The 72,089-nt window shown below is 44.7% G+C and overlaps 2 long non-coding RNA genes and 1 other non-coding gene across 3 annotated transcripts; all 3 read right to left on the bottom strand.

Moving 5' to 3' along the window:
* Positions 1-8,941: 8,941 nt before the first annotated feature.
* On the bottom strand, positions 8,942-24,171 carry LOC137149470 (uncharacterized). Its single transcript, XR_010918781.1, has 4 exons — positions 24,065-24,171; positions 17,513-17,681; positions 11,714-11,855; positions 8,942-9,438 (listed from the first exon to the last, which is right to left on the bottom strand). It is a non-coding gene; the product is annotated as an uncharacterized lncRNA (long non-coding RNA).
* TRNAR-UCU (transfer RNA arginine (anticodon UCU)) lies at positions 11,752-11,825 on the bottom strand. Its single transcript has one exon. It is a non-coding gene; the product is annotated as a tRNA-Arg (tRNA).
* Positions 24,172-48,527: 24,356 nt separating the features above from the next.
* Positions 48,528-50,242, bottom strand: LOC137149471 (uncharacterized). The gene is made up of 3 exons (XR_010918782.1): positions 50,128-50,242; positions 49,474-49,577; positions 48,528-49,283 (listed from the first exon to the last, which is right to left on the bottom strand). It is a non-coding gene; the product is annotated as an uncharacterized lncRNA (long non-coding RNA).
* Between the last annotated feature and the right edge of the window lie 21,847 nt (positions 50,243-72,089).

Raw genomic sequence — 72,089 nt, forward strand, 5'->3', positions numbered from 1 at the left:
CATCACATGCGTGACTCAGAGTCCTCCTGTGATCAATCAGTACACCCAAGTCTTTCTCCTCCTCTGTTGCTTCCAACTGATAAATCTCCAGTGTGCAGCAAAAATTCTTGTTCTTAGTCCCTAAGTGCATGACCTTGCACTTTGCACTGTTAAATTTCATCCCATTCCTATTACTCCAATTGGCCAGGTCATCTAGATCTTCTTGTATGATATTCCGATCCTCCCCTGTATTGGCAATACCTCCCAACTTCGTGTCATCCACAAATTTTATTAGCACATTCCCACTTTTTGTGCCAAGGTCAGTAATGAAAATGTTAAATAAGATTGGCCCCAAGACTAATCCCTGAGGAACTCCACTAGTAACCTCCCTCCACCCTGACAGCTTACTTTTCAGTAGGACCCATTGTAAACTCCCCTTTAGCCAGTTCCTTATCCACTTTTCAATTCTCACGTTAATCCCCATTGTCTCCAATTTAACTAATAATTTCCCATGTGTAACTCTATCAAATGCCTTCCTGAAATTCAGGTAGATTAGATCTAATGCATTTCCTTTGTCTAAAAAAATCAGTTCTCTTCTCAGAAAGAGATTAGACTGGTCTGGCACGATCTACCTTTTGTAAAACCATACAGTTGAGGTCAAACTAACAGGCCTGTAGTTTCCCGGATCACTTTTTTCGCCTTTCTTAAAAATAGGTACTATATTAGCAATTCTCCAGTCATAGAATACGCCCTCCGAGTTTACGGGGTCATTAAAAATCTTTGCTAATGAGCTTGCAATTTCATGTACCATTTATTTTAATATGGTTGGATGGAGATTATCAGGTCCTTTGCATAGCTTGTATTGTATTGTTCCTTATAAATACAATATCAAGAAGACATTCAGCTAGTGTGACCCATATGTACAGTGTGATATCATTATACATGGGTAAGCACTTAAATCCTAAAGTGTTTTTTCAAATATCATTTTAATGTCTTAAATACCAATAATAATAAATAATGGTTTTCTGGCTTTCTTCAGTGTGCTAATGGAATAGCAGTGCCTCTCTGTATATTAAATAAATCTTCAGATTGTGACGATCCAGTATATTAAAAAAATAGCTGGTTTCTCCTGTAAAGTGAATTTTTCTTAAGGATTGGCACTAGAGTCCATTTTTAAACAGAGAATAGGGGTGAAATTGTGGCCCCACTGAAATCAATAGGAATCTTTCCAGTGACTTTATGAGGACAGGATTTCATGACAGAAGCGTCATGTGGGAAAAAGCAATGAGGACTTCAATGGGTGTGTAGTTCACCAGCCTTCCAGTAGATTTTGTTCAGGTACACCACTCGATCTCGTGCTCAGAGGGAAGAAGCTGAGATTTTCCCCATAGGCTTGGATGATTAGTCTCATTTGTGAAAGGTTTCTACCCCTTCAAAGTGACCAACAACCCTACCAAAACAGTGATCATTTATATACCAGCAGATCTTCTGACTGCAATAGGAAATCCATCCCTGAATGGATTAATCTATTGAACACAGACCACCCAACACCAATAAAATGAATGGAAATAGGATTCCACTCACGTGCTTTACATTTTTTCATTTCAGTTTTGGGAAACAATGGCAATCATGATGCACCATCCCTGCTCTCCAGCCTCCAGGAAGAGACCTCAGCAGAGGAAGAGAAGAGCAAGACACCTCCAGAGAACAAGGGCCAGCTCATTTTTAGAGACAACAGAAACCTGAAATGGGTTGAGTGGGAAGGCTCGATTCCAAGAGGGGCAGTATTCATCTGGAATGAGAAGGCCTCTCGCATAGACTATGTCTGTGCGGAGTCAGGATGTTCTATTGGGTTTTTCACTGAAAGTAAAGGTCCATTCTGTTACTATCCCTATGAAGATCAAGAACACCGCACTTCAAATTTCAAGATGTTGGTAAATGAGGATAACTCTGAAGTATTAGAATGGAAGAAAGGATCATTTGGTTCTGTTCCACCCAAATCAGTTCCATGCTATCCAGGAGTTAACGTTTTTGTTGGTAGGAATGTTTATGGCTTAGGGAAAGTAGTCCCTAGGTTTAAAGCTTTCTTCTTACCTCATAATGGCAAAGAGGAGTGTTTCAAAGAATATGAAGTTCTGACAGTTTGTTAACACATTCAGGAGACAACAAAAGTTCAGTATTTAATAAAGAAGACGATTTTCTTACTAGCCAATTCCAATCTTAACATTGTCTAAAATCCTTAACGACAATTTTCAAGCTCTAAAAGATACCACTCCAGATGAGCAACATTGGAACGTTGGTCACCCAACTCAAAAGGCAGTGATTTCCACTATCAGCACAAAGATTCCCATTGCCAGTAGGACATCAATATGTTTTTCATCAGAGATAACTTTTCCATCATGTACAGGTGCCAGCAGCAAAAATGTCCGTCTGCCTGTGAAATGAGTGTCCCAACCAATCACTGCTGTGAGGTGGTCATGATGGCTACAGAGGTGAGGGCACAGGTACCCTAAACAGCCACACTCATCCGTACTTACCAAAAATGGAGAAACTCTCAGCATCACCGTTCAGGAAACATGCACCAACAGCCCAATCTGAGATGGGAAAACTGAGGTCAGACAGTACCAGCCCATTAAGAAATGCTAAACTGTGTCCAAAAAGAGTCTGAAGCACCAGTATCAGCAATATGGAAAATAGCTGCTCTACTTCAGGCATGCTCTTTTCTCAATTTTTAATCTTTCCAGGGATTAGTATAATAACTTTATTGTTTAACTTTTTATTTTATTGTTTTCTTTAGACACTGAGGTCTGGCACCAAGACCAGCATACAGTCCCCATTATCCACTTTAGTCTCTGTTCTTTTGCCTCCAGCTGCTATGTATAATGTTGAACGTGCATAGAGAACAGCCACAGGAGACTAAAAAGAAGAGAAATGTTCTGCATCAGATTTATTTTTCTGCTGGTCTTATAGTTTTTTAGCACACCTATCGTAGTATCTAAGTGCTGCATAGATGAATTAATTCTGCATGGTGAGATCCACCGTAGGCATCTGTCATGGATCCACAGGGCAAGCTTCCCGCTGATCTTTTGTCACAGATCTATAGGAACAGTGTCTAGGAGCGATCCCTTCAGTGTGCCAGACCCTGTAGGGGTCTGACTGTGCCGCCAGGGCAAGCCACGCAGCTTCACCGCCTTCTTAGTGCGGGCCTCTTGGCCTTCAGCATCGCTGCTTCCCACCGGGAGGTCCGTTCAATGAGTCTAACTGAGACAGACGCCTGAGGGAGACTTGTCCACTCGTCAGGGATTAACGCACCTCACCAAGCATTTGCAGTGACACTGTTATACTTGTAAAAGAAAAGACCAGCAGGATCTTATTCAGGGGGACAAGGCAATATGCCACGTTTATGATGAGAAAAACACAATTATGTTAATAGCTAATATCTAGTACCTACACACACATACACACCAAATGTTCTGCAGTTCGTCAGGTATAGTTACCAGTCCTGATCATTGCTTGAGATCATAGCTGCAGTTCGTTGCTGGTGTTCGCAACTCAGGGCGGCTACCTGGCCAGGGAAGCCGGGCACGAGGGAGAGTGGGGTCTGTCGGGTGCACACTGATGCTCTTTGATGCTACGCAGAACGTTACCCCAATCTCACCCATTCTTTATTGGTTTTAATTCTGATGTGAGTCTAGTAGTCCTACTGTGTCACGCTGCCTCAGGGCTCCTGTGTGATCATTGATCACCAGTCAATTGCAGACATGACTTTCATCTTGTCTTGATCATACTTTGTTTTTGTTCTTTTCTTTCTGGGGTGGATCCTTCTTCTTGCTTTTTCAGGGATTTGTCTTCATTCTTCAGTCATTAAGGTGGTACTTGCATTTCATCAGGACAGGCTGGCGTTGGAGGCTGATCCCATCACACACACACACCCTTCATTCACACCTCTCGTTCACAGTATACACCTAAAAACAAGTTTCGTCAAGAGTACAAAATGGAGTACATTATTCAAGATGGAGGTCCAAATTTACAAAATGGAGTCCTGTGGGACATTGGGTACAATGTAATAGGACAAGCTATTGAACAGAGCGACAGAGTTACTTTAGTTATGACATTAAAGAACAGATACACAATATTGACTAACAGATATTCTAAAGGCAATTTCTAATGGCTACCGTAAAAGAATGAGCTACTTAAAAGACAGACAGTTTCTATCCATGATAATAATAAAAGCACAAGTGATTTAAACAGTAGAGGGACATGCAGCAAGTGACTTGGAGACAGCTTTGTCAGTGGTAGGTGACTAATAGGAGCGGCTGTCTCCGAGAACGCACGAAAGCGGCGAATCTACCAAGTATCTACTAATACACGCACAGCACGATACTATGAATGAATCAATTAGCACAGTTTTAGTGTGTGTTATATAGACAGTAAAGACAATGCGTTTGTAATATAAATTCAATTCACTTTCTCTATCTGTACCCCTCCAACACTAACAGAACATTGTCAAAACAGAAGGGTTTATTAGTCATCTGGAACACAGCGTAGGAAGCCCTTAGGTTAGCATAGAGAAATGAAGGTTAAAGCATAGCCCAGAGCCAAGCCAAGCTGTAATGAACACTTTGGTTCAAGTTCTGTCTTTCTCTCCATCTGACCTCCTTGGTCAGACTTCAGGGGAGAGCCCCCCCGACTGCATCCAGCAGCCACCTCTCATCCCCCACCTCACATCTCTCCAGTCCTTTCCCCCCAGGTTTCAATGTCCCAATCATTGGATTCGCCATTGCCTTCATGAGTTCTCCACTGACAGGGGATTGGCCTCAACCAGTCCCTTTCCAATGACCCTCTTAGTCCCAGACACTGAGGTGCCATTCAAACCTGTGTCTTAGCCTGCCCAAGGGCAAACAGTCCCTTTCCACCCTCTATGTAACAATCCAGCACACGGGGGAAAGTGAGGCACACCTAGGACGCAAAAAGAGTACCCAAAAATTCCCACTTCACCCCACCTTTATACCCTTTCTCTAGGAGTGTGCCACTCTCCCGCTGCCAGGTGTGGGACACAATTAAGAGTGCCAATTACAGGTCAGATTGCCAGAAAACTGGGCATGTACCCCTAACAGATGGTATATTCTGTAATAGGATTTCACCAAGCCAGTAACAAATGTGTGCTTCCAAAATACTATAGTAGTTATTATGAAGCCCCAGACAGTCCCTTTCAGGCCCTAAAGCCCTCATGCATCACCCAGACAAACCAGACCTTATGACCAAAGGCTATTAAAACCAAAATTCATCACACACTAGGTTCTTCCAGTTCCGAAGAACCAGTCACTCACCCCAGGACAATATGTACTTCAGGATCTCACCAAAAAAAACTCAGCCAATCCTTTAGTAAACTAAAAACTAAAGGTTGTTTAATATTAAAAAAAAAAAGAAGATAGTTATTAAAAGGTTAAAATGAATCATATACATTACAGCTGATTTCAGAGTCTGTAGATCATGGCAATGATATTAAATCTCCTAGTTTGCAATAAGTCTCCCTGGTTCATGCCAGATATTGGGGTCCTCAGTCCATTGTTCAAAGGTCCCTTTTGTTAGAAAGCACAGTCCAGAGATGTGGAGCAGGGATGAGGCAAGGAGGTGATATCACCATCTCTAATCCCCAGTCCATGTGCATGGAAAAACACTGGCTCAAACTTGGAGCTATGCATCACATGTTCTACATGCCCTGCTGAGTCACTGGGCCTCCATTGTCCATATGCTCTCCGAGGCGTCTTCAACTGGAAGAGCTGATTCTCCTTACTGGCCCATCAACACATGGATGGTGATGAAAATCTGTCTTGTGGGTGTTACCCAGGAACACAACATGTTTTTAGTAACAATCTTAAAATAAAATATCATAATGCCATATACAATGGTGATATACACTTTTAAATAGGAGAGTAATACTTAGTAGATTATAACCTTTCCAATGATATCTTACAAGGCATGCTTTGTACAAGATTTATAGCAATTGTATAATATTGGTGACAACATTAGTGCAGACGAGCTCCTTTTTTATACAGCGTCATAGCCCCTTTCAGTGGCCCTAGGCCTCCACTTTTTACAAGGATGAGCCCCTCAGCCCCATTACTCCAGAACTGAGTCATTAGCTCAGAACCATTGTTTCTCACTGTTTCTTGGATTCAGCAAATCCAAAAGAACTGGAACGTTTGTTAAAAGACTGTACCCCTTGGGGAGTGATGCACCCAGCAGATGTTTTGCAGCAACACCGGATGGCTGTTTCAAAACAAGTTCATTTTTAAGTTTAAACATTTATGAGCCAACTGGAATACAGTATTTTAGGGTCCTCAGGTTAGAATGGAAAAGCCTAGCTTACACGCACGTCCTGGTTTGCAGTGGATCTTGTCCCTCCAGCCTAGGGTATCCAGGATTCCATTTTTCTGACACTGCGCGACACAGCAGAGTTCTTAGCACAGGGTCCTGGCACCTCTGCACTTTCTGTCAAGCTGCAGTCACGCTGCTTCCACGTGTTCTGCTCCCCTTGGCTGCCTGTCCTGAAAAGTGAATGTCCTGTCCTTGATCTTCCAGTGTATTTCCATTCATAAGCTAGAGAGAGACAAGGTGAGTGAGGTAACATCTTGTACTGGACCAGCTTCTGGTGGTGAGAGAGAGAGACACGGTTTTGAGCTTACGCTTCGCTCTTCTTGTCTCTCACCCACAGAGGTTGGCCCAATAAAATATTACCTCACCCACCTTGTCTCGCTAATACCTAGGACTCACAGAGCTACAGCAACACTGCAAACATTCATAGGGTGACAGTCCTTGATAGTTCATTCATACCAACCCAGACCTGCCTACCTGACTCCCAGCCATGGCCATGTTTCAGGAAAGAAATGAACTCATTCACACCCAGTGGGTAACAGTACAAAGTGAGTGGGTAAACCGAGTCACATATTTTTCATAAAAAATCATATAGAAATTCCTCATATTTTCAACAACTTCCTAGAGGATTCCACTTTTCACCGTTCCCTGCTTCCAGGAAGCTCTGTCTGGGGGAGTTGTGTGTGTCAGGGGTTGTTTTTTTTTCTTCTTGCAACATGTTCTAGGAGCAGGTAGACTCCCAAACTCCTTGACCGAGAACACCGTGTCACATGCTATCACATGCTTTGCTGAGGGAGCGGTAAGCTGCATTGTCCCAGAGCAGCATGGCTTGTGACCCACTGATGGTTTTAAAGTAAGTACCAACACCTTAGATATGGCTTGAGAATGAGTGGAGAGACTGGAGCACAAGGCTGATATGCTCTCCATGGTCTGACCTACTGAGAGCAGTGCTGCTACATTCTGCACAACACAGAGCTTCTGCTTTGCTTTCCTCTTCAGCCCTAGGCACATTCAATTACAGTAATTCTGTCTGGTGGTGACAAAAGTGTGGATCACTGTGGCCAGAACCTGGTCTGAGAAGGAGGGGTGAAGCCATTTAGTTACTCATAGGACCCAGAAGTTTCTTGACTTTCTGTTCATTCAGGGCTAGTGGTGAGTCTCACAAATCCCAAGACTTTGATCGCGTATAGGTGCCTTTGATGATCAGTGACCTGGCTAACTTCCTACTAACCAGTGTCTACTTAGTCTTTCCTAGAGTTAGTTTGAACCTGCTGTTCTTCCTCCAGCTGCTGATCTCCTGCAGGTCAATGCTCTGCCCAGAATTGCCTGGACCAGAGACCTGGGAACTCAACATCTCCTTATCCGGGATATGCTGAGCAGCGACCATTATGATCAGAAAAATGACTTTTATTAAATGACATCTTGATGGCTCAATTTTTCTCTCCATCAGATAAAAATTTTTAGATTTACAAATAAAAGCAACATTTTCTAATTCTCAGCACAAGCAGATCAGCCTGGTGTCCAATAATCTGGTTGTACATTATCTGTTTCACACATCATTGGCAAAGGAAATTGTGGAACCTGACCCCAGCTGGCCACTGAGCTGATAATGAACAATGCAGTTCCTCAGCTATGTTAGCACCACACCTCAGCTATGGGAACAGTTCTCGGCACGGTAGGGTGATCCAGGATGCACCTGTTACTTGAGTGAGAAGGAACAGTGGAGCTCTTATCATCAGGGAGGAACATGAGTAGAAAACATGGGAAGGAGGAAAGAACAATTTAAACAGACAAGACAGATACAGGGTTGGGAATAGTTATAAACTGTAAAACACTGCACATTATAACATGTGACTATCATTCAATGTTGAATGTGCTGGAGTCCTAGGGTGGTTTGACTCCACCTTAAGCAAAAGAACCATAAAGCTCATCAGTCCACGCAACAGAATGAGACAGGCTCCTTAAGCTGGGACTCAGCTAAGTCCACTTTATGTAGAGCCCTGTGTATCAGTTACAGATTGTGAGGAGTTGGTGTACTTTATTGGTTAAAACCTAAAGTCAGAAATTTATAAACACTGATAAAACTCCCCTGATACAAATAAATAAACTGATGTTTAGCCATTAAACACTGAAAAAACACTGGAAATGTTTAATTAATTCATGCTGACTTCACTCCTTTCCCAGTGGAGTTTGCTTATTAAGCCATGTCCCTACTCTCTGGTCTGCGAGGAGCAGTAACGTGAACTACAGGGGTGTGATTTCTTACGTGCACTCCTGTGTTGCCCATTAATTGGTCTGTGCAGTCCCTGTTAGTGTGCACTAAAGGTTTCCTGGTGTGCTTCAACGTTGTGCTGCTTGAAATGGTATGACATGTATATACAAAGAGAAAGCCCAGCCTCAGATTTTCCCTCAGAAATGTATGTCCGTACTGCCCAAAACTTTTCTGCACAATGCAAATATATTGATTCAGTTATTTTTTTAAGGGAATAATATGCCATCTTATTATCTCACATAGTTATCCAGGCACTTAAATTTAAACACACTGGAGTAAATAAAATAGTAAACAAGTTTATTAACTGCAAAGAGATAGATTTTAAGTGAGTACAAATCATGGGACATAAAAGTCAGAAATGGTTACAAGAAAAAATAAAGATAAAATGTTTACTAATGCCTAACTTAATAAACTATATCAGATTCAAGCAAATTTCTCACCACAGACTTTCAGCTGATTACACACACTCAGGTCAGGATCCCTCCCCCAGAATCCAGTAACTGCTTCCTATGTCTCTTCACGTGCAGAGAATGCAATGGGCAGGGAGAGACAGAGGGGGGTTCGTTGGAGTGTTTGTCCCTCATTTTTGTAGTTTCAGTCCCCCTCTCAAAAAACATTTCCAGATGAAATGCTGGAGAAAAAGAGACTATGTTGAAGGATGTTCCCTGCGGGTTTATTTAATCTTTGTGAACTTCCTTTATCTTCTCTTCCTGCTTGATGACTCTGTTTAATGGTGAAATGCAAATTAAGCAGAGCACACATTCCTCTGTTGAGGACAGATCTGTTTGCCAACTTCTGTTTAGGCAGAGCTGTAGGGTTTGGAACATATGTTAATAACACCGTTCAGGGGAGTCTTATAACTTCACATACAAGTTTGCCACACATATTTTACCAGGACAATACCGACCAGCAAATTATGAGTTTTCCAATGACCTCTTACAAAACATGCCTTTTACAAAAATTATTACAGTAGTGTATAGGGTATGAACACAGGGGTATATTTTGTCACATAGACTTACCTCAATTATGAATTTAACTGTGGGAAAGTGCATACAAGTTTATAAAATGTTCCAACCACCTATCTCAATAAATGTTGGTGGAAAAAGATGGGAAGGGGAGACAGAAAGACGCAGTGATGGGGATCATATTAACTCCTTTGACTCTCTGGGCCCATTTATTCCATCCACATTAACACAACAGGAAGCATGGATGGAGATGGAGACAAATATGGAGACAATATAGGAGAGAAGAGAATGGAAGAGCAAGGGGAAAGGAAAGACAGGAGGCAGAACACCAGAGACAAGAATCACCTTTTTTGGAATGTCTGGTGCTAAAATGGTGCAATGAAACACTCTTGCAGACCTGCTTATGAGGGCTTATGAGGAAACTCCAGTCTACTGGGAACTAGTCCTCTGATTGGCTACCTTCCCCATATGCCTGCCTCCCACAGAAGGACAGCCAATCAGAGCTGATGCACAGAGCTGATGCACATTGGTCTCTCAGCACACGAAGCAGGCAGTGCAACCTCTTTCTCCACTCACTGTGTAAACCCACGGCAGAACCTGCGGAGCTCTCCAGCTGTGTGAGCATCCATGTTCCAACTCCTCCAACAACACCCCTCCCAGGCAGGAGAATCCTTCCTGCACTGCTTCCATCCTAGGTCAGGGAGGGGTGAAAATCTTCTGCACTGCTAGGTCCCAGAGGGAAGGAGCTCACTGTTTTTGTGGTGGAAGTGGGAAGAAAATCGCCACTTTGTGGGCAGGGGAGAGGAGGAGGAGGAGATGAAATGCTGGGGTCTTTTTCCTCCTCTTCCTCACTCTCCTCTCACTAGATCTATTTGCAAATTTATGCAAAACTCTGTGCACATTTACTCAGAGGATACTGACAGGTTAGTGCAGTACCCTGCACTATAGGTCCCCAATCTTGGTTGGGCCGCTAAGGCGCTACTGTAATACAACATGGCTTCCAAGTGTGATGCCCCCACCAGCCATTCTCTCGCCCCCCCCACTAGCACCACCCTCGTCCCCAGCTAGCCCATCCTCCTCACTTCTCCCAATGCCCAGCCACTCCCTTTTCCCCCCATCACCAGCCACTGAGCCCAGTCAAACACCCCTCAGCACCCAGCCACACAACTCCACTCTCCCATCTGCCCTAACTGCAGACATCCCATGTCCATGCAGCATTCCAGCACCAGTCCTTGTGCCCCTCGGCAGCCAGAAAACAACCCCTAGGCCCTCCAGCAGCCACAACCAACCAACCAACTCCCCGTGCCCTAGCAGGTCCCAGCACCCACTCCACAAGCACGTACTCCAGACACAGCTGCCTAGTGTAGTGCAGCTCCACATCCTGCCCCCAGGGTAGGTTGACCAGTAACTGAATGTGATCACATGGAAAGCCATAAACATGCAATTTAGCTGATTAATTAAATTGAATAAAATGTCACACATGGAGCACTGAAAAACTTGGCAGCTCTGATGCCGATCAGTAGTACTACTTGCAATTTACTGTTCAATTGATTGTGAGATATGATAAGAATATGGGAAGGGGATCTAACAAGCACAGAAACCTCATATGCAGGAAAAATCAAAACACACAGAGTGTGAGAACAGGGTAGGAAGCCTGTAATCAGGAGCTAAAATTCATTATCGGTCAGAGAGAGCTAGCCTTTAAAATACAGATATGCATATGAAATGAGCAGAGCCCAGATTTATCTAGGGAAATAACAATTAAAACACAGGGATGTAAAATAAATAATCTGTCCCTTTGACTTCTTCCTAAAAAGCACATTATTCTTGTGAAAATATCTTCTGATAACAAAAGGCAGCAATCTCTGCATCGAGACATTGCTACAGTATTTAAAGAGCAGGTGGGGTTAAAATATCAAATCAAATTGCAAGAGATAACAATAGGGGAAAAAATCCAACAATGGGAAATACTGTGAGGAAAAAAAATATGAATCAAAAAGGCCTGTGCACATACATGAGAAAGGAGAGGGCGAGTAGTATAGACGTTATCAGGCAAAGTAATTCTTTTCCTTCTAAAACCCTCTAGGGTGAAATAAATATAATTAACTTATATCCTTACCTGAATGAGTGCAAAATAAAAGACACCTGCCTGGAGATCATCTCTGCCGGGACTCGAACCCGGAACCTCTGGATTAGAAGTCCAGCGCGCTCGTCCATTGCGCCACAGAGACCTCACTACAAGCGCAGCATCAGCACCACAGCTGAAAAGGCATATACCTTCTGCATCACTGCAGGGTTAATCTCAGCATCCTGCTATTTCTGTGTAGCTACAGGGCCAGAGAGAAAACCTGGAGCTGAGATCCAACTCACTGTTCAGCAAAAGAGGCAGGGGGGGATGGGGAGAGAGTAATTCTGGATATGATCCATATCTCCATCCCCAGCACTAAGAGAGAGACTACAAAAACCTGGATCTAGGATTGTCCTCTGTATCCCCGACAGGGTCATCTCAGCATCTCCAACACTAACAACGACAGAACTAAATCCTGGAAGAGGATTAACCACAGCCTCCCTGACAGCTCATCTCAGCATCCCCAGAACAGGACCAGGCAAAGAGCTAAAGGATTCAGCTTTCCCTCCCACTCCCTGCTTCTCTCCATCACTAATTGGGGAAAGGCTGGTTGGTTGTTATGGGGAAAATTGTGGCTTTGTTACAGCAAAGAAACAAAAGAGTCACCTTTTTATTTTTATTTTAAAGGAGCCTTGCCGCTTAGGATTTTAATAGTTGTTTTTAAGCGTATTTCCCATTAGAAAAGGATTACAGAATGGTCAATCACATAAAAAGCATAAGAAGATCGTTAAACATCTACATGCATACAGAACAGACAAACGTGATAAACCAGTGGCCTGCAATAAAGTCTGTTACACGTGCCTAAATTACATGGTTTTTACAGGACTGTAGTTATCTAGGAACATCGTTATTCAACACTCTGCAGACACACCCTGAGCTTGTACAGTAAGACACATTAATGCAATACATGGAAATCTAAAATTCAGTTCATGCCACAACAATACTGGCCCTGTACAAGTTTGAATCATTTAACTTTAGTTAAAAATTATTTAAAAACCCAGGTCCCATTGTCCACCCCACTCAATTTAGAGAGTCCAGTTTACATAAATTCTGGGAAGAGACTCGTTCTGTAGCTGGCTGGTTTGGAAGACAAAGGCCATCACTTTTTGTGACCACCACTAAAAAAGTCATGAATGTGAGACACATGACACCCAAGCAATAGGGGAAAATGGAACTAGCACCTGGAGCTAGACTCCATCATGTAATCCCACCCTTCCAGACAGGTGCTCAGATGCTACATTGGTATGCATCCCAGTAATACCACAGGAGGCAGTCTTAGCATCTCCAGTATTAACAAACTAACTTCAGTCCTATAAAATTCACTGATCATCTAGTCTGAGGCCCTGTATAGCACAGGCCACAGAACTTCCCCAAAGTAATTCTCAGAGCAGAATTTTTTCAAAATGTTTTCAAAAAACATCCAGTGTTGATTTTAAAATTGCCAGGGATGAAGAATCCATCACAACCCTTGCTGAATTGTTCCAATGGTTAATTTCGGACAGAGGGTAGAGTACCCCTTATTTCCAGTCTGAAAGATTAAAGTTTAAAAGGTACCTCTGATGCTGTTTTTAAAATTAAAGCGCTCGCCTGGGACTTTACAGCCATGTAAGCATGTAAGCAAGAGTTTCTCCTTGAAACACGCAGCATAGCAGCACAAAGGGGTGGGGAAAGTATGGAAACAAGAATTTTTTTCCATTCCTTTTGTCCTATTTTATCCTGCCTTGAGTGCAGGGGACTGGACTAGAAGACCTCTCAAGGTCCCTTCCAGTCTTACGAGTCTATGATTCTATTTTCCTCCTTTGCCCAATTTTGGTTTCTACCTGTTTTTTAGAGCTTTTATGCAGCATTGTTTTAAATTTCTTTGTTGTTTAAATGTTTTCTGCTAATCTGATATTTAGAAATATCCTGACTTGCCTCTGCTTATCAGATCTCAGCTTGCCTCTTTTTGTTGGGAGCCTTTGGAAGCATCTTTGGAGGCTCTATCTGGTGATATGACAGAAGCCTGAAACTTGAGCTACAGGTCCCAAGCCCTAATGATGGAGGAGGGGATATCAAATTCTGACCAGCATAAGACTTCTTTTACCTCCATCCCATTGCAGGTGTGTCTTAGAATAACAGAATCTTAGGTTTGGAAGGGACTTCAGTGGATCTTTTAGTCCAACCCCTTTCTCAAAGCAGGACCAGCCCCAACTAAATCATCCCAGCCAGGGCTTTGTCAATCCAGGCCTTAAAAACCTCTAAGGATGGAGATTCCACCTGATTCTTAGCTGGGAAGCAATTGCACATCCACAGATCACAACAGGAGATAAGGGGGTTTATGTGTAGGTAAGAGAGCAGGGTGAAACCAGACTGCTGTAAACCAAGACACGTGGAAACTAATTCTCTTTGTGCTAAAGTCTTTGCTAAACTCATCATAGTGAACTGTGAAATATTCACACATTGTCTAGGACTGAGAAATAGAAATGGATCTAGAAAGGCCGGAGCTATCAGAAGAAAATGAGACCAACCCTAGAAAACTGCATGTAATAAATCTCGGGCAAAAATGCAGTACACACCTATGTAATGGGTGGGAGACACTTGCTAAAAAGCAGTAGAGACGCGTGCAGGAGGGGTGGCTGTGGATAATAAAGTTGAGATAAGCTTGCAATGTGAGATGGTGTCAAAGAAAGCCAGCACAATTGGTTGGACCATCTCTATATTCTTTGTTATGTTAAAACAACGAGAGTTCTGTGGCACTTTAAAGACTAACAAATTTAATATGTGCAGGCATAAGCTTTCGAGAGACTTCAGCTCTCTTCTTCAGATGCAGTAATACAGAAAATAGGTAACACAGAGGCATCTTATAGGTATCCAGGTGCATTGAGAACAATGGGGGAAGTGGAGTACGGTACTTAAGACCTAATGAGGACCATTGAGTAGGAGGTGAGAATGGGTGAGCAAAGTAATTTATCTTCGGTAGTGAGTAAGCCACTCCAAGTCTCTGTTTAAACCAGTTTGAATGTGTCAAGTTTGCAGATCATTTCTAACTCAGCAGTTTCTCTTTGAAGTCTTTCACTTTTAGTCCTTTAGGTATGATGTCCATTTGTTTGCACTTGGATAGAAAGATGATGTCTGTCTGTATCTGTACAAGTTTTTTCATGGAGTTGGTGGAAAATGTTTGTTATATTATGTAATTGTTGGCTGCATAAGGTGCACTGCACCATGGGATAGGCAGATGAGTAGTTTATTTCCATGAACTATAGGGCGATCACACCTGGAATGCCATGTGCACATCAGGCACTTCCATACCAGAAGGTCCTTGACAGAACAGAGAGAATTCAGAGCTCGAGCATGAGTTCATGAGGAACCATTAGAAGAACTCAGGCTGAGACCCTGTGCTGAATCTCTTAGCCACCCAGCACAACAGAACTCACAGCCTGGGGGCGAGACAAGGTGTCCTTAAGCCCCCTTCGGGCCTCCTAGATGCTGAGCTGCACTGGGGCTGGAGGGGGGTTCTGTTATGACAGCCTCCCTAGACTGCCCTATGGGCAGTGGCACCATAGCATTATGCACTGCATGAATATCTCCTCCTTCCCTTGCGCTCCCACCTCTGCTTCCTGGCCTTGGCATGGTCCCCTATGCCAGGACTAGCAGAGGGTCAGCTATATATAGCATCCGTGGGCAGGTTGTGCAATGTCTCCCCCTAGTGGGTCTCAGGGCTACTTATGCAGCGGAGCAATAAACAGGGACTAGGCTGGGGGGAGAATTCTTCCCATCGGAACTTGCCGTAAAACCCAGATTCAGCAAAGATAAGTAGGTGCCTTGACGCCCAGTGGAATTCTCAGCCCCAAGGTAGGTGCCCAGGCTCCGCAGCCAATGCATGGGGCTCTTAAGGAAGGGATGACCAGAAGCCCTTAGCAGAGAACCACCTAAGCTAGTGAGGGGTGAAATGCAGAGGAAAGGGAAGAGGTTTAGCGGCAGAGAGCTTAGGTAGCCTACGCTGCTGATCCAGTGCACCCACGATAGGCACTTCCTTCCACTTGGAAGCTTCAGCCACGAACCCTCTCCTGCAACGACGCACCTGTCATGGCTGGGTCATGGGCAGCCAGACCTAGTGGTCAGTGCCAGGGTCCACAGTCATGGGACGGCAGTTAAGAGTTGGCTGGGTCAAGGTATCAGGCAATCAGAAGCAGGAGACAAACTTGAGAGCAGAACCATGAATTGGTAACCAGAGTCAGGCCCGGTCGGGATCCCAGGGGGTCAGAGAGAGAAGATAAAGTGGAGATCAGAACCATAATTTGGATGCCAGGAGTCAAGCTGGGCTGGGATGCCAGGAAGTCAAGCCAAGGAGAGCAGGAGCAGGCTGAATCCCAGTTTCATAGACAACTCCCTGTGCTGGGTTTTTATATAGAAGCTGTGGACCAGTCCAGGACCCCCAGGATTCTGCCAAAAAGGTTCCAGGACCGAAGCCTCTGTCAGGGTTCAGCTTCTGCCCTAACAACTGTATCAGGTCACGGGGTGGCAGGTTCATGCTTATTATTAGCTCTGCAGAGTCCTGGGGACCAGGGTTTGAGATCTGTGCTCCCAGATAGCATCTAAGCCAGATTGGTCTCTTAAGTAGCCCACCCCATTTGTGAAAACCAGACAGGAACCCCAGAATAACAGAGCCCAGGGGCTCTCACCTTGAACGTGTAAGATTCAAATCCCTGCTCGGCCTGATTCTGAGCAGGGACTTGACCCCGGGTCTCCCACTCGCAAAATGTGTGTCCCAAACACTGCCACACCCTTCCCAACAAAAGTTTAGTTGAAAAATTCCCAACCTGCTTGCTCCCCGGCTGTTTATGTGAGGGCTGTGCTGCACCTCAGTGGCCTGTAGCCGGCCCTCCAGCTATGGGGTCTGGCAGGTGTCTGGTGCTAGGCCTGCTCAGTGCACACCTGGATGGATCCCCCTGGTGAGACAGGCATTCTCCCCTCGTCTGAGAATCCTGCTGAATGACTACTGGGGTTTAGGCTCCTGCTAGGGCCCTGATCTGCTCATTAGCTGTGAGGCAGCATCAGAGCGTAGGCAGCTCCCCACATCCCACAGGGCACTTAGGTGCCTACAAGGTTTGGTGGCAGCTGAACCGTGGTTTTGACAATGCCAGTGGTGTCTAAATGCTGGCCTTAGGTGCCTAGTGAGGCAGCTAAGTCTGTCTGGGCGTATGGGACAGATTTATAAAGGTCTGCAGGTACCTAAAGATGCAGATAGATGCCCAGTGTGATTCACAAAAGCCAGTAGGGGTCAGTGGGAGTGATGAGCATAACTCACTTAGGGGAATTTCTAACACCCTAGGTGCTTATCTGCACCTTCGTAGATCTGGCCCTAATTTCCTGACGGGGTTGACCTGACCTCTGTGATTTCTATGTATTTGATTAGTTTAAAAACTGGGGACGTGAAGGGACTATATATGGTGAGACGAGCGGGCAAACCGGGATTACAGAGACAATATTAACAACAGGGAAATGTAGGGTGGCTATCTGAAAAAATTCCTAATACTCATATTTATTAGAGTGTGGAATAATCTCCAAGGAAAGTGGTATACACCTCATTTCTTAACAGAGCCTAAACTAGATTGGATAAAGAACTAGAGAACATACCAAAAGGAACAATCCTGCACTATCCTGCTAAAGTGGGGAAGGCAGGAGTTACTGTTTGTCCCTAGTACATCTTTCCCATTTCTACATTTTACAAACCAGATTAAAAGCAAAGATTGGGCCCAGCAGGTCAAACATAAGGTGTACAGTTCAGAGACCTACCCCTCAAGAACATACCTGCAAAGATGGCTGGAATGAAGCATGGTTTAAGAAGCTGGTCTAGAACTCAGGAGATCTGGTTTCTAATCCTGGCTCAACCACCGATTTGCTGTGTGACCATGGGCAAGCCATGTCCTTTATATACAGGATAATGACACTCACCTTCCCTCGGGAGGAGTTTTGAGATCTATGGAAGAAAAGTGCTATTTAATGACTTAGCAAGAAAGCATGACAATACCAGTACATTGCTGAGAAAGTGTCTCTGCAATGTGGAGATGGAAGATGACGGGCCTGTTCCCTCTCAGATACTAGAGTTGTTCAAAACTCACCACAAAAGGTTTGTAATGCAAAACATTATGTTTAGGCTGGAGCTTTTAAAGGGAGTGAAGGGAGTTTGGTGTCCAACTCCCACTGCCTTCAGTGGTACTCAGGCACTTGACCCTCTCATTACAGCTTTCATTGCCTATGTTCTCAAAAACAGCTGCTTCATTCAACATGACAGCGAAGAATACAATGGGCACGGTAGCCTCTGTGTTATCCACTGTCAGATTCAACTCCATCTCTTTTACATTGCCCCCACATTTTCACATGCTCTGAGGAGAAAGTCCAGATCTGACCATACACCTTTAGTTGTTACCTACCATCCCATACTGGAACCCATATGAGGTATCATCAAACAACTACAACCCATGCCTGAAAGAAATCTCTTCTGAACTCCTTCTTGTGGCCTTCAAACAATGACCCTCCAATCTCTTGTTGCCTGATTTTGGGTGTTCAGTAATTGAGTGGTGTTATAGGCTCGCCAATGGATCTGATCAGAAGATAATGAGCTTCTAGTCCCATACTCAGGCTACACAGAGTTTTACAAGGACTCCCAGGGTGCACAACAGGAATGCTCAGACTGAGTATGTATAGTTTTACAGACTTTTATTGAGATAGCATAGAATGATAGACAAAAGAATAATCAAATGGATAATGATTAAAATTAGTCTTGTCCTAAAGACACTTGATATATATATATATATATATGTGCTATACGCTTTGGATGAATACACTCACACCCTTCCCCAACGACCTGGTAGGAAGATGTCCAGGCTCCTCAGTTCTTGAGTGGGAGGTGGAGAGCTAGACGGTGCTAGAGAGCTAAGAGCTATAAGGCTAAGATTAAGACTATTTAGTAGTTGATGCTACGAAATATCAACTAAAAACAAAAGATCCTAACAGGGTAAAGATATCTATCCTATTGGTAAATATTCTATTAGTCCTAGTCTTACTAGAAGAAAGCACAAACACAAGCACTGACCAACAAGCACCAACACAAGCACACCAGCCCAAGCGTCAGCTAATTGATTAACGTGGGTTGCCCCTTTAATGCCCTGAACAACATGGGTCCTCCTTCTAAATCCAAACTTGGTTTCTTCACCCACAAATTATTAAGGTACACTTATTCTATAAGCTGACAGGTTCATGCATATCAATGACAAATCCATATCCTTTCCAGACAGTTCCAGATGGTTTGCTTATCTCACCTTTGTTATTTCTGGCTATTTTTGTGGGTTTTGTGGTGAACCTGTGAAGTTTACTCGGGGCATAAACTGAGACAGCTGCTCCCTGTCTTGATATCTCCTGACTTGTCTGGAGTAAAGGTTACAACCACATATGTGCCTTATTCTTTAACTCATCGTTGCTTATCTGGGCTCAAGGTCTCAAGCACATGTATACTAACGGCCTTAGCTTTTCATACAGGATGTGACCTGTAGGTATCTTGAGTTACAGTTATAATACTTTAACATGAATCTATGACTCTATTATAATAAAACACTTACATTTATAAAGAAAAGTATATATGTGCAAGCAAGCAGGCTACATTTTCCAAACTCATCATCAGAAGCAAGCTCCGCACAGACCAGGACACACCAGCTCCAAGTGGCACCAGATCCTACCAGAACAAAAGATGCAAAACCTGCAGCCATATCGCCACTGTTACAATGATCAATACCTCCCACAACACACCTGTCAAGATCCATGGGTCCTACACATGCCTATCACAGCTTGTGGTGTACCTCCCCCAGTGCACTAAATGCCCCAATAGCAACTATCTGAGTGAAATCAGACAATCATTACGCTCTCGAATGAACTCACACAGGAAAACGATACAAGACAAAAAAATCCCGTATCACCTCTGGGTGAACAAAGCCATCACTCTGTATCTGACCTATCAGTCCTCATCCTCACAGGAAACTTGCACAACATCTTCAAAAGATGATCTTGGGAGCTTAAACGTATAGCTTTGCTAATCACCACTTTTCTGAATGCAATCTCCAGCTACCCTAAGCAAGCAACAATCTTTTTAGTGTTCAAAAAGCCATTATTTCATACAAACATTCTTACCCACAGCCACCTGATATAAAAAACTTACTGATACTTTAGCAAAGTGGCCAGAAATGTTTGTGAAAAACTGTTTCCAACAATACCTAACCTCAGCATGCACCTCCCCCACAACCCTAAAATGTGCTCAGTCCTGTTTTAATAACTGGGGTCTGACAGGCTTGGCAAAAGTGGGAATGTTTATAACATTTTTAATAAATCCCATGTGTACCTCAGATTCCCCTCTGCGTTGCACTGCTACTCAGTCAAGGAAAAAGGGATTAAGTTTGCACTCATGGCAGACTAAGAGACATAGATGTGTGTCACATCCCCGACTGGGTGGAATGAAGAGTTGTTAAGAAACTGATTGAAACTGACCTGGATCAACAAGGGGTGAAAGGGACAATGCAAGCTTCTGTGATTCACGATTTGACACTCCAGGGCAGGACGAGCTGACAAGGGGGGTTGTCAACTCAGCATGGCCCTGCCTAGAGAACAAAGGACTGGATCAGGAATAAGGGTCAGCTCCTGGAGGAGGCTGGGAAACCATCTCTACTGGAACTGAGTAAGAAGTTTGGGGCTCTCTCACCTGGGAACTGATTTAGGAAGGAATTCAGAGAGAGAGAAAGAGAGCCTGAAAATGGAGTTCATGACAGTCTAATGGATTGCTCTGGAATGACCACAATGGACCTTCAGTTCTTGTGCTAACCTAATGACTTCCGATGCTGTGTTCCAGATGACTAATAAACTCGACTGTTTTGAAAACGCTGCTTGAGTGTCACCGTAAGTAATTGGTGAGGTGCATCAATCCCCAAAGAGTGGCAAATCTCTCCCAGGAATCCGGACCAGCTGGAGGTGCTGAGCAGAGCTCACAGAGTGAAGTCGGAGTGCTGAAGCCCCGGAGGTTCATTTTCAGGAGGCAGTCAGGCTGCCTGGCATACCCTGAAGAAACATACCGTTGTGGATCTGGCACATCAGTGGGTTTCCTCTAAGAGACTGTTCCAAGTTGGGGGTGTAGCACCAATCCTGGGAATACATGACCGAGGCCTACCCCAACGGTGAGCTCAACTGTGGGAAAGTGGATACAAGTTTATAAAATGTTCCAGTCACCTATAACAATAAATGTTGATGGGAAAAGGCGCAAAAGGGAAACAGAAGGAATTAATCCAAACAGAAAGGTCTATTAATATAACTCAAGAACGGTGTTCAGATTTTCTGGTTAGAAAAGTGGGACTGAAAAGAAGTGTGGGACTGGAAATCAATGAACCAAAACGGGTGTGTTGGAAAGTAGGTCTAATTGGTGAGTAAAACAATGCTGAGATATGGACTATCTTGCTTCTTTCTGCCTTTTGGCATCCTTAAAAAAAAAGATTTCAGGGGGAAATTGGCTGGCTGCCTGGGAGAGGGGTGAACTGGAAGGCGCAAGCTTTAACACCATTTCCTGGGACTTGGAATCCACTATGCCTTCACTGGGCCTTCCTCATCCTGCTCCTGAAATATGTCCTGAGCAAACTGAGCCAGAGAATGGGACACAGAGGACATTGCCAGCTGCAGCAGCTTTAGCTAACTCCCAAACACCAGCTGGAATGTGAGATTTGGTTCCTGCTGTCACCCCCACCCACACCCTCCTGTGACCTTTTCCTTCCCCCACATGATTTCATCTCTTTCCTATATGCCTCTTTTTGCCTTCTGTTTAATAAAGTCTCAGTTTTGTAGCACTGCTGTGTGCCTCTGACCAGAGAGGCAACTAAAAACGATGCCTTAAACAGGCCAACACTGGCACAAGTTTTCCAGGTCTCAGCGTGGCTGATCAGACCAGGTGCTGGGTCTGTGTTTCTCCAGCAGAGAGGTTGCAAGTCAGAGCCAGCAGCAGGGACAGAAGCTGCATTTTCTCTCTACTGCTCTTTTCTTTGCCCACTTGTTTTGTCTTTTAGGAAGCAGGATCAGGCTTTATTAACAACAGCAACAACAAAAGCTGCAGCCCATCTCAACCAACCTCGTCTCTTTTCCCACCAAAAAGAACAGTTATCATCATCTTTAATGCCATCCAAGAGATTGTCAAACAGGCACTTTTTGCTTTAAAAAACTCTACAGCTGAAGAAAAGGAACAAAGGATATTGTTAAAATGAAAGCCTTACTTAACACTTTACATTTCAAATGCTTTAAGAGTTTTCTTCTTTTCTTTGTACTGTTAATAAAAGGCTTAAAAACAAAGAATGATGTGTTTGCCATCATACTAAGCAGGCACTCAAAGGCCTTGTTAAACTGCTTGGTGTTGTACAGTGATACAGTCAAGTTAACATATTTGACTCGCTGGGCCCATGTATCCCATCAAAATTAATATAGCAATCCACTAGTCTACAACGGCCCCTACCACTCTCCTGGCTTTCCAAGGCCTTAAATTGGACGGGACTGCACTATATTAGAGTTCGACTCTCTCTGTTACGGTATAGCTTCTACTGTACTCTGGGACTGTACAGTTGATGGTACCAAGGGTGAAAAACATAAGTGCAGGGAGGTTATTGGGTCTTGCAGGCATCAAGGCTTTAGCTATGGAAATCTACACAAGAAACTGGGAAGGACACAGCTTTTCAGAGCAGAAAATAAGAGCCATCTCTTGCCATTAGCTTTCCCACAACTGCTTCCCCAAAGGAATAATAATAATCATAATACACAGCACTGGTGCACAGCAAGATAAGGGTAGGAGAATGCAGTTGGTCCAAAGGCTATTTCTATAGGTATGTCTACACTGGAGTTGGAGGTTCAATTCCCAGCTCAAGAAGACAGACCCACACTCGCTCTAACAGAGTTAGCATGCTAACAGGAGTCACGTAGCTGCCTGAGTATGATCCCATATGAAATCCTAGGTATGTCTCAAGTAAGTAGCCCTTCCTACCACTCACACTGCCATGGCTACACTTCTAACTTGGTCTGAACTAGGATGGGTATGTCTAAGCAAGCTGGGAATTATACCTTCCAGCTTGTGTGGGCATAACATACAGGTCTCTCTATCCTACTGGTATTTATACTGCACTCACCACTGTGGGAGCTGAACTGACAGCATTCAGAAAACATGGTGATGTGCTCATTTCACATGCCCAGACCAACACCTGGACTGATTAGACAGGCAGATACATCAGAGTGGATCAGAGCAAGCATGTACACCTTAACACGAGAGTCCTGCAGCACCTTAAAGACTAACACATTTCTGCGGGCATAAGCTTTCGTGAGCTGCAACCCACTTCATCAGATGCAGCCCACGAAAGCTTATGCCTGCAGAAATGTGTTAGTCTTTAAGGTGCTACAGGACTCTCCTTGTTTTGCTGTATACAGACTAACACGGCTACTCCCTCTGGAACTTTTCACCATGTATACCTTGTACAATATCATATGGAAGCTTCATTGGCCCACCACTGCCAATAGAGTAGAGTCTAATCGCCATTCTACAGCAGCAATGCTTGGATTTTAAGCAATGCCTGCTTGTTCTGTACAGCACAGTGCACATAATGAAGGCTGTGCTACACCTGAGGACTTAAGAGGTGAAATGAGGAGACATTTCTCCAGAGGAACGTGCAGGAGGAGTCTGTGTGGGGAAAACGCGGCAATCACTTTGTTTAGATGTTAGCAAAGCCGGGCCTGATCTGAGAAGTCAGGGTCTCCCCGAGGTTCGAGGGAGTTCAGTGCGGCTGTCCTGGTCCGACATACACTTGTGAAAATCGCCCCCCGTATTTTCAGCGAGCACGAGTGTGTCAGTTTTCGGTCACTCTCCGAAGACAGCCTGTTCAGCACCACCAGCCCCATCCTCGCTCCGCTCTGGAACCGAGGTTCCTTCCTGGCTAAGACCCAAAAGGGGCACTCACACGCCCCGCTGCTGCGCTCCGGCTTTCCGGCCTCTGAGCAGGCCGCACGCTGCGGAGTTCATGAGCTCTTCAAGGTTCCCAGTCCCAGTGCTAGGGCTCTAGTCGATGCAAAAGTTCCTCATGTCTCGGTTTCCCAGTGCATTTCCCTCTTCCCTTCCAACTTCCTGCCTTTCCCTTCCCCGCAGGCCCCGCGGAGGCACTTTAAAGTCATTTAAATACGTGCATTTCTCGCTCTTTTCCCAGCATCCCATTGCTCCCTTGCTGCACTTTCATTCAACTTCTGCACAAGTATGTGCAGTTCCCCCCTCGGCCCCTCCTCACGGCTCTGAGCCTTGCTTCCTACCTGGAGCTCCCTTCACTGCTTCCTTCAGGGCTGCTCTGTTTTCATCCTTTGCCTTTGACGCTCTTCCCTTCTGGGGCACTTTTTTGGACTCCTCTTTCTCTCCTGTCCACGGTTTCCTTTGTCCCTTCCTCCTTCCTGTCCCTTTTCCGCTGGAGGCTGCCTGCAGGGTTGCTGGGAGGCCCAGCAGCAGGGCAGGCTGTCCCCATGGCATCGGGTTACCATGGGGATGGGGAAGTGGCTGTGGGCCCTTTTATGGCTACACAGCAAAACACAAACAAAGTGGAGACTTAAAGGGGTAGGTTCTTTAGAAATGGAAGCAGCTCAGGCAGTGGAAGCAGGGGTGGTTCTCGCGCTTAGACACCGGGGAAAGGGGAGCCAGAAGGGATAGTAAATTGGGACAAAAGCAGAAAACAGACGCACGGGAACTGCTATCCCAGATTACATGGTATAGCTGTTCTCTGTTTTACACATGTATGTATGCTCTCCATTCATCATTTTTTCTAACTCTAAGAAGGGTATAAAATAACAGAGAGCACAGAGACCACTAACTGGGCACTTGTCTCTAGACTTTCTAACACACAGGGAAAATGACAGGCAACACACTGAAAACTGTTTTACACCATAAATAATTAGCATGAGGAACTCACTGCCCCAGACTCTCATTATGCCAAAGACATAGAGGGTCCAAGAAACAATTAGCCATTTATCCTACACAAGGTAGGGTGATAACAAAAACTCTAACAACAATAACTTTCATGCTTCAGAATATAAACTAGTCACACACTGTCTGGATTTAGGAAGGAACTTCATGAACAACATAACTAGACAGATCATTAATCAGATCTAGTATGGCAATTGTATTCTACTTTCAACATCACCAACTATCATTCCAGGCTCTATTCTCACTTGTCCGGGTTTGTAGGGAGCTAAGAAAGAAAAATGCTCGGCTGGGTCGTGTATCAAGAGCACATTGAAGGACTCGGTGAGACTGTTAATGTTAGTGTTATGATGTTCCGTATCAAGGACCCAAAGTGTACTAGGCACTTTCCAGACAAATAAACGAACAAGGTCCCTGCCCAAAAGTGGTTGCAATGCCATCATACAACATGCAGACTAAAGAGAGAGGCTGGGACATAACTAAAAGCAAGGAAGCAGATCAGTGATGAGTTCTATAGCTCATATCCTGTTAGCGCTACATGTTCTCGTTTTTAGATTTTATTTTATTAACATGTCTCTGAGGGAAGGATTAAGACTCATAGGCCTCCTGGAAGAAGCACGCTTAAAGGAGGCATTTGGCGGCAGGATAGCCGGGGTCAGACGGCAGGATGGTGTATCTTGTTTGCGGTTCTTAACCTGGAGGAGCTAAGGGAGACAGAGAGGTACATAGAGGAGACTTTCAGGGACACAGTAAAGCGGCTCCACCACCAGTCTGACAGCACCTGTGCCGTTAGGGGGGTGAAAGTCTTGGGGAAAGAGAACATCAAACTAGAGCAGGTCCCTTTGTTGGGATCCTCCTTTCAGACGATGTCATGGTATCCTCTCGCACCGAGAATACCCATCTGGGTATGAGGACCCTGAAGAGAAAGGCAATAGTAATGGGTGATTCAATTATTAGAAATGTAGATAGCTGGGTTTGTGATGACGGGGGAACTGCTTGGTGAATTGTCTGCTGGGTGTGAATGTTGTAGTTCTCTCAAGACATCTAGACAGATGCATGTGCAATGCTGGGGAGGAGCCAGTGGTCACAGCACATGTGGGCATCAGTAATATAGGAAACAGTAGGAGAGAGGTCCTGGAAGCCAAATTTAGGCTGCTAGGTAAGAGATTAAAGTCCAGGATCTACACGGTAGCATTCTCTGAAATGCTTCCAGTTCCATATGCAGGGCCAGTTAGGCAGGCAGACTGGCTGGGTCTCAAAGGGTGGATGAAATGATGGTGTAGGGAGGAGGGATTTTCATTTATTCAGAACTAGGGAACCTTTTGGGAAAGGAGAGGCCCATGTAGGAAGGATGGACTCCACCTAAATCAAGATGGAACCAAAGTTCTGGCATATCAAATTACAAAGGTGGAGAGGAATTTGAAACTAAGGGCTGAGGGAAAGCTGACAGGTGTGAAGGAGCACCTGGTTTGGACAGGCACATCTTTTAGGGGAGGATTCAGTATATCCTAGTAAAGAGGAGAGGATAGAAGTTGATAAAATGCAGGTAGGAAGTGAAGAGAAACAGACAAATGAAAAAGAGTCCCATTCAATCCCATCACATAATGGCAGACGACTAAAAAGTGACAAATTTTATAAATGCTTGTGTATAAATACAAGACATCTAAATACTAAGATGGGTGAACTTGAGTGCCTGCTATTAAATGAGGATATTGATATAATGGGCATCGCAGCAACCCAAAGAAAGTCCATCAACACCAGACAATCTATTGTGAAACATCAAAGAGGAAAAAAGACTTTGCTAATTGCTTTCTCCCTCCCCATGAAGGAAAGATGGTCAGATGAATTCCTCCCATAAGCTGAGTTTGCAACCGGACATAGAAGGGGGAAGGGAAAAAAAGCCTTAACAAGGAGGATCTGTATCTTTATGCTGCTTGTACTCTGAATTACTAAGAATCACTAAGCATAATCAAAAAATCCCCAGTGTTTAGTCAGGGTTTTGCTAGGGTTAGCTCTAAAGAACATATAGAGCTTATTTATTATAGAAGCTTTTATTACTTTTTGAAACTTAAGATTGGAACTGATTTGTGTGTATCTATGTTTACCTGGTTTAACCTTGTGAATAATTCTCTTATTTCCCTTTCCCATTTCATAGATCTCATAACATAAGAGCTAGGGGTCTCCTAATGAAATTAATAGGCAGCAAGTTTAAACAAACATTACTGCAGTGTATGAGATTAAAGAGGCTGGAACTTCTCCTTGAGGGACAACGAGGGCTGCTGTTGCTCCACAGAATTGGTACTTTTCCTCGGGACACTGGGGACGCTCCTCTAAGGATGACCCACGAGGATCAGTCTCCCTGGCCTCTAGGAGGCAAGGATAAAGTGAGCGTGTGTGGAGCCTGCGGATGTCTCTGGATTTCCCATCAAATGCAGTGCCCTGGTGGCCTCCACCAGTAATTGACCCATGCATCACCTGGAGTGGCTTATTGCTATAACAGAAACGGAGGAAAGAGGAGAATGGACATTAGTAACTGCACCTGCTTCAAAAGCTTAAAATGAAATTGCCACGTGGTGGCCTCAGAGCATAAGAAATTAAATGAGGCCTCTGTATTCTGCATAGTAGCCACATGGTGGCAGCAGAGCCAGGAATTGGACGTGTTTGACTCTATTTCTATGTACAGTCAATATAATGAACATGAATCTGACCCTCTGTGCACACACGACTCAGATGACACCTGCTTCTGACAGGCACAGTCTTCCAGGAAGTTGGGGGCAGCATCTCTGCATCTAGCTAGGGTCACATAACACAGAGAAGCAATTTAGGGTCAACATCCATCCAGCTGAGCCTCACAGACCCTGTGCACCTCTCCGCTAGTACTTGCCCACTCACCCCACCAGTCAACTCATCCTTTCTCCTGCCTCCCAACAGGAAAGGCTTCCGGTGAGACCTGGAGCTCAGTACACCAATATTTTAATAAGCAGGGTTAGGCTGGGGTCGCAGTGAGTTATTGACCCCCTATAGGAATGCTGATGTCTTCTCTCCAAGTTTTTATTTCAATGCTTTTAAGCAGAGCAGGTCAACATTTTTGGCCAGAAAACTTTTCCCAGTGACATCTGTGATTTAGTTAAAATTATTTTTTTCTCCGCTGGGGAAACTGTCAATTTCAATTAAGCTTTCTAATTTTTTAATGGGAAAATGTGGTTTGACTGAAAATGTCAAATATTTTCAGTACAATATTTCCAAATCAAATGGTTTTTGAATGTTTGTTCCACAAAATGTCTTATATTTTTACTTTTTGTCCCAATTCAGGAAGGAAACAAATGTTAAAATATTCCAATTTTCCATGGGACATAATCAACGCTGTGGTTAAGGAATGGGGTAGGACCTGATGGGTTGGCCATGTCTCCTGATGCAGCCTTGATGGTCATCAAATAAAGTTTGAATTATGTTCATGCTGTAATGAGTGTGTCAGGGTCCTGTGATGGTGAGCTTGGCTTTGTTCACATTTAGTATTGTACAAGTACTGGTTTCAAAGCTAATGTGCATATATTGCTCAAGGTCTGTGAAGAGTAGGGAGATTTTATGGTAATGGTTCAGTAGAGGCCAGACTTTTCTTTATCAGGGAAAGCTTAGAGGCCTACAACAGCAGATGGAAACAGATAAGAGGACCCAGCTTGTTCCCCTAGACTAGATGGGATGGCCATATATAGGAGGAGAGGAAGCAGGACACGCCCCAGGACTGGAACCCCACATGGCATTGGAGCGGACAGCCCGAGCACTTTACAAACCTGGATGTGGAATACCCCCGCCCGACATCACAGAGGGACATGGGTTTTTTACTATGGGGAAGAAAAGAAAACTGACATGTTGTAGTTTGAATTTTTATTTGTAGTCGATGCAGAACATTTCAAGTTCCAATAGTTATAATAGAGTCTTATCCCCATTAGGGACACAGAGATGGAGGCCAGACTTAAGGTTATCTGGGGAACCTTTACTAGGCATATCAGACCTTTGCTTTTTAGACCTGCATCTGCCTGGGAAGCTCCATATTAGGGACTGGTGCTTGTTTGGAGGGTGTGATTTCCTTAGCTCCCCTGAGAAGTGAGAACTCTGAGGAAGGGGAAAGATTGATGCTTGGATGGGTTTGTAACTGACCCGTACTGCCTGGTGTCAGAGACCAGGTCATGAGCAATCATGCCGACTGGTTAGAGCAGGAATTGGCAGCCTGGAATCTGAGTTTTTTACTAGGAGGGTGGTGAAGCACTGGAATGGGTTACCAGGGAGGTGGTGGAATCTCCATCCTTAGAGGTTTTTAAGCTGCGGCTTGACAAAGCCCTGGTTGGGATGATATAGCAGAGGTTAGTCCTGCTTTGAGCAGAGACCAGATGACCTCCTGAGGTCCCTTCCAACTCTAATATTCTATTCTATTCTAACCGGAATCAGAGGCCAGATACCAGAGACCAGAGTTAGAAGCCCAAATGTCAGAGCCAGGTTACCCAGAGTGAGGCCAGGCTGGGGCAGGAGCTATTACAGCTGTAGGCAAATGCTTTGAGCAGCCACCAAACTGGTGCTACTGCTATTATTTGAGTTCGGGGGGGGGGGGGGGGAGGAGAGGGGGCAGGCGCAAGCCCACCCACTGCTAAAGGCCCCTCTCCCAGCCTAAGGGGAGGAGCCTCTGGGCCCAGGACTCAACTGATTTCGTGGGACAACTAATGAAAAAACAGGAAAGGGCGTGAGGGTGAAAGGGTCAAACGGAGGGAACCGGAAGGGGACACTGACCAGAGAACCCTGGACAGCGCCCGCTGCTCCCGGAACTGGTGCTACTACTGCTGGGCTCTTCCCACACACCAGGCGATGGAAGCAATCAGGCAGCTACCACAGACCAGCTGTACTCCTTAGGTTGCTTGGAGACTGGTTCTGCTGAAGACCCTGATTCCTGGCCCCTGCGACAGGAGGGGAAGGGGGTTGTTGCAATTGACCTGACCTACACGGTCAGGTGGGGGAGGTGGAGTACTCAGTAAGTAGCTGTATTTATTGATTGGTCCTTCCTGGGAGAGGAGAGCTCTGGGGTTGAGAGGTGGGGATTACAGAGTGTGCAGATGCCCTACTGGTCCTCTTAGCGAGGAGAGATTCTAGCAGGGAGGTGTGCGTATGTGGGGAGGGGTTGCGTTAATTGGAGTGGATGTTATGTTGCAGGGGCATGTGACTCGGGAGTTCCATATTTGAGTCCCCAGCCGTGGCCATTTCAAGTGGCCAAAAGGGGTGACAACTGGCCTGGGGTTCCCTGGCCTGGGTAACATGGTGATTGGGTGGAGCCAGACTGCAGGGGTTTGGGATATCAAGCATTCTTTTGGCTGCATGGGGGCGGGGGTCTCATCCCAGATGCATGGGAATTTGACCCATGGTGACCTTCCTCTTTGATCCATGGCGTTAAACACAAGGTCAGTCATTCCTGTTCACGATTCAGTTAAGGACAAACCATTGATTTTGCATGTCTACCCTGTCTGGGTGACAGTGCTGCAGGCCCTTTATTAACACAGCCTGGCGGGGGATGGTCATGTTGTTTGCAGCAGACCTTGCTACAGGGAGTCTCACGCACAGCACTCAGCCTGCCAGTGCCCAGACGGGGGACAAAGGCACGGAATGAAAGGCATCCAGCGATCAGTGCAGAACCTGCCTGCCGCATGCCGTGGAGTTCAGGCATGTAGTTTATATCACTCTTTCCATAGCCTCGGTTTCATTCTTTATGTAAATTTTCAACAACAGAAGTGAGGGGACCCCAGATTTGTTTGGCATGTGGATAACTTGGGGACTAAAATGAGTGATGCCCCGCAAAGCAGGGACAAAATTTTGCTGTGTGCTGAGAGTGGGAATTAAGAATAGAAAAATGCGTAAGTAAACAACACTGCCTCAATTAGAGCATAGCCATTAACAACCTTTGCCTTTTTTGCCTGGGGATAACTATAGAGAGAAAGCAGCTGGGGCCAGCTCTGGCACCATTCTCCATGTCCCTGGGTTTGTAGGGCGGGTTACATGGGTTAGTAGAACTGTGAGTAATTGACAGTGAATTGGATTGTTTTCTCTGGTTCCCATCAGTGACTAGAATGACATGCACGGCAGGCAAGTGCTGCATCCGCTGGGCCTGCACACAGTTCTGCCAAAGCACCTTAGTCTGAATCAGCTTCTCCCTCTACCATTTAACCCTTCAGGCCATCAGTTGTGCTTGATCAGCCCCCTGTCTGGGCTGGTTTTGTAAGATTTAAAATTCACCACTTAGTTGGTTCAGAGACCCTCAAACTCATTCCACCTGTGACCTGAGCCAGATGGAACTTAGAGTCTGAAGAGGTGGAAGGACATTGGATTTTTGAGAGACAAGGTGGCTGAGGTAATAGCTTTTGTTGGACCAACTTCTGTTGCTGAGCAAGACAAGCTTTTGAAGTTACACAGAGCTCTTCTTCAACTCTGGGAAAGGTACTCACGGCTCTGGGCAGCTTGAAAGCTTGTTTCTCTCTCTCACCAGCTGAAGTTGGTCCAATAAAAGTTGTTACATTACCCACCTTGTCCCTCTAATATCCTGGAACCAACACGGTTACAACTGCACTGCATGCATCATTGAATTTATGCTCTGTTCCAGCTCTCCACCCATATATTTATACACTCTTAGTTCTGTGGCTCATCTCCACTTCAGTGCTGTTGTGGCTGGGACTAATTGGAGAAGTGAGTGCAGTTAGCATTAGTGTTAGGGGCCCTCTGCGTTTTTCACCATTGATGTATTTATGTTGGTGCTGCCCGGTTATAATGAACTGTTAGCAGAAGCATAAGGCAGTGAAAGTTACCTTGTTCCATTGTATTAGAGCTGCTGACATTTTAATTAAATGACACCACGCAGCCACTGACAATGGGTTTTTTCTACCACCATTCAGCTAGGGAAATGCTACAATATGAGATCAAAACACATTTGCAGTGATATAACAACGGTGGCCGGGTCAGCAAAGGGAATTGGGCCTGCCAAGGGATGCTTTATCGTAGAAATAACATTTGTTACCAACTCTCTAGTTATGGTGAAATACAGGAGACTGTCTTTACCCTAAGTGACCTGAGCCGTGGAAATTTTACCACTGGGGTATTTCCGGCTGATGGTTTCTCCTTATTTCCTGGAGTTTACTTCTACAATTGCTGCTAGGGTCTTGGAAACTCATCTATACAATTAGCCCCAGCAGAGGGAGCAAAATGTACCCAGAGGAGATGTGGGTGTGAGGGCAGGAATGCTAGGGCACCGAAGGCTCTAGACCACAGGCGTTACTGTTTTTGCATGGAGACATAGATTTTAAGGCACAAAGGACCATTAGGATTATCCAGACTGAGTTCCTGTTTAACAGTGATCACACACTGATTCTTGTACCAAGCCCTTTTTTTCTGGATGAGACAGTTTGTCTTTTAGAAAGAAACGTCCAATCTTGATGTAAAACTCCAAACGATGGAGAATCCACCATATCCCAAGATCAGTTGTTCCAGTGGGTAATTCCCCTCACTGTTACGTATATCCCTTATTTCTAGGCTGAATTTATCTAGCTTCAGCTTCTAAAAGAGCCCTATTAATATCAGAGATCTCTTCCCTATGTAGGTATTTTCAGACCATGATTAAGTCACCTCTAAACCTCTTTGGTAAATTAAATGCAGTGAACTTCCTAAGGAAGATTTTCCAGGCCTCAAATCAGTCCTCTAACTCTTTTCTGAACCCTTTCCCATTTTTAACAGCCTTTTTGAAATGTGCACTCCAGACGGGGACACAGCGTCCAGTAATGGCCTCACTAATGCTGTATTCAGAGGTAATTCACCTCCTGGCTTCTATTTGATATCCCCCCAGCTTATCCATCTGAGAATTAGCCTTGACTCTCTTAGTCACAGCATCACACTGGGAGCTCACATTCATTTGGTTCACTGCCTTCAAGGATACAATCTCCCATCCTGTATGTACGACCTATATTCTTTGTTCATAGAGATATGGCCTTTTCATTTGGCTGTACGGAAACACATTTTGTTCAAATGAGTCCAGTTTACCAAGTGATCCAGATTGTTCTATATAATTTACCTGTCATTATTATTTACCTCTTCACTAACTTTTTGGTTCACTGCAATATTTACAAGATTTTTTTGTTTGTTTGTTTTATTTTTTTCAAATCATTGCAAAAACCTTCTGATAGCTTTTGGCCAAGATTCTCAATGGAAACATTTCCCTGTTTATAATGATTTTTTGAGATCTATCAGCTGGCCAGTTCTTAATCTATCTGTCACAGACACAGGTAGCTGCACTGCTGTCTTATCTCTTGGAAAATCCTCAAGTACACCCCCTCAGGTGCCAGGCCTCTTGACTTCACTTCTCTTGTGGCAGAGTTCCCCAATGCACCACTTATCAGACCAAAGATCTGGGTTACAGCTGCCTGACTGCCAACAGTGACTAATTCAGCAGGTCCAGCTGGGTTTGGACCCTACCAGGTCTCCTACTGGGAGCCTGTGACAGCAGTTGACTAAACTGACTCCAAAACTGCTTCTTCAAAACAAAGAGCTTATTCATTCCTCAAAGATGCAGAGCATTTAGAGCAAAGCATAACCACAGTCAAAGGCCTGGACAGCTGGATACTACTTGTCTCTTTGTCAGTTCCCCTCAGCCCACCTAACTCCATCTCTGTCAGCAAGTAGCACCTGTCCTGCTAACGTCATTGTGGCGTTGCTAGACCCAGTATTGCAGAGTAGGAGTTGTAACCTTTGCGTTTGGAAACAGCTACAGGAAGTAGGAAGGGTAAGTGGATGTGAGTCACCGGTGCTGCTGCTACAAATGCTTCTGGAGTTGTCTTAATAAAAACCTTGCTGGATTTCAAACTCCCGGCGCCCACTACTCCATATATTGACACGAGAGATGGCCCTCCTTGCCTTGAATCCACCTGCACCCTTTCTTCCAAAGCCTAGGTCAGCCTCCAGTTATTTGAATGCTTGCTGTTGGAGCTCCCTGGCAGTCCGTAGTGGCCTCTCCTCCTGAGCAAACTTCTTCACCCAACTCTCATAGAATCATAGAAGATTAGGGTTGGAAGGGACCTCAGGTGGTCATCTAGTCCAACCCCCTTCTTAAGGCAGGATCAACCCTTTGCAGCATCACCTTTTTAAGCTCCCATTCTCCAAGTGGAACAGGTGCTGCAGGAGGACCTAATTGGTGTATCTGAATGCAGGAACATTTGTTAACCTTTCTATCAGTGGTCTGGGGGCATGTGGCATCAGAAGCTGCCATACTGGGTCAGACCAAGGTCCATCTTGCCTAGTATCCTGTCTCCAACAGTGGCCCATATCAGAGCTTCAAGGCAAGTGTACAGACTAGAACAATTACGGAGTGATCCACCCCAGCTTCTGGTAGTCAGAGGCTTAGTGTCTTTCCAAGAATGGGGTTGCATACCTGACCATCTTGGCTAATAGCCACAGATGGACCTATCCTCTATGAACGTATCCAGTTCTTTTTTGAACCCAGTTGTACTTGTGCCATGACAACATCCCATGGGAATGAGTTCCACAGGTTTGCCGTCTGTTATGTGAAAAAGTACTTCCTCTTGTTGTATTAAACTTGCTGCCTATTAATGTCATCGGATGACTTCTGGGATTTTTTTGTAGGATTTGAAAAGGTAAATTTCACTTCCCTATTCACGTTCTCCAAACCAATCATGATTTTATAGACCTCTATCATCTCCCCCTTTGTCATCTGTTTTCTGAGCTGAACAGTCCTAATCCTTTTAGTCTTTCCTCATATGGAAACAGTTCCATATCCTTGATCAATTTTGTTGTCTTTCTCTGAACCCTTTCCAGGAATGGGTGCACAACGGATTTATATAGTGGCATAATGATATTTTCTGTGTTACGCTATGTCTACACTAGCACTTTTGCCGGTATAACTTATGTTGCTCAGGGGTGTGAAAAACCCACCCCCTGAGCGGCATAAGTTACTCCAACAGAAGCACCAGTGTGGACAGTGCTGTAGGTGCGAGAGTGTCTCCTATCAACATAGCTACTGCTGCTCATTGGGGATGGTTTAATAGAGAGGTTACATAGGAGAATTTACAGCAATGCAGCTGCATTGGTCCAGCTGTGCCTCTGTGCGCTCTCTAGGGTACACACAGCCTGATTTTCTATCCCTTTCCTAATAGTTTCTACAGACTGTTAGCCTTTCGGGGCATGTCTACACTGCAAACTAACACCTCATGGTACTGAGTCTCGGATCCTGGGTCAACTGACTTCTGGGGCTCGGGCCATGGGTCTAAAAATAGCAGTGTAGACATTCCTGCTTGGTCTGGAGTCCTGGCTCTGAGCTGCCAAAAGGCTGGGATCCAGCCTGAGTGGGGATGTCTACACTGCTATCTTTAGCCCCACCAGCCAAGCCCCATCAGCCTGAGTCAATTGACCCAGGCTCTGAGACTCAGTGCCAGTGGTTTTTTTGGGGGGGAGGAGGGGGAATTGTGCTGTGTAGAGGTACCTAAAGACTAGTGGTGTGCAGTGAGTGGAAGATTTCAGAGAACTATCCACTGTGATTCCAAGATCTCTTTCCTAGGTGGTAAAAGCTAATTTAGAACCCATCATTGTGTATGTAGAGGTGGGATTATTTTTTTCCAGTGTGTATTACTTTGCACTTATCAACATTGAATTTTGTTGACTGGTCACCCAGCTCTCTGAGATCCCTCTGTAATTCCTCACAGTCTGCTTTGGACTTCTCTATTGGATAATTGTGTATCATCTGCAAACTTTGGCACAAAAGCAATCCTTGGATGTATAAGCAAAGATGTCTCAATAGACGTAAGGAAGCGTTATTACCAATATGTATATGGTACTGGGGAGACAATTACTGAATTCTTTGTCTATTGCTGGTGTCCATGGTTCAAAAGGATGTTGAAAAATTGAAAAGTGATCAGAAGAGAGATTCAGGAATGATTCGCAGTCTGGAAAACCTGCCTTACAGTGAGATACTAAAGAAGCTCAATCTTTTTAGTTTAACAAAGGGAAAGTTCAGAGGTGACTTGATTACAGTCTGCAAGTAGCTACGTGGGGAAAATATTTGATAGTAGAAAGCTTTTTAATCTAGCAGAAAAAGACATAACAAGATCCAGTGTCTGGAGGTTGAAGGTAGACAAATCCTGACTGTAAATAAACCACTAGAATACCTTACCTAGCGATATGGATTCTTTCACTTGAAGGTTTTAAATCAAGATTGATGTCTTTGTAAAACACATGTTCTAGCTCAGCTGGCAGTGATGGGATTGTGGCAGGAATCTCAGGGTGAAATTCTCTGGCCAGTGCTATGCAGAAAGTCAGACTAGATCAGAATGGTCCCATCTGGCCTTAGAAATTGGAGTCTAGTTGACAAAGGCATAACCAGGTCCAATGGCTGGAAAGTATAAATAGACAACTTGAAACTGAAAACAAAGCAGTTTTTTAAGTGACAGTAATAAGTCTGTGGGATCAGTTACCAAGGGAGTGTGCAGTGGGATTTCCCAAAGGGCTGGGATTTTTTGGGAGCACCAGGGCCACTGATTTACTAGCAGTTTCAAAATCCCACTCATTATCCTGTTTCAACAGCAGGCTATTTGAACTCTCTTACATGACGATGTATGCAGTGTAGTTGTAGCAGTGTCAGTCCCAGGATACTGGAGAGACAAGGTGGGTGAGGTAATATCTTTCATTGGACCAACTTCTGTTGGGGAGAGAAACAAGCTTTCAAACCACACAGAGCAAGCTGCTCACAGAGCAGATCAAAGCGGCACCAGATCCTGCCAGAACAACAGATGCAAAACCTGCCAACAAACAGTGATCAACACCCCCCCCAGCACACCTGCCAAGATCCAAGGGGCCTACACAGATCTATCACAACACGTGGGGTACCTCATCCAGTGCTCTAAATGCTCCAATAACAACTCTGTGGGTGAAACCAGACCATCACTATGCTCTCAAATGAATTCACAGAGGACGACGATAAAAGACAAAAATGCCCTGTCATCATGGGGGAACACTTTTCACAGAGCGATCACTCAATATCTGGCCTATCACCTCTCATCCTCAAAGGAACCTGCACAACACTTTCAAAAGATGAGCCTGCACGCTTAAATTCATAACTCTCTGCTAGACACTAAAAACCATGGACTGAACAGAGACACGGGATTTATACCTTATTACAACCATCTTTAACGCACTAACCCCCTCTTTGGGTAAGTCTCCAATATAAAATTAAGTCGACCTAAGATATGCCGATGTACAGCCACCGCAGTAACTGAATTGGTTTTACGCATCCACAATTCGCTCCTTGTGTTGGAGGTATATGTCCTCACCAGGAGCACTTGCACTATTTAATTGCCAGTGTGGGACATTGTGGGATGGTTTCTGAAAGGCAAAAACAGTCAATGTAAACAACACCATATCTACACCAACACAGAGTCAACCTAACTACATCGACTTAAGCATTGCGCCTCTCACAGAGGTGGAGTTATTAAGTCGGTGTAGTGGGCGAATTACATCGGTGAAAGCTACATTTTAGTGTAGATGCTTACAGAGTTAGCTCAATGTAAGCCGTTTCCAAGATCTGAAGAAGATCTCTGTGAAAGCTCAGAAGCATTTCTATCTCACCAACATACGTTGGTCCAATAAAAGATATTACCTCATCCACCTTGTCTCTCTTAAATGACAATGGCATTTTGGGAAACTGAAAAGTGGCATTAAACGTTTCCTAGTTTTTTTTCAAAATTTTCAAGTTTTCCATTGAAGCAAGTTCTTCCTCTGCTTGATCTCCTCCTTTTTTTTTTTTTTTTTGTCTTTGAATACAATGGGAGTGTTCATGTCTTGAGATTCCCATGCCCATGTCCCAAACTTCTACTCAACTTTGGAAGTTACAGAGCAGTAAAAGGAAAAATATGCCCTACTCATCATCCATTTTATTACACTCATTCACAGAAAGGAGGAAAAAATGTAAATTTGAAATTTTGACCTTTTTTTTTATCATTAGCATTATGAATTTAAGTTCCCAGGCTTGCTTTCTGAACGTGTTGCACTTGGATGGCATATTGGGGAGACATCCTAGTATCTATGGTTATTCCCATAGTTTGGACAAAGGGTTTGTCATGAAATGTGACGTTATTGTGGATGAGAATGAAATCGATGAGTTTGACTATCTGTTTTGGGTGGATTTTGAGCATTGTACATTTATGTTGAAGGTATTTGAGGCGGGCAGCGATGTCATTATAGTGGGATGTTGGTGTATAGAGAGGTGAAGTCCATGGTGAAAAGGATGGTGTTCTATGGCAGGCTGTTAATGTTATGGAGTTTCTGGAGGAAGTCAGCAGTGTCTCGGAGAAAGCTAGCCCTTTGTGTGGTGGTTGGAGTATGGTTTCTATGAGTCTTGGTATTCCTTCAGTAAGAGTTCCAAGGCACGGTATGATGGGTCTGCCTGGGTTCCCCTGTTTGTGTATCATGGAAAGCCAATTTGCCAACCTCTCCATGGGCCACCAGAAGGAAGAAATTCTGGAAAAATGCACCATGGAACCAACATTATATCAATATTTTCATCCTCTGGACAGAAGACAAACTCCCACAGATTTCCATTACAACTTCAACAAGCACCACCCTTCTATCAAACTCTCTCTAGAGCACTTCCACATCAGCATCAATTTCCTGGATGCCAAATTATCTTCAACAGTAGACCCCTACAAACAACTAAATACAAAAAACCCATAGATCATTATGCCTACCTCCAGAGATCCAGCAACCACCCCAGACACACCAAAAAATCTGTTATTAACAGCCAGGCCAGGATATACGCCTAAAACCCACCTTCACTAAATAAGGACATTCCACCAGAGAAGCATATCGCATCATGGAATGGGCCACCCAAATACCCCTGGAGAACCTGCTTCAATACAGGTGGGGAAAAAAACAACTCACTGATCACAAAACCCTAGTTGTCACCTACCATCCCCCAATGGAACACGTACAGGGTATCATCAAACTATTACAACCCATATTTGAAGGGGACAACTTCCTGAAAGAAATCTTTCCCAAACACCTTTTTCTGGCCTTCAAACATTCCCCAGCCTCACTAAGCTCATCAGCAGAAGCAAACTCACCACAGGCCAGAACACACCCATGGCACCAGACTCTGTCAGGACAACAGGTGCAAAACCTGCAGACATATCTCCACTGCTACAATGATCAATACCCCCACAACGAACCTTTCAAGATTCACTGATCCTACACATGCCTATCACAACTTCTGGTGTACCTCACCCAGTGCATCAGATTCCTGAATAACAAGTGTAAGAATGGCCATGCTGGGTCAGACCAATGGTCCATCCAGTCCAGTATCCTGTCTTCTAGTGCCAGATGCATCAGCATTTGGCAATTGAAGGTTTAGGAACACCCAGAGCATGGGGTTGTTTCCCTGACCATCTTGAATAATAGCCATTGATGGATCTATCTTCCATGGACTTATCTACTTCTTTTTTGAACCCAGTTATACTTTTAGCTTTCATAACATCCCCTGGCAATGAGTTCCACAGGTTGACTGTGCCTTGTGTGAAGAAGTATTTCTTTATGTTTGTTTTACACCTTCTGCCTGTTGATTTCAATGGGTGACACCTATTTCTTGTGCTATGTAAATAACACTTCACTACTCATTTCTCCAAACCATTTATGGTTTTATAGACCTCTATCATATCCGCCCTTAGTCATCTCTTTTTAAAGCCGAACAGTCCCAGTCTTTTTAATCTCTCCTCCTATGGAAGCTGCTCCATCTCTCTAATAATTTTTGTTGCCAGAATCTATACCTTTTCCAATTCGAATGTATCTTTTTTGAGATGAAGTGACCAGAACTGCATGCAGTATTCAAGATGTGGGTTTACCATGGATTTATATAGTGACATCATGATATTTACTGTCTTATTGTCTCTCCCTTTCCTAATGATTCCTAACATTCTGTTGGCTTTTTTGACTGCTGCTGCACATTGAGCAGATGTTTTCAGAGAATTATCCATGATAGCTCCAAGATAAATTTCTTGAGTGGTAACAGCTAATTTAGACCCATCATTTTGTATGTATAGTTGAGATTGTTTTCCAATGTGCATTACTTTGTATGTATCAACATTGAATTTAATCTGCTACTTTGTTGCCCAGTCAGCCAATTTGTGAGATCCCCTTTTTAGCTTTTTGCAGTCAGCTTTAGACTTAACTATCTTAAGTAATTTTGTATCATCTGCAAACTTTTGCCACCTCACTGTTTACTCCCGATCCAGATCATTTATGAATATGTTGAACAGCACAAGTCTGAGTTCAGATCCTTGGGGATCCCACCATTTCCTTCTCTCCATTATGAAAACTGACCACTTATTCCTACCTGTGGTTTCCTATATTTTAAGTAATTACTGATCCATGAAAGGACCTTCTCTCATCACTTGACTGCTTAATTTTCTTAAGAGCCTTTGTTGTGGACCTTATCAAAGACTTCCTGAAAATCCAAATACTATGTTAACTGGATCACCCTTGTGCACATGCTTGTTGACACCCTCAAAGAATTCTAATAGACCAATAAGGCATAACTTTCCCATCCAAAATCCATGTTAACTCTTCCCCAACATATCGTGTTCATCTATGGGTCTAATAATTCTGTTCTTTACTATAGTTTTAACCAATTTGCCTGGTACTGAAGCTAGGCTTACCAGCTGTAATTGCCAGGACCGCTACTGGAGCCTTTTCTAAAAATCATTGTTACATTAGCTATGCTCCCGTTATTTGATACAGAGGCTGATTTAAGCAATAGGTTAGATAAGCAAATGGTTAGTACTTCTGAAATTTCATATTTGAGTTCCTTTAAAAGTCTGGGGTGAATACCAGCTGGCCCTAGTGGCTGATTACCGTTTAATGTATCAATTTGTTCCTAAACCTCCTCTATTGACATCTCAGGCTGGGACAGTTCCTCAGGTTGGTCACCTAAAAAGAACGGCTTAGGGGTGGGACTCTCCCTCACATCCTTGGCAGTGAAGACCAATGCAAAGAATTCATTTAGCTTCCCTGCAATAGACTTGTCTTCCTTGAGTGCTCCTTCACTACTGAGATTGTGCAGTGGCCCCAGTGATTGTTTGGCAGACTTCCTATTTCTGATGTATTTAAAAAAAATTGCTGTTAGGTTTTGTGTCTGCTAGGAATGGACTGTATCTGGGTGATAGCCCTGACGAAATTGAGCATGTTAGCACCATTAACTGCCACGCCTTTGTGCACAAGGCCCTTTATCATTCCATTAAGAGATGTTTTCATCCTGGCCCAGCTTATTTAGCAGTATTAATGCATTTTTCTGATAACACCCATTCACCGGATCCAACACCTCCTGAGCAACAGAGTCAGAGTTCCTTGGTGTTTTGGGGGGGTTGGCGGTCACGCTCTGATCCTGTTCCAATAGAAATAGACTTATTTTCCTTTTTTCCACATCACTCTGCCCCGTGTTCATTAGGTATCTTTGAAGGACGGCTACATAAAATTTAGCCTTTTCATATTCAGCTAAGTCAGTCCTTTGAAGAACAGACTTCATTTCAATGGCCAGTAAGCAACTCGCAGTTCTGATCTTTTCCTCTGCTGGAGGGGGAACCCTTACTGGCTCCAAGTCATAGTTAGGCATCAGGCACGTTTTTTCCCCCTGAATATGGAATTATTGATTCGTCAAAAAATCCATTATCAGAGAGACAGCAAAGCTTAACAGAGGTCTGATAAACCTCCTGGACTGCTTCACCACATGCCTTCTTTCTTTTAAATGAGACTCTTTTGTTGCAAATTTATAAAAACTCAGCGTCTCTCTTTTTCAGCACATACACTTAATTCTATGTCAAAGGTACATTTCCTTTTAAAGTATTGAGCGCTATGTCTGAGATAGCCACTACTAAATCATCAGAAGCTGAAGACAATATAGCCTTCCTTTGCTGCGAGGGTGATTTGCTAAGTAACTTTAAAAGGACCAGGTTTCTCATCACACAGCTGGCCATGTTTTTGGTTGACAGCCCTGGCTGTTAAAAAGACCCTGCCGATAATTCATCTCTTTTTATATCCAGTTGTTGTTCTTATCAAAGTATAAACCACTGACCAGTCTGGAGGGAAAACCCTGGTTCTTAATTTATAAACCTCTGATATAAAAGCATTTAAATCCACCACAAGGTAGCTATAAGGTCTTTTGGTAGCATCCTCAAAAGCTTCTAGAAAGAATTGCACATTGCTGGAGTACATTTACCAAGCAAGCATAGTGATTTTTAATCTATCCCTGGAGTTTTTTAACAGAACGATGTACTTTGTGGTTAAGTTAATTGTACAACTTTTTTTTCACTGCCAAAATACGTTCTGAATATTATACATAATGTTCAGGTTCCTGTGATGCGCATTCTTGATAAAGGCTTTCTCAATTTCCTTGCCTTCACAAGCCAAGTTCATCCAATAGTCTACAATAATCATATTTACTTTAGTAGTAGGAAACAACCAATCACTGTTAAAAATGTCAGTCCACAAAAGGATATTTACAAAGCAGTTCTTTATACAGAGTTTGTCAGCAGTGGTTATACTCCACAATATTCTCAGGCATAACAGACAATATTCGCTCAGCATTATCTAACACATTTTTTATAAAGTAATTTTTCCCACAGTTGCTTGGCCGTGTGAGAATTACAGAAAAAAGGTGTTCCCCCTGCATATCCATTTTCAAAAGCTTAGATCAGGGTTTTAAACCCTTCTCTGATGACCTCTTGTTGTAAGTGACTTTGTGTTTTCTTAAGGTTCTTTGTCTCTGTTTGCCCCTGATTTTTGCTCCTTATGATAGAGGGCTGCTGCACCTCTATCTTTTTGGGGTGTTCTCCCCTGGTTCTAGGCTATTATCCAGGACCAGAACTTTCAAACTGTCAAAGTTGATCATTTCATAGATTGCTATGTTTAGGATAATTCCTTTGATCTTCATGCAGGCATTCCCTCTCGGCAGCTTATAGCTGTATGTGTTTGGACCTGCTGACACAAACTCCATGATGTGTTGACCTGGCAGGATTTCACTTTTGAATTTCCCTAAATAATCCTTCAGACAGGGGTTCTAGTCTCCCTTCCTTTTCACAAATATTACACTATCACAAAAAGGGAGTCCGAGTCATGGTATAGGCATTGCTCTTGCAACCTGTCTAGCAGGCTGTCTAGTTCTAGGTGGGCGTAAGTGATGGTTGTGACATACCAGGAGACAGTCCAGACCAGTGGGGGGATTGTGTGATCCCTGCTCTGGAAGGCTTGGGTGCCTCACAATGCTTTACTGAAATAGCTCCCACCTGGGCCACTCACAAACACCCTCCCTACATGTCTGTGTGACAGCAGCCTGCCCGCCACTCTTGGGTTATACCCTAGCTCTCACCCGCCTTCGTTATACTGCAGGGAGACTCCACCACACCCCCTGGCTCAGATTTTACCCAGAACTGTAGATCCTGGACTGTCCAGCCCTCTCCTCGACAGAACAAATATTTTCAGTCCATTGTTCTTTTAGGGAATTATCTCCCATAGTTATTCAGACACTTCAATTTAAGTACACTGCATTAGCTAAAATCTCGCTCTCTGTACTTAATAAACTTGTTTTACTGTTTTAAGGGAGTGCAAGTAATGAGACATAAAAGTCAGACATGGTTACAAGAAAAATAAATTGAAGATGTTTACTAATGCCTAGCTTAACAAGCTACATCAGAGTCAAGCAACGTTTCTCACCACATGCTTTCATCAGTCTTATGGACCAAACTTTGTGGGTCAGGATCTCTCTCTCCAAATCCAATGCCTGTTTCCTTTGTCTCTTTGGGTGCAGTGAATGAGATAGAAGGGTGCCTGGGAGGTGGAGGGGGTTATCCCTCCTTTTTATAGTTTGTTCCCCTTTTAAAAGACATTTCCAGCATGGCACTAGAAGTCAAAGTATATATCGAAGGATGTTCCCTGCTTGTTTTTTCCATCTGTTTCAAGTTTTTTTGTCTTCCGTTCCTGCTTGAAGATGCTGTTTATGTCTTAAAGGCAAATTAGCAGAGCACACATTCGTTTGTTTAGGACAGACCTGTTTGCCAAATTCTGTTTGGGCAGAACTGTAGGGTTTGGAACATGTGTTAATAACACTATACAGGGGAATCTTATAACTTCACATACAATGCTGCCACACATTTTACCATGACGATACTGACCAGCAAATCAAGAGATTCCAATGATACTTCACAAGGCATACTTTGTACAAAGATTATTACAACAGGGTGTGAATACAGGGGTGTATTCTGTCAGTTATGAAACAAGCTATGAAGCTTGTTGTATTGCTAGAGTCCATGTAGCATTCTTTTGCTAGCTTCCAAGACATGCAAGCTGTTTCATAGTTGATAAACTCACAGGATGAAACCTCATAATTGGAGGACAATAAGTACTGAAAGAGTTCGTCTGGGTCTCTCACAGTGCTGGTATAGGGTAGGTTTGTTCTTTAGTTAAAACCACCCCACAGAGAATTTAAAAACAGTTTAGCAATTTGGCACTTTGTGGAGTTCAGCGTGATCTTGTGTTGGTGTAAACACATGCCTTATTTCTTGTAGAAATCATTATTGTGGTTCTTTTTAATCCATTCACCAGCGGGGATACCCTGAAGCCTCTTGTTTCTGACAGAGGTGTAATTTTATGAACTCAGAAAAGAGTTTCAGAATTTTCTTCCTAATGCCAGATTTCTTGGATTTTCACTACCACATCATCTTTTGCTATAGCTGCATTCAATTCCACTGTGTACCATGGCCCCAGGATGGTCCTTCATCCATATGGGTGCATGTTGCCTGCTGCTTGGTTTCCACACAGATCTGGCATAGTGGGAACATATGTTTGCCACCCACTCTGACAGGTAACAGCCGGAAAAAGAACACACATGTGGGAGGTAAACTTTAACCTTTGCAATTCCAAAATAATTTGCAAAGGGTCCAAATTTGTCATGAACAAGATTAGAGTGTCCAATTGGGTTGGGGTTAGGTTTGTAATACAAGCAAATAGCATTAGTCCTTCCCCCCAAAAAATAATCTCTCTCAGCATCAAAAGTTGAGGAAACTGGGCTTTGTTTAAGAAATGCACCAACTCTGTTTCTCTCATCACCACCCACTTGTTCTCCCAGAGAGTCCAGACTACATACCCTCGTCTTTTCAGATAATCAGTCCTGAGCTGTGCCCTGTAATAAAAAAACTCACAAGTCATCAGAGTTTTGGGCTTTTTCACAACAAGAGCTGACATCTGTGGAAAAAACACCAATTAAATTCAAAGGCTGTACGTTTCCCATCAATGATGGCATAACCATCTAGAAAGTAGGTTCCTACCTATAATTCTCCATCCTGTAATGCATGCTGTATTTGTATATTTTCTTTGTGAGCAGCATACAACAGCTACTGAATAGCTGGGGTTGAATATCTATTTTGCTGTCTGTGATAGTTGTCTGGAGGGAGAAGTGCTAGGATACTGTGCTATGAAAACATAAACCTGTGCATAGCCAAACAGATGTCAGCATTATGTAGTGGAAAGGGTCTATTGTCAATTTTACCTCTATGAATTTATCAGGATCTTTCTCTACGATATTTCCCATCTCTATCATTTTCATGATCTCTTCTCCGTACAGGATACAGATCCATCTCCAAATTTTGACATCCTACTGACAATAATACGCAAGCTCTTGCTGCATGTTGAATGTCTTATATTGGTTGTCCCGCTGCCCGCCTAGAAATTCTGCTTTATCTTCAGGCATCATGCTGTTACCGCCATAGCGCTCCATCCCTGCGATAGGTCCCACATAATTTTGTTTTTTTAAAAGTGTTCAGAAAGTGTGAGAAATACTCTTTGCAACCTTCAAACCGCATCGCCTCTGGGAGCTGGCTTACATTCACAGGCAAGAAGTTTAAAGAGTCTATAAAACAAATGCCCAAGGCCTTAACTTTCACATACCTCAGTTTAGTATCAGTTCTATGCACATCTTTTCCTTCAGTAACTCTCTGACAACAAAGGACTCTTAAGCTTTGGAATTGTGCGCTATGAATGTGTAGTCCTGGAACTTTTTACCAATAAAGGTCTTAAAGGTAGAAAGACAATCATCGCCCTTAAATTCCCAGGATTTCTCCAGCTTTAGGGACATAGGGTTCCATATGCCCAATTGCATTTTTGCTATCTCCTGCATGCATTCAAAATGTAAAACATACTTTTCTGATGACTCAGGCTAAGTTTGTCTATAAAATATGGGTGACTGTGCACATCACCAGAGATCAAACCCTGACACTGCTTAGAGCACTTCCCTTCGCATTTGTGCCCCTTGTCCAGATCAGACTAACAGTTAGTTATTACATTAAGACATTAGACTTTTTTTTATGCCATGTCTATCTAAACACTTTTTGGACCTGCAATACAGTCTACAGCTAAGACAACTCAGCTGCATGCCCGTAATGTCTGCACACAGACTGAAGCAGAGGTGGCACCAATACCTGGAAGAATGTTTGTGACTGTGCAGTGTATGGCAAAACTCACAATTTCTTCTGCCACACAACATTTTCATCTCCAGAATCCCAATGCTCATCACGCAGCAGGCTGAAAAAAGTCTTGGGATACACCGGGTCTCCCATTTTAAAAAAACCTTCCTCCACATACAGCACCACTTATATGTTGACTTGTTAATGTTGTTCAAACACCGCTATGTTGCTGAGCATAATTTCTTTTATCTGACCACCCCAATTTCTCATGCAGCTTTCTTGCCCTGTCTAACAATTCTGTGGCTGTAGATTTACAGTCGGATATATGGCCATGAGGCCACCCGCAAAGCACAGATTAGTACCCGTGTAATTCAGGTCTACTAAATACGGTCTCTTTTTATGGACGATTTGACAACGGAGGATAGAATTTAAAACTCTATGGCCACTCCCACCCCTGTTTTTTTTTTTTTTTTTTACAGTTGTGACAAGGAGGGATAGTGTCCCATCAATATACATCTCTCGATTACTCTGTACTGTTTAGTGGGCCTGATTTAGAAATCTTAAGCAGACAAGTCAGCCCTAGTCCTTCTTACTGAAGACAAAGGATTGTTTAAATTATAGCTGGCTAGATGTAACTGGATGGATCACCTGGAGCTACCCTACCATTAATGTCATTGAAAACTAAATGTCTCTCTCCGTGTACCGCTTCAACAACCTGCCGGCTTGGACTTGTTCGCTCAAAATTGATGAAACAAAATTCCTCACAATACACCTCTCTCCCAAATCTAGGTAATTCCTGTTGCCAGCTTCTCACATGCTCCCTATACACATCTGGCTAGGGGTCTGCATCTGCATTTTCAGGGTTGCTTGGTGGTTCCTCTACAGAACCCTCAGATGCGTCTTCTACATCAGACACTATTTGAGAATAAACCTCTAAGGGGCCAACGCAAAGATCATCAGGAGTAGATGGGAAGGCCTCTATTGAGTGTCCTGGGAAATTTTCTGAATCAGATTCTGTCAGAATCCATATCACCCTCCAGGAGCCAAGGCCAGCTCTGGCCTCCCTGTTCTCAGACACAACAATTTGGTGGCCTCCAGTTGTGGGCATATCTTTGCTTTTCTCCTCATCTCCTCTTTAGCCTTGTTTCAAATTTTTACAATGATCCTGGCCCATAAATTATTGGCAGCTAAGCTGTTTATCCCCCAAACGCTGACCCCCCACCTCAGCTGATCTGTACCCTTGAGGATGCCCATTTCACATGTCCCCCTTTCCATCACTACTCATGCCTGCTCAGATCTGGAATCACTCGCTGGAAAACTGAAATATTTTTCAAAGTCAGCCACAAGAACTTCTGCATTTTTTATGTAGTTTCCAGTCACCCTTTTTCTTTTATAACCCCTGAAGACAGACTGGCCATCCATTTTTCTGAATGAAGTGTCACATTTTCCCCAAATCCTTTTAGAATACTGAATAGCTGTGCGTAGCCTATTGAGGTAAAAGAATAGTTCATAACAATTTTCAGACACTTCGTGAAGAGCTACCCCTGCATTGCATGGAATTTCAGTCCTTGTTTTATCCACCGTCTCTAAAAGCACCATGCTGCGGGTTGATGAATCCGTGTGTTTTCATTCACAGTTTCTCAGGGTTTGGTTTGGTGGCACTTTTTAATCACAGTGTTTTGTTCTGATTCGATGCAGCTGAGCTTTGGACTGTCCTGGTGCATTGTCTGTGCTTTTCTGCGGTATTGTATTGGGGGTGTTGTGAACGGTCTGTCATAGGGCAAGCTACTGACTGTTGCTCACCTCCTTCTGGCCATGTCTGGGGATTAGCTCTGCCAGGCCGACACCCCTTCCCGTGGTTACACTCCATTAAAAGCCCTGTGGAGAACTATTTTTTAATCCCCCTTCTGCCTTGCCATGCAATACCCATTCCCACTCGCGCCTGCTCCTACATTGTTTCTTGCATGTTTATCCTGCTCCCACCTACAGAAACCTCACATCCTGCAAATCCCACAAGAGAGACAGATGCCCCCCTGCTTCTAAAAAAACCAGAGTTGATTATATAAAATGTCTGAATTTTATTTATATATAATACAATAAAACCTGTTGCTTAAGCCATGTTAAAAAATACTTTAACTCTAGTTATAATAGACATTAAAGCTTTCTATCCCTTAAATTTAAAGTACTAAAACCTTCATTTAAAAAAAAAAAAAAAAAAAAAAAAGAAAAACTAGCTTTACGATGCTGAAATTCCATTTATGACAAACTGATGAGAAAATTAGTGTTTTCCCACAAATTACAGGAGTCTGGGTTTTTGCCCACCCAATCCCACCTGCAATAAAGTACATTTTGCCTGCTCCTGCTATTATGGCTGCAGCTCCTGTGGGACGCATAGGATCCCAGTCCCACTGCAGGGCCCTACACTCCACCACTCTGTCTTGCTCACTCAAGACTCAACTACTGCCGATTTGTTGCTTGTCCTTCAGCTAGGTCACTGTAGCTTTCACCTTCCAGGGGAGTGCATGTATTAAAGTCTCTTGGGACCCCACTGTCCCAGGCAGTCTTCCTATTCACTGCTTTCTTAATGGGGTCACTTCTCCAGTGGCTAGTAAGGGCATGTAGACCCACCCCTTATATAGGGTTCCAACCTAGGAACCCTACAACAAGCAGTCAAGGTCCGCACAGCCCTAAACCTTACTGCTGTATCCCTGAGCTACTTCCTAGGGGGAGCAAAGCAAAGTTGAGACTGACTGCAGCTGCCATTTCTGCAGCTCCTTTATGCTATCAGCCACTTGGCTTTATACAGGACCCTCCTGTTCCTGTCCAGCTGAGCTTCATCTCTAAATAATCCTCATTGCACCTGACTCCTCTTCCAGGTGCAGTCTAGGTGGTTAATTGGCTCATCTAGCCAACTTAACCCCTTCATTCCTTGTCTGGTAGATGCCCCATCACAAGGTCAGAGCAGATTCCTGGTTCTTTGTTGGTAGTGGCTGGATAGCTCGGACTATGGCATAATCAGGAAAGTTTCACAGGCCTGTTTAGGAAAACAGATGTTCCAATTTAGCATCAAAGAAAACATTTTACAAAGCTCTGTCTCTCTCTCACACACACTCACTCCTACCCCCCCTTACCTCTATAATCTCTCTCTCACCAAAACCTGCCCAAACCTATGTATTTGCTTAAAAACAAAATTGTTTAAACAAACATAAGTTTAATCTACTTACTAGGGTTCAAATGTCTGTTAGCTGTTGATGCTGGAGAATTCTCTTTTTCCATTGTCTTTTTTTTTCTTTTGGGCTTGTTTACACTCCAGCCTCAGGTCTCCATGCTGTGTGGAACAACATTACAAAATCATGACAGTCTTGTAAAATTTAATAATGAAATACTAAGGATGTTTTTCTTCTGTTTAAAAGTCATAATTTTACAAAATCCATTTCAAGCTGTAAAACACCCACCCACACAGGTTCTGGTTGGTTTCTACCATTAGTATTTCTCCAACACAGACATTTTTAATAAAAGCACATTAGCTCCATGCACCACAAAAGAAAAAAATGCTGGCACATGGTTATTCTGATCCCCCCCCCCCAAGGGTATTTGGGTCTATGGGTTAAAAAACAAGCAACATTTTAGCTAGTATTCCTCAAATGCACCAAGCCCCTATATAACCTGTTTAATACCAGGTTTTGTTTTGTTTTTTTAAAAAAACCAGTATTAAGCACCTTGTCCAGGTGAAATACAGCTTAAAGTTGCTGTTTGCATGTTAAACATATTGCACTGCAATAAAGACATGTATCGTTATTAGTAAGGACAGCATGTACCAAGTAAGATTAGATAATATATATTTTCAGAGTTAAAAACAAAGCCAACAAACAATATACCTGGTCTTGCAGTCCAGCAGCAGCCATTCTGTTCAAGATGGTTTCTGTTATGAGAAGGCAGTCTGTTTAAAAACCCTCAGGATTTTAAACCAACTCTTTATACTCTTTGTTTCCAACAAACAAACAAACAGCAGCAGCTGCAATTAGCAGATTATTTGATCACTGCAGCTCTTAAACAATAGATACATCAGGAATTTATGCCTTTCCCCAAGGATTTCCTTTTGTGATCTGAAGGTGCAGATTAAATTGTCCGCACGCCTAGGCTGGTGAGGTTTTATTTAAACTGTCCCATAGCATTCTACAGACACTTGAGGTGTTATTTAATTGAATATTAATCAGGCCTCACCACCCTCTTTCTGGAGGTGAATGCCTATCAAACCTAATCACTGATAACTGACATCTCTACCCCTAGGCTTACAGAATCATTGAAGACAATCGTCACCGCTGCCATTTCACTGGGAGGGGTTGGGGTTGGGGTTAAATCAGGCTCACGATAGTGGGGTTTACACTTGCACTTTAACAATAAATCTTGCAGCTTGGGCTGGAGCTAGGCTGCTGGAGCCAGGCAGTGGGGGGCGCAATGTCACAGCACATTCTCCAGGGCTATTTTTAAAGTGCTAGCATGAGTCTGTGGACGTGGGCTGAGAGGCTGACTCCCAGATGCAGTGTTGACATGCCCTTCCAGGTCCCCAGAAATAGCACACATCATAGTCCTTTCCTAACCTCTTCCCTGTAGTGGGGAAAAGCATTTTGCCGCTGACTCCATGCCCCACACTACAAATTCACTTGGAACCAAGATGCTGGTTTCTTTCATCTAAGGCCTTGATAGTTCTGTAGCTGGAGCCAGACCTATAAAAGGCCTCCTTTGTTCCTAGGGTTAGGGAGCTATGGTACTTTCTGCTCCCTGCTGGGGATGCTAGGGAGGGGCAGTAACGGGAAAGGTTAGGGGAAGGCATTCCATGGGTGTGATCACCAGGACCCACTGACAGCTCTATTTATCACACAGAGAATTTACAACTTTCCCTTCTCAGGAGAGCGTTCCTTTGGATCATTGCTCACTTCTTACTTACAATGAGAAATCTTTGAAGAGATTCCCTGTGATTGTACTCCTTACATTCTTGGCGCACTCTCTGCTCACCCAGCAAGTCTGTAAATAATTGAACAAGTGCCTCTTGCTTCACAGGCACCAACAGAATCAGCACTCGGCTCACTCTCAACAGCAAATAGTTAGTAAGATTGTCAATCAAAAAAGTTTTAATTTGGATAAGAAAATGAAGTCTCTTCACAGGCCTTGTAAATTGCCGATTAACACTGGCAGGTTTCCGGGCCTTCTCTCTCAGCACCCTTGTCGGGGTGCAATGCAGGGAGGTAATTACCAGAGTCTTCATGGAATAGGATTAATTAGATGCAGCTAATGTTGCATATTAGAATTTTGCAGGAGCTGGTAAAGTTTTCAGCCGAAAGAGATAAACAAACTGAACCATGTGAGTCCAAAAGCAGAGATTCAGGAGTAAGGAGGGAAGGCAGAAAAGCTGGGAGGGTGTGAATGAATGCTCAGGGCGCGGTGATGTTGTGAGTGGCATGAGCTCACCACCTGGTAAGGCAGTGGGGGTGAGGCCCAGATCCACAAAGGGATTTAGGTACCTACACCCCAGTTTCAGGCACTTAAGTCTCAGTTTTAGGCACCACCGTGTTACGTAAATCTCCTGCATGACTGCCCCCTAACCCTGTAGGACCTACACTCACTCAGCACTGACATTTTTGTTGTAAATATTCCTAGGTGTCTATATTCCTGCCTCTGGGTACATGTACTATTGCCTCATTCTGGACATCCAGAGACCTATCCCCATCCTGAGTTCCAGTGTGACCCATGAACCAGGTGAAGATAGGCACTCCTCTGACTACCTCACAAGTGGGCCCCAATCCAGTAGGTGGCCTGAAGATGCCCATCAAATAAGTCCCATTCAGAATCTGGCCAGAGGAGGAGTTGCCACTTTATAATTTTCAGCCTAGTGGTTAGAGCACGCAGCTGGGATGTGGGAGACCCAGGCTGAATTCTCTGCTCTCTGCCTGCAGTGTAGAAAGGATTTGAACAGAGACCCTCTACACATATCAGGAGCGTGTTCTAACCCCTGAACTTTCAGACGTTCTGACTTGGGGCTCCCTCGGTCTCTCCTGTGAAAGTTGTTCAACTGGGGATATATAATTAAAGAGACGCTGGAGCAAGGGACTCTGGGGCCCTGGGTCTCCCACCTGCCAGGTGGGTGCCCTAACCACTGGACTACAGAGTCATTCTCATGCTCTCTCTGGCCCAATTAATATTTAGTTATTCAATTGTCGCTCCAGACCGGCTATAGCAAAGATTCAGAACAGCTTTCTGTTTAAAGGCTACGTCTTCTAAGTGCTATAAAATCATATGGCTACTCAGATTGCCTTGCAATTTGCTGTGCTCATAGAGGCCATAGGATAGAGTTAGTGACCCAACTTTGGAGTCATTGGACCACGCAGTCCTGAGATGTAGCCCCCCAAAAAAGAGCTTTTCTTGAGATTGGGCACTCTGACAATGTTGTTTTGTGCAGCTCTAGAGGTCAACTATTGACTCTGATCCTGGCCAAAATGGTCTCAATCTCTAGGCATTGACCCCAGCTAGTGCATTGCACCTGTGCCCATTTGGGGGAGCAAACCTGAAAACAGAATTCCAAAAAGAGGTTAGCTCCATACATAGCCTAATGCTCAGGAACCAGATGAATTACATAAGAACAGCCATAATGGGTCAGAACAATGGACCATCTAGCCCAGCATCCTGTCTTCTGACAGTGGCCAGCACCAGGTGCTTCAGAGGGAAACAATACACCTGGGCATTCAGTCTCAGCTTCTGGCAGACAGAGGACACCCAAAGCTTGAGGTTGTATCCCTGACCATCCTGGATAATAACCATTGATGGATCTATCCTCCATTAACTTATCTAATTCTTTTTTGAACCCAGTTATAGTTTTGGACTTCACTACATCCTCGTTAATGAGTTCCACAAGTTGACTGTGCATTGTGTACTTTCTTCTGTTAGTTTTAAACTTGCTGCCTATTAATTTCATTGGGTGACCCCTGATTCTCATTTATGTGAAGGGGTAAATAACACTTCCTTATTCACTTTCTTCACTCCATTCATGATCTTATAGACCTCTTTTATATCCCAGTCTTTTTAATATCTCCTCTGATGTTAGCTGTTCCATTCCCCTAATCATTTTTGTTGCTCTTTTCTGTATCTTTTCCTATTTTAATATATCTTTTTTGAGATGGAGCAACCAGAACGTCACACAGTAGTCAAGGTGTAGGCACACCATGAATTTATATAGTATGATATATAGTATGATATTTTCTGTCTTATCATCTATCCCTTTCCTAATGGTTCCTAACATTCTGTTAGCTTTTTTGACTGCTGCTATACACGGATCAGAAGTTTTCAGAAAACTATCCATGATGACTCCAAGATCTCTTTCTTGAGTAGTAACAACCAGTTTAGACCCCATCATTTTGTATGTATAGTTGGGAGTATGTTTTCCAATGTGCATTACTTTGCATTTATCAGCATTGAATTTCATCTAAGATTTTTTGCCCAAACACCCAGTTTAGTGAGATAGATCCCTTTGTAACTCTGCACATTCGGCTTTGGACTTAACCATCTTAAGCAATTTTGTATCATCTGCAAATTTTGCCACCTCACCGTTCACTCCCTATTCCAGATAATTTTTGAATATGTTGAAGAGCTCAGTCCCAGTACAGATTCTTGGGGTACCCTAATATATACCTCTCTCCCTTGTGAAAATTGACCATTTATTCCTAACCTTAGTTTTCAGGTTTTTATCCAGTTACCAGTCCATGTGAGGACATTCCTTCTTATCCCATGACTTCTTACTTTGCTTAAGAAACTTTGGTATGGAATCTTATTAAAGTCCAAGTACACTATATATCAACTGGATAATCCGTGTCCACATACTGGTTGACACCATAAAATAATTCTAATAGATTGGGGAGGCATGACTTTCCTTTACAAAAGCTGTGCTGACTCTTCCCCAACATATGGTGTTCATCTGTGTGTCTAATAATTCTGTTCTTTGCTATAGTTTCAATCAATTTGCTGGTACTGAAGTTAGGCTGTAATTGTCAAAATTGTCTCTGGGGCCTCTTTTAAAAGTCAGCATTACATTAGCTATCCTCCAGGCATCTGGGACAAAGGCTGATTTAAGCAATAGGGTAGTTCTGCAATTTCATATTTGAGTTTGTTCAGAACTCTTGGGTGAATACCATCTGCTCCTTGTGGCTTATTATTGTTTAATTTATCAATTTGTTCCAAAACCTCCTCTATTGATACCTCAGGCTAAGACAGTTCCTCAGATTTGTCAGCTAAAAAGAATGGCTCAGGTGTAGGAGTCTCTGTCTCTGCTGTGAATATCAATGCAAAAAATTCATTTAGCTTCTCCACAATGGCCTTGTCTTCCTTGAGTGCTCCTTTAGCACTTTGATTGTCCAATGGCCCGATTGGTTGTTTGGCAGGCTGCATGCTTTTGCTATAATTTAAAAAAAATTTTGCTGTTAGTTTTGTGTCTTTTGCTAGCTGCTCTTCAAATTCTTTTTCAGCCTGCCTAATTATACTTTTACATTTGACTTGCCAGAGTTTATGTTCCTTTCTATTTTACTTAGTAGGATTTCATTTCCATTTTTCAAAGGCTGCTTTTTTTGCTTCTGACCATCTCTTTTTTTACTCTGTTGTTTTGCCATGGGACATTTATTTTGTCTTCTTACTGTTGTATTTATTATTATTATTATTATTATTATTTTGGGTATAAATTTAATTTGAGCCTTGATTATGATGTTTTTAAATCGTTTCCATGCAGCTCACATTTCTGTGTATATCCCCTTTTTAAAGTTAAAGTTGGATTTCTTTGGTATTTTCTCTCCACTCTCCCCTCCTGCACAAGGATGCTAAATTTAATTACCTTATGATCGCTATTACTGAGCTTGTCACCTCTTGGACCATATCCTGTGTTCCATTTAGGATTACATTAAGAATTGCCTCTTCCCTTGTAGGTTCCAAGAAACAGTCATTAATGATATCTAGAAATTTTATGTCTGCATCCAGTCCTAAGGTGACATGTACTCAGTCAATATGAGGACAGTTGAAATCCCCCATTTTTATTGAGTCATCTGGTTTCGTAGCCTCTCTAATCACCTCGAGCATTTCACGGTCACCATCACCATCATGGTCAAGCGGTCGGCAGTATATTCCCAGTGCTATGCTCATTTTAGTCAAGCATGGAATTTCTATCCAAATGTAACCTGGGTTAATGGGTCTGATGAAAAAGGAAGCCAAACTTGTTGTTGGGTAGACTGTAGTGTGCTCCCCTCACCAAAAGTGTTGTGCCTAGTGAAAGCGTGAATCCTGGGGGGTGGAAGGCTGGCTAAGGAGGGGGAATGAGAGGAGGACAACTCTCCCTGGGGAAGTGTGAGTAATCTCCCCTAGCTGTTGCTCCCTGCCTGAGGGGAGTAAGGGCGATCCCCCAACTGTCTCCCCCTGTGTGAGGGGAGTGCAGATGATCCCCTGCCTGTCTCTCCTTGCCTGAGGGGAGTCAGGCAATCCCCTGACTATCTGTCCCTGTCTGAGGGAGTGCAGAGGATCCTCCATCTCCTCCCTCCTGGTGTGTTATCTATTTTGCCCTGAAAGGGGTTTGCCAAACTACTCACAGAGAGAGTGACTGGACTTAGAAACACTGAGGAGGCCCCCTACATTCTGGGGACTTTTCCCACTGCAAGTAACGCCTATTGCTGCCACAGAACATTTGGACTCCTGGGTGAATCACCCCCTCATCACCGCACCACACTCCAGCACCTTCAGGCCTGCAAGAACTCATCAAGATACGTGGGATCCTCCGCATGACAGAGCCCGCTAGTGTGCAATAAACTGGCTTCATGTATCCATGGAAATCCACCCTGTGGGTAGTCTCGTAGGCGGGTTGTGTGGTGTTACTGATGTACCCACTCCAAATTCCCCTCCTCTTTATATGCTTCCTCTATATTTCCCCTTGACAATAAGGTGTACTTTGTCTGCTGGTTTGGCCATTTCGGAGGTGTCAGAAGAGTATATGTCCGAGGTATCAGGCTAGCCATCGGGGTAAGCACCAGGTCGGGATAGTTGAAACCCCATAGGGAGGTAAGGTAGGTTACTGGCTTCCTTAAACAGTCAGATGGAGGCACCGCCAGTCAGCAGCTACGAACCCTGGCCCGCTCTGCAGGCAAAGCAGAGGGACAGCCACTAAGGGATCCTATTGGTGATTAGCTGCCTGTAGGGGTACCGCAACCAGTGAAACCCCCTTAGACGTGGACATTCTGTGGTACAGTTTGTTCGATTCAAGATTTTTACTATATTCAACTCTTTCTTTCACATACAGTGCCTCTCCCCCCGCCCCCACACCACCTGCTCTGTCACTCCTATATATTATATACCCTCGTATTACCATGCCCCACTGATTATCATCATTCTGCCAAATTTCGGGGATGCTTATTATATCAATGTCCTCATGTCATACCAGGCGTGCTAAGCGCATGCACAGACAGAGAGTGTGTGCCCCTCCCCCAAGACTCTTAAAAGGGACTTGTGAGTCACAACCCATGTAGCTCTGAGGGAATATTATGGGAATTGGATAGCGGTCACCACTCGGCTGAGGTCTGCACACCAGGGGCGGTGGCCGTAAAGCAGAACTTAGAGGAACCATGAGAGCCAGGTCCTGTAAGCAAGAGTCAGGGTCAGAGATCAGAGGCAGGTGTCGGTCTCAGACTTGGGCTGGAGTCAGAGACCAGGAGATCAAGCAAAGTCTGGCACCAAAGTCCGTGCGGCTGCCCAGACAACTTCCTGGGCCAGCCCCTGGGGTTAAATAGAGTGCTTGGCCAATCAGAGGGCTGCGGGGTACCATCAATCTGGGTCTCTTAGGTGGTACTTCCTGGGACTCCTACTCTCCACAGTGCTTCCCTAGCAGGGCCTCCTGGTAGCACTGTGAGAGCCTCATCTGTCCCAGGCCCTGCAGCCCCGGGTTCAAATCCGTGGATCCTCACCAGTGGGGTAGAGCTGCAGGGTGCTGACTGCACCAGGACTTGGGTCCACAGAGACCCATGTACTCCAGGCCAGGTAAGAATAGGGCACGAGTAGTGCAGCACTGGGGTTGAATGCAAAGCTCGCTAGCCGCTCCCTTCCCTGCCCAGAACTAGGCTGTTTGGGGAACCAAGGCCCCAGACCAGCAAGATGGGAGAGCTTCCAAGGCGCCCTGTGGAAGACAACAGCCTCCAGAAGCTCCCCACCCCCAACACTGCAATTCTGCCAGAAGCAGCCTTTGGACATCACAATGGACATTTTACACTTGGATTGTTTTGGTCTGTGGACACTGCTCCAGTCACACTCTCAGCCCTCCCACTGCCCCCTTTCTCCTCATTCCCCTCATCTCTAGGTCTGCTGCCTCCCCCAAATTATCAACAACTCCCTGCCTTCTCTCCCTCTACCCTTTTAAAACCCTTTTCCATCGTCCCCTCAACAAAATATGGACTGAACCAGCCATGTGGGTCCTCAGAAGGTGAGGGAGATGTAAGAGGCCAGCTACAACCACTTGGTTTCGCTGACTTGCTCAGGCAACCTGAACCCTCATATTGGACCAAAAATCACCCAACTATTTCTGCATTGGCGTTTGGAGACCCCTAGTATGTCAAAACGGGGCGAGGGGGGAACATGATGAATTTAAAGTTGACTTTGTTGTAACCAGTGAATTATAAAGCTATGAACAAGTTAAAACTTTTCTCGATTCAAAAGCACACTACACAGAATTTGTGTAGGGATCTAACTGACCCCATCATCAAACACATTTTAGAAAAAGCTACATATTATACAGTTGTTGGGGTCTAAATTACCCCATATATAGACAATGGAATTAGATAGCAACACCAAAAATAAAAACAGCACGAACACCATACATTGGCAGTAAACGGCCTACTCTTTTGAACACATGGAGCAAGTTAGGTGACGTGTTATGAACATACAAAGTTTTTCCACTTTGAACATTTTTGGTGTGTTTTTCTGTCGGATTCTCTGGAACAGATGTAACATCTTCCCCATTTCTTCGGCTCTGGGTCAGTATCCAGCACGCTAGACGCTGCTTCCCTAGAAGCCTGAGGCACAACCGCAATGTTCCTTTCCTGCAGCAGTGACTTCACCATTTCTATATTCGGGCCCCAGAGAGACATACGGCTCTTACTCAGAGATCTATTGTGCCATGGGCGATTCAACAAAATCCAAACAATATATGCATTCAGACATGCAATGGCCAAAATGTCCGCAAGATCCATCACTGGCCAGCATTTGTCCATCCATTTTGTGGTGTATGAGGATATCATCTGAGCATAAGGACCCACACCTTCTTTTGTTTTATTATAAAAATGAATGATGTCTGGTTTTGCTTCAACCCTAGATGTGGAAGCAGCTGAGTACATAGATGACAGCAGTATTGCCACTTTTCCCTTTTTGGGTACATAACTCACAAAGGTCATGTGTTGCTGGAAACCAAACAAACTGGAATGGACTGGTCTTTGCCAGTTGGGAAGGAACTGAGCAGGAATTTCAGAATTGTTTCTTTTCTTTGTGCCAACCAAGGTAAGTTTTTTGGGCAGCAAGTCCCTTGCCAGACCACCACTGGTGAAAAAATTGTCCATTGCGATATTTCTCCCTGTTCCTTCTAAAACTTGTGCCAATTTGTTAACCACATTTCTTGCTAAATTTCTTGCTGCTGTTGCATTCCTCTCTCTGCCAGTCTATTTGACAGCATTTAAATCATAAGAAGTTGTAGAGTCACAGCATCGCCAGAATTTGATGTCGTACCTGGCTGAGTTTGAAGGCATATGCTGCAGCGATCACAGAAAGCCACCAGCTATTCATCAGTGGTGACACTGAGTACCAACGAACAATCCCATATCTCGGAAATAGGACAAGCTTACTAGTTTCATTTTGACTTCTGCATGCCTGTCTGTTGTCCAAGTACCTTGTCATGGTCTGAATATGATGGAGTGAAATGGTGGCTCTGCTTTCCATGGTCATTTGATCAGCTTCTCTAATGTTTCTTTGCTAGACCTATAAACACCTGCTCAGATCTGTAGTCCCAAGGAGGCACAAAGGTCTGTCTCCAGTACTGGCCACCAAGTATTCCCAAACAACTCAGCCCCATACCTGTTAGAATTCTGGAGAATGAGTTTAGGCTTGAAATTAGATGAAGGTTTCTAGCCATCAGAGGAGGGAAGTTCTGGAACAGCCTCCCAAGGGGAGCAGTGGGGGCAAAAATCCTAACTGGCTTCAAGACTGAGACTGATAAGTTTAGGGAGGAGATGGTGTGATGAGACTGCCTACAATGGCATGTGGGCCATCTGCGGCTGCTAGTAGCAAATATCCCAATGGCCAGAGATGGACACTAGACGGGGAGGACTCTGAGTTACTACAGAGAATTCTTTCCTAGGTGTCTGGCTGATGGGTCTTGCCAACATGCTCAGGGTCTAACTGATCGCCAGATTTGGAGCCGAGAAGGAATTTTCCCCCAGGTCAAATTGGCAGATACCCTGGGAGGGTTTTCTCCTTTCTCTGCAGCACGGGGCACAGGTCACTTGCTGGTTTAAACTAGTGTAAATGGTGGATTCTCTGTAACTTGAAGTCTTTAAATCATGATTTGAGGACTTCAGTGACTCAGCCAGAGGTTAGAGATCTATTACAGGAGCGGGTGGGTGAGGTTCTGTGGCCTGCGATATGCAGGAGGTCAGACTAAATGATCATGATTGTCCCTTCTGACCTCAAAGTCTATGAGTCTATGTAGCACAGCTTGAGTGACAAAAAGCTGCATGCAGGAAGATAGAGTGTCCCTGATGCTCTGTATGGAGTACATGGTCAGTCCTGGAGCAGGAGTCAGGTTGTTTCTGGCTGGAGGTTTTGCTGGCACCTGTGCTGTCTTTCTCCATTTTTAAGCTTTGTTTTTGGATAGGTAAAAGTCTGCAGACACATCCTGACTTTCCTGCACAGAAATATCCCGGGAGTCACTTTCCTCAGTGATTTCATCTTCCGCGGCTTCTTCATCACCCCTCTGTGGCATAGCACCAGGTTCCCACTCAGCGTCATTGCCTCTAAACTACACAATGTCGACCCACTTGTTTCCTCTGTGTCAATTCCCAGGAGCTCTTAAGGAGATACAGTTTTTCTTGCCATTTTGTCTCCTTCACAGAAGAAATAAACAGCCAGTGGAGCTTGCAAACACAGCCACTGCTATTGATGGTAACAGGGCAAGAGAAGTTAAACTGAAACTGCTTCTGTCAACAGCAAGTCTTTTCCCCAGCAACAGCATCTGTCAAGTGTGGGCTTGCCAGAAAATATATCTGACAATTGTGGCTTCCCCAGAAATTCTTCCTAGCAAGTGTAGGCTCCCAGAAAATCAATCTGACAGTGTTATTTTCACAGAAACTCAATATGCTAGACAATTGTGATGATGCATGAGGCAAATGTCATCTGGGGTCTCACAGACCAGACCCCCCAAGAAAACCCAAAAACCACTGAAACGACAATGATAAAAACAATGCTGAAAGATTCATATAATCATGTCAGAACTGCTTCCTCAAAATATAACCAGGCTGATGCCGGATAATTAATTTGGGGTGTAACTTTGTGGGTCGATCCATTACCCCAACAGGTGAAGGAACAGCATGTGAAAATGAGAGCCGGAACTAAAGTGCGATGCTCCACGCAGGATGGGATCATCTATTTCCATGGGCACAAATACATTCCACTGCAGTGCCCCTGCCGTGACACTCCATAGGCTTTGGCCGCATTAAGGCTCCCTGCAGAGCTTCCCGTTTCTTCTGGTGGCCATGTATGCTAGCAGAAGTCCAGGACTACGTTGACTCTTGGGACCTGTGTGCACACACCAAGATGCCCCATGCTAAGCTCCTCAGTGCCCTAGTTCCCCTGGAGCCCCTGCATGGACCCTGGGCCTCAATCATCCTGGACTGTATAGTGGAACTCCCTGACTCTGATGGCCACACAACGGGCTTGACTGTTGTAGACTAACTGACCAAAAGTGCACACTTCATCCCCTGTCACAGCTCGCCTTCTGCTGAAACAACGGTTCGACTCCTAGTGGTTCATGTGATTCGTCTTCATGACTGTATCACCTCAGATCAAGGCCCACACTTTTGGCATGAAGCCCTCCAGCTTTTATCTCATCCACATATCACCCCCAGACAGATGAGCAGACGGAAAGGATGAACCAACTACGAGAGAAACACCTAAGGTGCTTTGTCAATTACCACCAAGATAACTGGTTCTCCCTCCTACCTTACGCTGAGTTCTCATACAACAATGCTCATCATACCTCCACGGGGCACAGTCCCTTCTCTGCAAATTGCAGGTTCCATCCTCGCTTCCATCTGGGTTTGCCAACAGCCTCCCCAAACCCAGCAGCCTCCAACTGGATCCAAGAAATTCATCATATCCAGGAGGTGCGTAAGGGCCACCTTGATTGAAGATGTGAAAAGGGACTACAATAGGTAGACAGACAGTTGGACGAGGACATTAGGAAGGCCCATCTTTCATGTGGGTCAAAAGGTCTGACTTGCAATAAAACACCTCTGTGTGAACAAATGGTCCTGCAAGTTAAGACCACCAGTTCCTTGGACCCTTCTGAATTTGTCAGCAAATCAACCCTGTCACCTTCAAATTGCAGATCCCTCGATCCCTTAAGGCACATTCTGTGTTCCATGTACCTCTCCTTAAGCCCTATACAGAGGACCCCTTTCATGATCAATCCTAACAGCTGCTCCAGCCAGTCCAGGTCCAACGGCATGAGGAATATATAGACCACACTATCCTCGACCTAAACTGCAGAGGAGGAGACTGTACTACCTAATCAATTGGGAGAGCTATGGTCCTGACGAATGCTCCTGGGAACCCGCAGACTGTGCTCATTCCCGTGAGCTGGCAAAAAGTTTTCATCAAGACCTTCCACATAAAACAGACCCACTGCCTACCCAGAGGAAGGGTGCCCCTGAAGGAGATGGGAGGGGGGGAATGTAAGGATGCAGGAACTAGAACCTGAGTTGGCAGAGCTTGGGACAGCTGATGTTCCCACAGTGCCATCAGGAAGCCATGCAGGGTCCCACCCAGGGAACACTATGAAGAGTAGGTGCCCCAGGAAGTACTACCCAGGGTGACAGTACCCTGCAGTCCTCTGGTTAGCCAGGGGCCCTATTGAACCCTGGAGGGTGCCCCAGGAAGATGTCTGGGCAACTACACAGACTTCGGGGCTGCTGTGTCTCCAGCCTTCACCTTGTCTCCTGATACCTGGTCTCTGACCCTGACTCTTGCTTACTGAACCTGGCTTTAGCGAATCCTCGAACCCCTGCTCACTGACTACCATCCGTGATGTGTGGACCCCAACCCCACTGTGTCTGCTAGGCCAGACCGCCTATGCAGCAGTCCCTTATAGTGAGTGAGAGGCAAATGTGCTGGTGCCAGTTTTCTCAGCCGAAGTAGACGCTGAGTAGCCCCCAACCACTGGAGAATACACAGCCCTCCCAGGAGTTGCTCAGATTGTTCATATCCAACAGGAACAAAGGAGCCTGCTGACCTACAGCCATGACAAACCAACGCCCAAACTTAGAAACAAGGGCGAGCCTGGCATGTCGCACTCTCATGTTTGTGGATTGGGGAAGGGTGGGCAATGAAGTGTATGGGGGCGGGTTAGACTGTGTAATGTACCCAGGGAAGGGGCGGTCAGCGTCATGAATTGGAGGAGGGGCAGACAGGGCAATGTAAGGGCGGGCAGCAATACAATGTGATTTCCTCAGTTAAGGGGTGGAAGATGAGTGTGGTTTGAAAGGGGGTCTAGAGAATGGCAAGTGAGACTGCTGTGCGGTGCTGCCGGCTGCCTTCCTCCAAGCTACCGGTGCTGTGTGTGTACGGGAGCTCACTGCAGTAAAGTCCTGCTGGATTTTAAGACCGTCTGGACGCTCGTCATTCATTCTGAAACCTCTGGTGCTGCAAAGATCACTGTATCAGAGTTGAAATCCCTTTTTTAAAAGCCTCTTACTGTATCTTGCGCAGCAGAGATTTTTATAAGCAAATTGCTAAATTTGTCAATTTTTGAATGAAAGGAATAGAATACAAAAGCCAAGTAAGAAATACAAATCCCGTTTACTCCAGATTTCTTTGTTTTACATCAGACAGAGACAGGGACAAGTTACGTTTAAGTTGTTGTCATGGACAATCCTTAATGGAACATTAAGTTTTACCATGCCCAGCAGACAATGATTGATTGATTCAATCGCCAGGGTGCAATTCCATAGCCAAGAAATACATGCAACTTTGACCTAAGTTTTCCTTGGAGCATCTCATCTACGCATTGTGCTACCCCCAAAGCTGTTTAACTTGTGAGATCTGACAGGGTCACAGCACAAAGTGCTGTGTCTGCAGGCAAAGCCAACAGCAGAAGAAACACACACACACACACACACTGAGCTTTTTCAACCTGCCACTGACACTGGCACTAATTGTACGTTAGCTTCAGACCCCGTATTCAGCAGAGATGTTTGCAGCGTGTTACAAACAAGAACAAAATGTAAAAATGAAAACCGGGCCTGTTGCATTGACGCTGATCCCAGCGCAGGGTGGCTGTGAGCTCTGCGGATAGCAAGAGCCTCTGATGGCTGGCAGCTCCTCTGGGTCCCAAAAACTTGGAGGCCGGCGCTGCAGGCATTCCCAGCACTCTGGAGGCTTCAGTCCCCATAAACACTTACACATTCTGAGTAACAGAGGCTGCCAGTGACTGAAAGGTTCACATAAACTGGGCACAATCACTAAGCAACAATAAAGTAACCATGCAACAGTTCCTAGCCCAATCCTTAGGGGCAATGCAGCACAGGGGTATAAAAGCCAGAGTCTCCCCGATGTCCCCTCTGCAACATCCTCTTGCTGCAGAGTTGCCCCCACACATCCTGCTTGCTGCCCATTGTGCAGTGCCACAGCCCTCGCAGGGAGGGGAGGATTGGAGGCCAAGTCCCATCCATCGTTTTGCAGTGTGGACACAGCTCGAGCCCAGCACACCCAGACACCGGTCCTGAGAGTCCACCAAAGCTATCCCACAATCTCATGGTACGGTGTCCTTTGTATCCCCAGGCTGGCTAATCGCCTCCCAGGAAATGGAAGCAGCCCCCCACCCCCTGGTTCAAGTACAGTGGCTCAGCGTTTAACCTTTATTTTATTCTAAATGCTGAGCTGCCAGCAGAGTGAACCTTCTTCTGTGTTTGTAATGGCCACTGAGATGAAGGAGCCCTTTGCCAGCATGCTGCTAGCTAGTCCTGGGAGCCCAGCTAGATTTTGGTTAATCTCTGGTGCAAGGCAAGCAAATAGTTTGCCTTTAGCATGAGTGCCAGGAATGACCATGCATAGCAGGAAATAGTGAAGATGCTGGTAGTGTTGCTGGTTCGCCAGGCTGGTGACCAGTGCAGGAAGCAGACTAAGCAGATAAAACATGACCACTGGAAAGCTAGGAATGAAAACCGCACCTCTGGGAACTGCCCATCATCCTGCTTGTTACACAAGGAGTTTGACTCAGGCAGGCCAGTTGTCCAGTTTTAAAATGGACAGTCCTGCTTTTCTAAGGCTTGCCTCTCATCCAATACTGAGACAAAACTGAGGAGGGTTTGGTCCGGTAGCAGATGGGGGATGCCATTTTGAAAAACATGCCACTCCGCCCTCACTGGCGTGCTCTCGAGGAGTGTGCAAGGTATAAGGGCAATGTGATGGAGTGTAGCAGGCCCTTTGAGGACCCCTGCTGGAGGCCTCATGGTATTACCACACCCTGCGCCAGAAAAGGAACAGTGAAGGTGGGTCCTCCAGGCCTGCCTAGAAAGGCTGCGAGGAAGCAGCCAATCAAAGCACAGCAGGCTCAGTTAAAAGGCTCTGCTGGGCCTAAGCAGATTACTTGCTGACTGGGTGAGGAAGGAGAGGGGTTGAGAGCTTCAGCACTGAGGGAAGGGTGAAGAGGTGGGGCTACATGGGAAGTGGCCCAGGGAATAGCAGCAGCAGCAGCAGCTATTACAGGAAGCAGTGCAGAGCTGCTATTTATAGGGTCCCTGGGTCAGGACCTGGAGCAGTAGGAGAGCCTGGTCCTCTCCACCAGCCACTGGCAGGGTGGCCTGATCTCTGAGAAGGGGATAAAGTTTGTTTAGAAGTCTGAGTGAACAGCAGGAATTAGAGAGTCTCCAGGGAGAAAAGCGCTGGGAGCACTGCTCTATACCAGAGCAGACAGGGACTTAAAACTAGCGTGGAAGGGGCTGAGCCCAAAGACAGTGTTAAAGACTTTAATAAGGGCACAGGGACCAGCTCTTTTGGGTCTTTTACCCCAAAAGGTGTTTGTTCATGCAGAGATACTGCGTGTGACTTGACTGGAGGGCTGAGCCACTGAAAACCCACCTGACAAAGTTAAGAGCCAGCAGAAGGTGGCGGGAGCCGAGAGAGGGAGAGAAAGTGCAGGTTCTCAGCCAGTCGACAGGTGGTGTTCATGAGAGGCGAGTGCACGCCGTCAAAGGCAGTAACTAGCAACATCTGGAGTGCAATACCTAACTTGTTTGTATCAAGGTATAAAAGGAGAAGCTATAGGAGGGGCAAATTTGCATCGGCTGAGGGGGTGGGATTCTGGTGTCCCAACTGAGCCTTTACCTCATCCCGGGCATACATGTATTAATGTCTCTGTGACCGTTGACCAGGGTGTCACAGGTTCTCAGTGTCAGTGCTTCTCAGCCCCGTATGGTCCCTGAGAGTAACCCGCTGTGTGCCAGCCCTCCCTGAGGGTTGCACTCTCTCTCTGGGGTTAGGCCCTTTGGCTCCACCACCTCCTGGGTCCACACCTCTGAGCCTGAAGCTTGCCTGTCTCTCTCTGTGAGCCCGCGCAGGGAGTCCACTCGCTCTGGACCCCCGGGGCCTCCACACCCAGAGGAAGCAATGCAACCCTGATCTCTAATCTGCAGTGACTCTCAGCCAGCATAAAACAGAAGGGTTTATTGTACATCTGGAACACAGCACAGAAAGTTCTCAGGACCTCAATCCCAGAAAGTCTCAGTGCAGCCCAACTGGGTCTGTCCCAAATCCAGGTGGGTTCAGACCTTTCTTTGTCCCCCGTCCAGAAGCCTCCTCCTTCCAGCCAACCAAATATCACCTTCCCAAAAACCACTCCTCCATCTTTTATCACCTGGGCATGATCTCGTCAGCCCTTTGTTCTCCCACTGGTTGAAACTGTCTGGCTTCGAAAATGGGGTGACCTTCAGGTCATGAGTTGCTAAGTTACACAGTGTCCAGGCCATGGTCCGGGGTTCAGGCTGCTAGGCAAGATCACACCTTACAATAACACACATCACAATAAACGCCCCCTCCCACCACCTTGTTAAACAAACAGCACTTATGGAAAACTTTGATCTTCTATCTTGATATACAATGTTGCCACATATATTTGACCATGACAATAATGATCGGGAAATCATGAGTTTTCAAATGATACCTTACAATGCTTTGTACAAAATTTAACGTAGTCTTGTAAAACGGGTGAACATAAGGGTACAGACTGTCACGCTGGTTAGCAGCAGGTCTCTGCTATTGGCGGATTGTATCCCAGTAGCATGGTTTCCCCCAGCCTCATGCCAGGTCGAGTTCAAAATGGCCCCTGGGAAATGCAAACAGTAAAAATGCCTTCAAAGTGCATTTTTATTGGAAAGGCACAGATTTTTGTTAAGGCATTCTTCTTTCTTAAAAAGAAAGCCTTACACTACCATACCCATAAGTACACCGCTCCGTAACCATTCAGCAGTGGAACAAGCTGCCTGGAAACAGTGAACTTGATGTGGGGAGAGATGTTCCCTTCACATTTCAGTCCATGCAGTCCAAAGGTGACAAAATCATCTGTCCCAAATTCAACTGGGATTTGAAAATGCCCCCAGAAATGGGGAGGCCAGGGGAAGGCAGTCTAGGGGGGATGGCTGTGGAGTTGTGTGTGTTTGCACGCAATCAGAATGGGCTAAGCCATATGGAAGCGAATGGAATATCCTGTCGCTTCCCGCGTGAATTCTGACCCAGTCCCGGGTGCTGATAAATGCAAACTTTTCCTGAATCAGGAACTCCAGATAGAAAATATGCCCTTCCTCTGTAGCCATCTTGGTAGCTGACCAAACCACTCCACGCATAGATGTGCTGTTCAGTCACTATCCATTTGAATACTTCGGCTGCACACACTTCAGGTTTCCCACTGGCAGCTTTGAATAAAATGTCCCTTTGTCAGTTAGGCACCACAAGAACTATTACGGACCTCATAAAAGGTGATAACTCCAAGAAAATTCAATGGGAAGAGAAATGTGAAGTATTTAGTGATCTGAAAGCACAACTATGCCGGGCACCCGTGCTCTTCAGTGCTGATTTTTCACACAAATTCATACTCCTCATGGATGCCTTGAATATCAAAACTGACACCATGTTTTCACAAGACTTCAGAAGAGAATAGGCGATGGGATGGATCACTTGATGATGACCTGCTCTGTTCATCCCCTCTGAAGCACCTGGCATTGGCCACTGTCGGAAGATAGGATACTGAGCTAGATGGACCATTGATCTGACCCAGTATGGCTGTTCTTATGAGAAGAACATCTCATCTTATACCTGAGTAGAAAGCTGTTCCCTAGTTATTTCAAAGTTATTTCAAAGTTATTTAAAAGGATGCACTAGCGATCAAATGGACTATGGATTCCCTCCGGTATTACCAGCTGGGTAGCCCCTTCTCCTTAATTACAGATCACACTCTCCTACGCTGGAGCCACACTATGAAGAATGCGAACCTACAGTCAGATAGTTTCAGAGTGCAACACCAGGCAGGAAAGGATCATCCTAATGCCGATTTCCTTTCACAGGAATCAGGGATGGAGGCAATTCCCCAGGACTGCATTTCCAATTTGAGGGGTTGGGTATGTTTGGGGGGAGAGGGACGCCCTCACTCTGGTGGAGAGGAGATTAATGAGCTCTTCTGGGCTCATTCAGCGCTAATGAGTCGCACCTGTAAAGTTTGTTCTGTCTGGGAGGTGGGTGGAGTTTAAAAAGGGAAAACCTGCCACTAGAAGGGGTGGTGAACAGGAAGAAGACTGCTACACTGCAGAGACTGGTGAACCAAGGGGAGATAGTCAACACCCCTGAAACTGCATGGACCAGCTATAAAGCAGGGTGCCCCAAGAGGAGTGGCTGGAGGTAGACCCTAAAGATAGTAGGTCAGCTGATAAGCCAAGCCCTAAAAGGCTGGTCCAAGACAGACCGCCTAAGAGACAGGCCGCCTGAACCATTCTCTTCTTTTACTGTGATCCCCTCTCACAAGGGAGAGAGAGGGGGAAAGATGCTTCTTTTATTTGGAGCACTCGTGTGCTCCGAACATGGGGAGGACATTATACACAACTTGAATTGGAGACTAGGGGGGACTCATGGGAGTCCCAAATCCCCCTCCCCCCTCCACTGCAGAAGTCAGCTTTGTTTCAACATCGCACTTAGACAGAGATGGGGAACAAAGTGCCCAGTCATGCATTCCTAAAGCAGAATGCCACTTGGTTAGTGCTGCTGTTGGGTTCGAAGGGAAGGGGGGCTGGGAGGCTTGCTCCTCAGCAGATTCCCTGGTGCCTGTGCAGAAGATTTGATCATTATCCTTATCCCAGTCACTGGCCCCCAGGGATGGGATCCAGATTTCCACATGGAAACTGTTCAGCTGCAAGGGCCGAGGGGCCACTGTACACGCTGAAAGGAGACCAGAAAAGGGCTTAGTAGAAAGCACAGCTCAGCAGTCGCAACTGCCACATCCATCGGCTGTCATCCGGGCAAATGCCAGTCTCACCAGGACAATCAGCAGGCAGCCAATGGCAGCAGCTGCACAGGGACAGGCATTAAATCAGCTGGAGGTGAGGAAGAAAAGAGGTCAGGGAAATCAACACTTGCCAAAAGTGAATACAAAGCACATTACGAGACTGTATAAAAGCTGAACAAATCCAGCACTTAGCTGGGAATCCCAGACCTGTCCCTAAAAAGCCACCCATATGCCCTAGGGCAGAGTTCTTCTACTCAGACAGACTGACATTTGAAATAACGGGGCAGGGTACAGCCAGATGTGCCTGTCATCGTGACTGATGTGTGACTGATGCAGGAGATGGGACCCGGATGTTACTCGCAGCTTTACAGGTCTGGTTGCATCTAGTGTTGTGGGTTCTTTCCTGCTGCCCGCTGGCAGGAATGCTCTTGGGTAGCGGCACAGAGACCATGTGCACAACCACGTCTGGTAAAGTGAGGGAAAAGAGGGTGGAATTTGACAGCTGATCAAGATATTGGCCCATCCATGTTCACCCCTCAGTCCAATCCCAGATGGAGAGGGAAGGGAAGAGAAGCGTGGGGCAGTAGAGATGGAAAGGGGCTGTTGACTTCTATAGGTTTCATCTACACTGGGGAGCGGAAATAAGGCGGGGCAATAAAATGTTTACTGTAATTTAGGGTAGTCCCCCTCCAGGAATTACTGATGGGATTTTCCTCAATGGGATTTAGGCACCAGTGTATAGAAAGGATGTAGAGAAACTGGAAAGGATCCAGAGGCGAATGACAAAGATGACCAAAGGGATGGAATGTGGCCATCTGAGCAAAGGTTGAAGGAACTGGGTATGTTTAGTTTGGAAAAGAGATTAAAGGGGAACATGATAGCGGTCTTCAGATACTTGAAAGGTTGCCGTAAAAAAGATGGAAAAAAGTTGTTCTCTTTTGCCACAGAGGACAAGAGGCGATGGGTTCAAACTACTGCGTAGCAGATTTAGGTTAAAACTGAGGAAAAACTTCCAACTGTAAGAACAGTAGGACAATGGAACAGACGGCCTAGGGAGGTTGTGAAAGCTCCTTCATGAGAGGTTTTCAAAAAGAGGCTGGGTAGCCATCTGGCTTGGATAGTTTAGACATGACAAATCCTGCATCTTGGCAGGTAGTTAAGCTAGATGACTTTGTGGTCCCTTCTAACCCTATGGTTCTGTCATTCTATAATATACTTAGACTTTTGTAAGGGTTTTGAATTAGCACAACGTTCTAATTAAAAATGGCACTATACAATATCAATGGAGCACATATTAAATGGATTAAGAACTCGGTAACTGAAAGATCTCACATAGCAGTTGTCAATGGGGAATCATCATCAAATAAGGTTTTGAGGGGTTGTAGTGGAGTTCTGCTCAGGCTGGCACTAGACCCAATGCTATTCAGTATTTATATCAAGTATTTAAGAAAATATAAAATCACTGGTGATAAAATTTAAGGATGACACAAAGATTGGCAGAGTGGTCTACAATGACGAGGACAGGACAGTCATGCAGAGTGAGCTAGATATCTTGGTAACCTGAAACCGCAAACAAAATTAATTTTAATAAAACCAAATGTAAAGTTAGACATCTAGGAACAAGGGATGCAGGCCAGGCCTACTGAATGTGTGACTATATCCTGGAAAGCAGTGATTTTGGAAAGAATCTAGATGTAACAGTGGACAAGCAATTCAACGTGAGTTCCCAGTATGATGTTAGCACAAAACTGAACTAATGTGATCCGTTATATACTAATGTATATAGCACTGGTGAGTCTGATACTGGAATGCAGTATCCCGTTCTGGTGTCTGCTTTTTTTAAAAATACTAAAAAATTGGAGAGGGTACAGAAAAGAGCTACAAAATTATTTGAGGGCTGGAGAAAATGCCATACAGTGAGAGACGGAAAAAGGTCTATCTGTTCAGTTTATCAAAAAGAAGATTGAGAATTGGTTTGATTACAGTGTATAAGTAACTTCAAGGGGAGAAAATATAGTGTACTAAAGTGTTCTTTAATCTTTGTTTAATCAGACAAATTCAAGTGAGAAATAAGGCACAAGTTTAACAACTAGAGTGATTAACAAACTCCCCAGGGAAATGGTAGATTCTCTATCTCTTCTTGTCTTCGAATCCAGGCTGGGAGCCTCTCTGAAGGATGTTTTAGCCAAAGACAAGTTACTGGGCTCAATACAGGGAACTTGAGTGAAATTCTCTGGCATGTGATACACAGACAGCTAGACTAGATGATCTAATGGTCTCTCCTGGCCCTAAAGTCCATGATGATGCTATAATCATAGTTTTTTCGGTATGTGGGGCAAAGCAAACTTTCCCATTTGCACTGAGCAGACTAGCTGAGCTTTCCAGGTCCCCCCAAGATGGCCCAGAAGGTTCTCCCTCAGCAAAACTGGCAACACATTTTATTGCTGTGGGTCAATTAAAGCTTCCCCTCCGGGCATTGCTGTTGCCGTAGCTGCAGCGAGAAACCACCATTCATTGAGGAAAAGATACCATTTCATTTAAAAATAAATTGCAATTTTACAAAACACACCATGTTTCTCAGGTGCTTGAATTTCAGCTTCTTTTGCTGCTTAAAGCTGAGAAACAGTGGGAATCGCCTTCCACAGATCTTTTACAATACGGTTTAGATTGCTTCCCTGACTGCTGCAGGTGTTTGTGAGGAATTAACACACAAGAAATTTGGTAGTGACTCAGGTCAGATTAGGATCCAGGGCCAAGGCAGCAGGGATCCATCTAGGTCTGTCCCTGCAGATCACGGAGTGGGATGTCTAGACAGTATTTTGGTTCTGACTTCCATCCTCAAGCTGAGGTTTCCTGGATAATTTCCTCATCTGGGTTTCTGTTAAATTAGCATGATGCTCCAAACATTTTGGTTTTCAGTCTCATTCTTTCTTATCAGGGCAAAGCCGTTTTTTGCCTGTTTTCTGGCTCAAGAGGTAGCTTATCCCAGCGACAGATTCGACCAAGTGAAGGCTAAAA

Source organism: Emydura macquarii, unplaced genomic scaffold, assembly GCF_026122565.2.
Source record: "Emydura macquarii macquarii isolate MOO-44397 ecotype Brisbane River unplaced genomic scaffold, CSIRO-AGI_Emac_v2 contig_746, whole genome shotgun sequence".
NCBI classification, from domain to species: Eukaryota; Metazoa; Chordata; order Testudines; family Chelidae; genus Emydura; species Emydura macquarii.